The sequence below is a fragment of the Hyalella azteca genome, unplaced genomic scaffold (assembly GCF_000764305.2).
Source record: "Hyalella azteca isolate HAZT.00-mixed unplaced genomic scaffold, Hazt_2.0.2 contig12615, whole genome shotgun sequence".
Classification (NCBI taxonomy): Eukaryota; Metazoa; Arthropoda; class Malacostraca; order Amphipoda; family Hyalellidae; genus Hyalella; species Hyalella azteca.
Window position 1 is genome coordinate 11,025 of NW_025942568.1, and position 72,089 is coordinate 83,113.

At 37.6% G+C, this 72,089-nt stretch overlaps 2 protein-coding genes across 6 annotated transcripts; both read left to right on the plus strand.

Annotated features, from left to right (window-relative positions):
- The first annotated feature begins 1,561 nt into the window (after nt 1–1,561).
- On the plus strand, nt 1,562–10,979 carry LOC108679057 (alpha-1,2-mannosyltransferase ALG9). The gene is made up of 14 exons (XM_018167567.2): nt 1,562–1,773; nt 2,157–2,298; nt 3,010–3,135; nt 3,417–3,496; nt 4,150–4,263; nt 4,710–4,820; nt 6,431–6,518; nt 7,243–7,437; nt 7,667–7,838; nt 8,535–8,663; nt 9,243–9,375; nt 9,770–9,899; nt 10,223–10,353; nt 10,786–10,979. The coding sequence occupies exons 1-14, from the start codon at nt 1,679–1,681 to the stop codon at nt 10,901–10,903; spliced, it is 1,764 nt and encodes a 587-aa protein (XP_018023056.1). The 5' UTR covers nt 1,562–1,678; the 3' UTR covers nt 10,904–10,979.
- Nucleotides 10,980–12,879: 1,900 nt separating this feature from the next.
- Nucleotides 12,880–59,351, plus strand: LOC108679063. Of its 5 annotated transcripts, none has more exons than XM_018167578.2 (13): nt 12,880–13,046; nt 22,441–22,484; nt 50,730–51,584; nt 51,951–52,159; nt 52,631–52,942; nt 53,087–53,625; nt 53,922–54,117; nt 54,417–54,584; nt 54,978–55,043; nt 55,508–55,648; nt 55,962–56,108; nt 57,745–57,790; nt 58,142–59,351. In XM_018167578.2, the coding sequence occupies exons 3-12, from the start codon at nt 50,750–50,752 to the stop codon at nt 57,784–57,786; spliced, it is 2,655 nt and encodes an 884-aa protein (XP_018023067.1). In that variant the 5' UTR covers nt 12,880–13,046; nt 22,441–22,484; nt 50,730–50,749; the 3' UTR covers nt 57,787–57,790; nt 58,142–59,351. The 5 variants fall into 5 exon arrangements, with proteins under 5 accessions (XP_018023067.1, XP_018023072.1, XP_047739281.1 ...); XM_018167583.2 differs by having other exon boundaries at nt 51,954–52,159; XM_047883325.1 differs by lacking the exons at nt 12,880–13,046; nt 22,441–22,484 and adding an exon at nt 34,792–34,865.
- The last annotated feature ends 12,738 nt before the right edge of the window (nt 59,352–72,089 follow it).

The window sequence follows — 72,089 nt, forward strand, 5'->3', positions numbered from 1 at the left end:
GACTGAGTGACTGACTGCACTGTTCCCATTTAATTCTGACCAATAAACCAATACAAACATAAACTGAATGACAACCAAACAAACCTCAAATGACTTGAAATGAGACTTAAGTTATGAGAAAAGCTTACACTGTTTGAAATAAACATGTGCACAATTCAAACATTTTTTAACATTTTTAATTTTTCTAAAAAAAAGTTGGTCACATTTTTAATTTTTTAACCTATTAGATATGCAAACTTTTTAAATCTTTCTATTGTGTTATGTAGCCTCAGTATTAGGCCTTTAATGCCCATTGACCAAATTTTTCTATGTCAAATAGTTTTTGAGTTGTGGTGTTTTTTGTTAAAAAAACGAAAAGTGGTCTAAGTTACCCCGCCGGTCTAAGTTACCCCGTTTTACGGTGGTATATATCTACATTTCAAACCTCCTTGGGAAAAGTCATACTTTTTCTGAAATCTTACGGCTCTAATATCATATAAATTCAGTAGGTATGAAATCTCATGGCTCTAGTGTAATGTTTTTATGTTTGATTGAATAAATTGTGGTTCACAAACTTGTCATTTCACAAAGTTTTCAACTTTGGCAATGCAGTACAAGCTCCTGCCATAATATCCTGCATAATGAGTGAACCAAAACATTTAGTCAGTGATTGCGTAGTTGTGGTCCCATCAGACTGCATTAAAACTGCATATATTCACCAACAAAAACATAAACAATACATTATCACTGGTTTATTTGCCTCTAGAGTAAAGACAAATGTTCTTGTTGCTGTTTCTAGGGTAAAAATAGAGATTTGAAGTAGCACATGCACAGGACTTTGCAACTGAGTTTGCTGCTCATATATGGCTTTCCATTGCCAGGATATGGTAATCATGGCTCAAAGAAATGGAATCATGGCTTACAAAATCTTAAAATCAGGGCTCAAAAATTTAAGTCACAGTTCAGAGAGTAAATAGATGTTTTCCTCACCAGTTTCAAACCATGACCAGAGCTTTCATGTGATTTTCTGAGTTGCAAATTTCCTGCTACTTGAAGTACATATATACATCATATATTATTATTGGCATAAGTGCTAAATTGGGCTGTGAGATTCCTCATTCACTGAAAATTTTTCACTTAGGAGCTGCAAGATCTCATTAATAAGTAGGAAAATTCCAATCCTGAGGCATGATAATCTAGGCTTACTTAGCTGGAAACACAAACCAGAGGATATGGCAGATTATTTGGGACAGGGATTTGAAATGACCATGTATGGTCACCTAACACATATCATGCTTATGAGTAGGAACCAGGCATTACTGGTTTACTGCAATAGGCATCCTGGCATGCAGCCTTGTTACTCCAATCAACAAAACATGGGTCAAAAAGTATTTTGATCATTTTTTATGGGATGAAAATTCTAGAAATTTTATTCCCTCTATTCTAACTGCATGGTGAGTGATTAGAAGTGCTTCATAAGTAGGTGCATGTTATCAATAAATAATATTTACAAAAAATTGAGCCAATGAGAAAGATTTCTGATGAGATGCTTTTACTGATTTATACCTATACATTTTGTCTTTTTCATTTTGATTCATGGTGTGTTGTAATGTAAAAAGCTACAACATCTTGACCAACAGGCAGTTTTTGATGAAGTGTAGATAATTTTGAGATTGAAATGCAGTGCAGTTGATTGAAAATGGCTCCTAGTAACCAGAGCAGACATCGTGCTGGACATCAGCAACCAGCAAGCAAGAAATTTGATGGCATAAATTCTCAAACAGCCAAAGCCAGGTGATTGTTGATAATAGATACTTTAAATGTACCTATAAATTTGCATTTTGGTATGTTTTTATCATGAAGCATTCCATAACTTAACTGTAGTCAGATGAATAAAAGAAAAATGGCATGAGGCCATGCACAGGAATATTGAAATAACATACCTATAGTGTGTTCATCTAGACTTAAGTGATGAGCTATTACTTATTCACTATAGTCAAACAAATATTTTTACTTTGAACACAATTTTTTGTTGAGCAATTTTATGAAGTTTCCTTAACAAATTTTACCTTTCTAGCCTATAGATCAAATACAATAAAATTAATTTACATTTATTTCTAGATTTATCCCATTAGGTTTTTTAAAGCTTTTAATTTTTATTTTCTATTTTTCTATAGTTGTGATAGCATGAGCTCGAGTTTGGGTCACTGGAGTCCTGGCACCTATACAGCCCTGAAAGCCCTCCTCTCAGCACGGCTCTGTGCTGCAGTCTGGGGCATCATTACAGACTGTGATGAGACATTCAACTACTGGGAACCAGTTAGTGAAACTCTTATCTTATTGATGAGTTTTTTTCATATTAATTATTATTGCTACAGATTTTTGGGGATGTCAATGATATCACATATGTCTTATTGAATATCTTTGCAAATTTTAGGGTCATGAGAAATTCTTTTCTTCTTGCTATTTCTCTAAGGTTTTACAAATTGATTAAAAGTTAATTAGATTCAAATGACAGCAGTGATTTTACAACTTTATTGCATTTACTTAGTTTTAGATAAATGCTGCTATAATTTTTTATTTATTTTCAAACTGCTACAATTATTCTGCAATCATACTTCTCATCAAGACCAGTATTCCCAATTATTGATGCATATCTATCCACTATTTATGATTCCTGGCTTTAAAAGATTAAGATGCACTCCAGTGTATGATTAGCTAAAATTTCCTCCCAGAATCACTCCAATTCAAATTTTTCTCTTATTGAATAAGCATGGAAATTTTTCAGATCAATTTTCAGTCCAACCTTATGAAGAAACACTTGCCCATAATTTGTTACCAAAAATTTATTTCTGCAAGTATTAACAAGGTTTAATTAATGAAACTTGTTCTCTTTTCTGCATTAATGGGTTTTTGTAAAGAAGCATCTTTTGGATTATGTACTTCATGTTCAGTGTTACCTATGTTTACATTGACACATTATATGAATAAGTCAATTGTTGGAAATAAAATTTTTTATTTTATTTGCAGATGCATTTTGTGCTGTATGGCAAAGGCATGCAGACCTGGGAGTATGCTCCTCAGTATGCACTGCGCTCTTATTTCTACTTGCTACTCCATGCAGCTCCAGCCTGGCTCTATGATGCTATTGTCACTGTGAGACTTAAATCTACTTGTGTGCTAATTACTTAGGTACTGAGCATAAGTCTTGGTTTACCTCATGAAGCAAATATATATATTTTTGTACACTTCTTGCTCTAACATTTTAATTTGCTGATCTAATAAGTTACATTTTCGTGAAGTTTGCTCACACAAAAGACTCAAGGTATATCATAATGAAGTTTGCTCCCTCAAAAGTCCCAAAATACATTTTAGTCATGTTTGAAGCCCCAGAAGTGTAAACTTGTCACCAACTGGTTGAACTTTTCTTTTTGCAGTCTAATCGAGTCCTAGTGTTCTTCTTTGTCCGCTGCCTCCTTGCAATGCTCAGCTCAGCCTGTGAGCTCTACTTTTACAAGTGAGAACATTCTGCTTAACTTAAAGTAGGTATATGATTAACTTGATTTTCCATGCAATTTGAACCCACCCAAATTAATACTTTGTCAAAGTGTCTGTGCTTTCCAATATGTTTTGATTTCTATTTATCCATTCAATCTTTTCCAGTTGTTTAATTTTCCTTTTGTTTCATGATAATGACTTTCTACTTAGAACTATGCTATGTTCAACAGGTATTTTTCTTTCGTGTTCTTTTGTTTTGCTTTGGTAATTAATTTTGCTCAAGGAGTTTTGATCCCTGTGCTTGGTTGCATCTGTTGGTTACAGAGATTGTAGTTAATGACAAATTGGAATTGCAGTTATGCAAATATTGTGTTTTGTCCAGTCTCGTCATTAGTAAAATGATGGATTTTTTAATCCATCTAACTATTTACTTGATGGATTGTAGCTTTTGTCTTATGTAGCCTCTTGATTTCAATGTTAATAGTGAGTATTTACATGATGCGAGACAAATCTTATTCAATTTCATCATGATATCAAATTTGCATCATTGCATGTAACATGTTGCACAAATATGTCAAGAAACTATTTCATTAGTTGATGGAATATGACAACTAAATGTCCAAATGAATTTTTTACGTTTCATGTCTCTAGCAATATTTTTTTATTGTACAGGGGGGTGTTAGTGGCATATGGACCCAGGGTTGCCCGCTCCACTCTCTGCCTCCTGGTGTTCAGCACTGGAATGTTTGCTGCCTCAACTGCTTTCCTGCCATCATCTTTTGCTATGTTTGTGTTTACTCCTACATTGCCAATGATAAAAGTCCAGAGAAAATAAAAATAAATATGGATAATAATTTCAAAACACCTGATTCTATCCATATCTTGTTCATAAATTCTCAACCTGTGGATATCTGTAATTGTTTTCATGATATAATATGAATATCAGACTAAGGAGTAGGTTGAGTTCTTATTATCACTACCGGTAATATTTTCAATGCTGGAATTTACATGAAGTTAAATAGAGCTACTGGTGCATTAGTTGTTGCATTATAGCTAATATTACAATTGTATTTTTGTGCCGTTGTTAAAGAAAATATAACTCAGTACTCACTGCAGTGAGTGACAGAGAGCCCAGTTTCTCATCGACGAAAACGTGGTCACGGACGGACAGACAGACAGTCGGACATGACGAGCAAAAGCCGCAGGTGTGTAAAGAGTCAGTGTTGTGGCAGGCAGGCTGTGGCGTGTGGCATGGGTGCGTGGCTTCAGCGTCAACACAAGTTGGCTATCTTCTGCTATGCTGTCGCCGCGCTGCTTGGATGGCCGTTCGCTGCCGTCCTTGGGTAATTTGCTTTTATTATATGGTGTGTACAATGCCTCACTCATCACTTATTTATTATTTGTCACGTAATTTTATTGATCTACATAATATTAATTTATTTGTTTATTTGGTTCTTAATAAGTACGTAATTATTATTAATAACTGAGTGAGATAATTGATTTACCCAAGCATCAGTCGATGGTTACTACATAAGATATTAAGTTTACAAATCAGTTCCAAAGTATTTGATAAAAATTGGACTTTGATGGACGAGCTGCACCAACATCTAATTTTACTAAAGCCTTGTAATATTTTCATTCCGTTCTACCACGTTAGCTCTTGCTAATATTAATAGGATATATATTGCAAGTTCGTTTAGATAACTTTGATTTAAGTAAACAATATTCAGTTTGTCTACATCATTAATGAGTCAGAAGTTTCCCTGAAGAGGCAGACTTAAAAGGTAAACAGACGCTCAGCTTCAAAAACCTTAGACACAAAATTATTCCTGTCGTAGTAAGCCCTGGTCCACTTTTCCTACATACTTCACTGTCGATATTTTGTCAATCCACAACACAACCATTTTGTTTTCTGCAGTTTAGATAACTTTGATTTAAGTAAACAATATTCAGTTTGTCTACGTCACTAAATAAGTTTTTCCTGAAGAGGCAGACTTGAGGGTAAGCTGACGCCCATCTTTAAAAACCTTGGACACAAAATTTTTTCTGTTGTGGGAGTCTCTGGTCTGCTTTTCCTACATATGGTACTTCACTGTCGAAACTTCCGATATTTCGCCAATCCACAACAACACAACAATTTTGGTTCTTCCGGTCATGCCCTGGTCTCTGCCAGTCGTGCCCTGGTCTCTGTCTGTCGTGCCCTTGTCTCTGCCGGTCATGCCCTGGTCTCTGTCGGTCATGCCCTGGTCTCTGTCTGTCGTGCCCTGGTCTCTGTCTGTCATGCCCTTGTCTCTGCCGGTCATGCCCTGTTCTCTGTCGGTCATGTTCTGGTCTCTGTCTGTCGTGCCCTGGTCTCTGTCTGAAGCGCAGCTAATTAGTTCCTACTGAGCATTGTTGAATCGAGCAGCTCAGCCGACTCCTCCATTACAACCGTCGTCACCAGCGGCTACGGAGGATGTGCTTCACCTTTGGTCTGAGGGCCTAGAATTCTTGGCTCTGCTCCCCGCCGTGAATTTTTTCATGTGCATTTGGTTTTTTCTTTTGAAGCTTCATACGCCTCCACCCTTCCCTCCCATTCATTCTCTCGGTTATCCTCTCGTCCTATTGGCTGCACCACGACAAACTGCTTACACGCGTAAAAAATTCAACATCTACCCTCCAGACCCCCTACCTCCCATTCTGCAATCTTGATTTGTCCCGATCTTCACTGGTCTACATTTGCTTCTACTTCTCTCCCTTACTCCGCCTCTGTTCTGACCACCCCTGTACATTTTGCCTGCCTTTTCACCTCTTTGTATCCGGCAGTTGAATTACATCGATATTTAATTCAGCACAGCTGAGAAATCCGCGTGTTTTGAGGTCTGACATTGTTGCAGCACTCGGTGTGATGTATAAATGGAACTTCAAAACTTTTTAACTGTTTCTCTAATAAAAATTTAACTTATTCTTTCAGGGCTCCGGTGGCTTACGATATCGTCGTGCGCAAAGGAAAGCTGAAACTTTTCTTACTCTGGAGCTTCCTGTCTGCAGTCATAATACTGGTGCGTGGAGGCACATGCTTCCCTCCTTATCAGGTTGCAAACACGTTCTGTGAACACGATAATTTGCGATTTTATTATTCTTATATTATATTATGTATTTAGTAGATATTGCGTTAAATATATGTATGCACATAAGTTTCTTTGTCTTAGCTTAAAATATCCTAAAAATATTTTGCTGGCCAAATAAAATGCATTCAGTGATAGAGGTTCACACATACTTATAGATTATTTGTTCTTTCTTATCATTTAGTGTCTTTCGAGGCCTAAACTTTGCCTTGTCCTAATTTATGACATTTTCTTACCGGCGTTTCTTCGTCATAGCAACAATTTTTTAAATCGTTCTCTTGTAGAAGCCAATATAAGTATTTAGGCGCAATTATTTCCAAAGTTTTTTTCCTCGGCCTTGCACATGTCATTAAAACATGGCAGCGTTCTTCTCCTCTATGTGGACTTGTGACTGTGCATAACTACTTAAATAATACAATAGCGGCCTAAGCATACTTAGCGGCCTAAGCATACGTAGCGTCCTAAGCATATCTAGTGGCTAATTTCTGGTCTGGAAGTTTAAGCGCTGCAAAATAGGAGCAGTGAGTTGAATGTTCGAGACCCGCAAGAAGCTTTGAAAATTCAGAATTTACGGCAGGTCTAATGGTATAATCAAAGCTGCCACCGCTATTACTATTAATTACTATTCCTATTTTGATATCTCTGCCGCTGTGCTCAGGTGCCGATGGTGCAGCTGGACAGTCTGTACTACGGCAGGCTGGTGGTGGCACCGCTACAGCTCGTGCTCTACAACGTATTCACGGCCCACGGCCCCGACCTCTACGGCACCGAGCCCTGGAGCTTCTACGTCATCAATGGATTTCTTAACTTCAATTTGGCATTCCTGCTGGCACTGGCAGCTCTGCCTCTCTTGGTGAAACTTTAATCGATAATTGTTAACTTTGTTACCGTAGTGACTAACCTTAGATTAAAACAATTTTTTCTAATGCCTTATTGCTTAATAAATCTTCTTATACAATGATGTTCTCCCGTTTTCCAATTTTTATTCACCTTATTTGTGAATGAAAGTTGTCCATCATCTAATGAAGATGTTCTTCATTTATATTTATTTTCCTCACCTTATTTATAATCATTTTTTTCAGTGTCTGAGTGTCATGTGTGGAATGACAAATGGTCGGTCGCACGCGCCGGAGTGGCTGAGCCTGGCAGGCTTGTACTTGTGGCTTGCTGTTTTCTTCTTGCAACCTCATAAAGAAGAACGATTCCTTTTCCCTGTCTATCCTTTAATATGTCTGGCTGCTGCTATGGCATTAGGTTAGTGTCATCAAGCAATATAATCGGAATAATGTTAAAAATATTCACGCCACAAATCAATTTTTTTTCCTGGAGGTGAAGGATACAAAACTGCATTGAAATTAGTTATTAAAAATGAAGCATATAGCCGAAATTGATCACTGTAGTGCAATAATTAAAATAAATGCACTAAATTGTCAGAGGTTTTATATTTTATGGGAAAAAATGATCATGATCACCATTTGACCTCGGTAAATATAGTTCATATCACAGCAAGGAGGCTACTGCTGGTGATATTACTTCATCTTGATGACATTCCCATGCTGGTTGAAGCTCAAGAGGGGTTATAAATGAATAAATAACCAGTGCTCATACACTAGGTATATCTGAAGATCTGAAATTTATTTTTTTTATATTAGCTGATATTTTGTAACTAATCAAGTAACAGGACCCGATCGATCTTGAATATATTAACTACCATTCCTGATATTCCACCCTGATCTGCAACCCTGATGTCTTTGCCGTGTGCTGTGGCGAAGCAGAGACTTTTTTCGTGTCTCGTCCCTTTCGAGTGCAATGAGGAAACCAGTAAACTTTTCTGGATACAGCATTATCGTCATATATAGATATTGAATGAACTAAATCAGGGAAGTAAAAAGAACTTGTCGCTAAAAATCTCTCCTTGCCACTAAATCTAGAAATTTCTGTCCACTGCAGAGAGCGTGGAAAGATTACTGAAGCGCCTGCCGCTGCAGAACTGCTCGGCTCTGGCGTCGTATGTGACGCTGTCGTTGCTGGTGACCTCTTCAGTAGTGAGCCTCAGCCGCTCTGTGGGACAATACAGAAGTGAGTTACGGCTTACCCTTCACCTATAGATGGGAATCGTATTTTTTTTATTTTTATCTGAATATGGTCGTCTAACATTCTTCCCCACGTTATTCATTCTCAATACATTGACGCATTCCCCGGTCATGTCTATAAGCCATGCTAACATTTTACCTAAAATTCGACTTTTTTTAGCAATGATACTTCTTGACTTTTTTGAAAGTTAGATATTTAGCTGACTTATGGTACGACTAAGTACTATTTTGTGATGTCCTTTTTAAATGAGGTTCTCCTGGTCCTCGAAGTTGTTTGAGTCTCTCTACTCGTCTATAAGCTAAATTTGTCCTAGTCATTAATCTCCTTGAATTTAGTATTCTAAACTTTGGTATTAATTGAATTGATTTTCATTGCCGATTCTAGCTTGGAGTAATTTATCTATATGACCTGATAATATTTGGTTGCGATTTGATTGCAATAGTCATTATTAAATAATTTTGGCACTGTTGCCCACAGCTCTAATTTAATTTGGCCGTTGTGAAAATTCTTCACGATTAGATTGCATAAAGTTCTGCGTATTAATTTTTCGCCGCCGTTGTGCAGGCTACCACGCTCCGCTTGACATTTTCTTGGAGCTGCAAAGGCTGCCTGCCCAGCCCTCGAGGGCCGTAACCAGACTTTGTTTGGGCAAAGAGTGGCACCGTTTCCCGTCTTCGTTCTTCTTGCCCAATGACAGGTCAGTGAGTAACTCCTTATCAATATATACGCATTACCTAGGAGGCTGGTGTAGTCATGAAAATAAGAATATACTTGTGCTATTGTGGATAAACGCCGAACAGGTTTTAGCGACCCCTGGCGTGTGACTCGGAATAGAAAATATTGATTATGATTTCAAATTAACATGTTTACTTGATTATTTACGTAATAAAATGAGAAAATAATCTCCATGAGAGATGAAGATAATGTAGTATCTGCGACGAGTATTTTGATTCATCATTTGACCATATAGTTTCAAAGGGCAGGGCAGGTTCTTCTACAAATATTCATTAGATATTTTAAGCAATTATTGCCATTCTCGTCCTAATATACATACTATTGCAATATTAAGAACAATTTCCCGTTATTTTCAGGTGGGAATTGCACTTTATAAAATCCTCCTTCAAGGGACAGCTTCCACAGCATTTCCTGCAAACGGAGAACGCCACTGCTATAGAGAGGAGCAACTTCAATGACCTAAACCTGGAAGAAACTGACCGATATGTCAGCATCTCCATTTCTGAATTGCCCTGCTTGTTCTTTGTTCAATTTACTAAGTGAACCATTCTCATTGCTAAACTTTTTGATAGATGGACTCGTGTTAAATGTTCTATAAATTGTTGATTAGCTATTCACGGCACTATGAAAAGTCCTTTTCTCTTTGAATTTTTTTTTTGTCTTGTCCCATTTCGCTTGTTCTTTCTTCATATACAATCCTTCGTAGTTGATGCTAAACGTAGAACTCGTGTTGAATGAAATTCGTCTGTACTTCCTCCATATTCAATTCTTCTGAATGGATCAATAAATTAGCGATTATTTATTTCCAGGTAAATGCCGAGTCGTGTCATTATTTGATTGACCAAGACACGCCAGAATTCAGCCATGAAGAGCCACGCTATAGCACGCAGACCAAAACCTGGTCTACCGTCACTGCAGTGCCTTTCCTTGACAAGTTAAGGTTGGTATTTGCAGCAACAACAATTATTACCTTTAGTTTGCTTTCATTCTCTTAATATCTTGAGTAAATGAATAACATTGTAATTTTCTACTTCCATTCATTGTGGGTATATTCGTGAATTATTCTGCTTGAACGTTCCAAGGATTCTGGTAGATTGAGCTCCATGTGAACGATACATTCATAAAATAAAGTTCGTATCTTCCTATATGCGACCGTAGATTTTTAATCTTAAATTCTAAAAGCTAAAGTGACTATGGATGTCATAAAAAATGTCAAATACAAATTATTTGTACTCTTGTCATCTAAGTCCTTGTATTTCTTTATGTTGTCTCATTTTTATGTTTCATCTCAGTTGCGTAGTAAATGGTTATTTTAAAATTAAAACATTTATATTCGCATTTTTATCAACTGTGTAATACATGTTTTTCGCAGGTCTCCGGCATTGTTCCGGGCTTTCTACATACCCTACCTAACTGACGTCTACTGTGAATTCAACAATTATACTTTATTAGAGAATATAGCATTGTTTAAACGCCGGAAAAACACGTAGACAAAACAAATTTTCCGTGTAAAAAGTAATTCTTTTGCTCAATTTTTAGTTTTATTTGCTATTTAGAAATTTGAAGTCGTTCAAAAATTTATTTATAATTTTTATTGTGATATCTGATTGATTATTTTCATCTTTTAGATTCTGTAAAGTGTCAATTTTTTATTTAAAGTTTTTTATGGTTTTGAAGAATTTGCCTCTGCCCCATTGCCTTCTCACTTTGTTTTTACCTTTGCTTTAAAAATTAATGTTTTGCAAGTCAATCGGATTGAAATTTAGGCATTTAATATAAATGTAACAAAGGTTTTATATACTTTTAATCGCGAATTTTGCAATGATAAGTGAGCTGGTCTACAAAGAAAATTAATTTTGTTTTTGGTGAAAGTATGATTAATATGATTTATGACATATTTTTAGTTAAATTTATTGGTTGCAGTTTGTAATTGATTGATCTGAATTTTGGTTGGATTTTTTTTTTCAAGTTACCATTCATTTTTATTACGTAATCATTCTGTTATTTTATTAATGTCCTTTGAATATTTTACACCAGCCGATTCTGAAAAATAGTTTCTTTGTTCGGGCGTATCCTTTGTGGGCCTATCAAAATGTCAGCTAAAATCGTCTCCTGTGTTTGATGAGTAGGTTCGTGAATAAGTGTAAGCAGAAACTCGTAATGAGAACAAAACGATTGACGAATTAAGTCAAGAACACTTGTTTTTTTCCGTCGTGTTTACTCGATCCTACAGTTTGTGTGCTGACGTTTTAATTAGTGAGTTGGTTTTATTTGTGTAATGTTTGTGATGACTTATTACAGTATACAATGAAGACTTAAATCCATGCACTGAATCCTTTTCGTAATAAGATAGAAAGATTCACATGATTTTTACCCAAATATTTCAATAATATAATAAAGAACCGTTAAATTTAACCGATTATTTACCCTTGTTGCCTCTTCTAGTTGTGAGAATTTTTATTGCGCGTTTCGCGTCCAAATGTTTTCTAACTGATGAAATCCTAGCTGCCTTTACTGCACATGGCATTCTTTACCTATCATTGAAAAGGCTGGCGTACAATGTCAATTATTCAGAAAACAGCATTTTAAACTTACTGCTGATGACGCGCCAATTTTATTAAAATGGGGTGTTTGAATAGGGAATTGTTTCAAGTGATCAAAAGCTAAAATGGAAAACTACAGATCTTTTGTCCATTACCAAGGAAAAGTGTTATGCTAATATAATTGAACCATGCCAATTTGATATAAATGATCTTAGCCAAAATATTGTTATAGCGGCTTCAGCATTTATTAGGCCTGTTGCCGATTCTTAACATCGCAGAACTTGCACTGCTTGTTGGGTCTTGAACTCGTTCTCACTGTCCCACTTCTGATTTGCTTTACCGCCCGGGCCTCCTTGCCGATTCTGACCAGAAACTGGCGCACAGAGCTGGGATCGAACCCGCACCTCTCTGCTCCAATCAAGGTACTCTGAACTGTAACCACTGGGCCACCCTGTTCTTGTGTTAAACTTGAGATGAGGATTATCTCGACAGACAATCCTTTTGCGTTTTTTAACTTCCTAAGGATTGTTTATAATTAAGTCCGTATTCTTGCGCACCCGAGACGATTATGCTAAGAAATAGTAAGATTCCAGCAGGGGGTTACGGGTGCAAGACAAAGCTAGCTGTGAAAAATATTCTGTAAAATCTAGAATTGGCTACAGGCCAAGCCTTATGTTCAACGTTGATGTTATTTAGCTTATTTTTTATGTATTGAGTTATTTTTATACCTAATCTAATACTTTTACCTCATGACTTGAATTGAAAAAAATTTAAATTCAATTGTAAACGCAATACGAATCATAATGTGTAACGGGTGCTTGAAAGCGTTCTGTAAAAGCGCTGTCCGTATTTTCTCATAAAAGATGCTCCAAGCTTCCAAAACAGTTCATTCGAATTTCGAACGTCAGTTTACCACTGACGAGTGAGTGAGGAGGTTAGGTGATGTTGCTGTTTCCTTGATCAGGCTTGATGCGTTGTCATTTTCATATTTAATCATTGTCTGTTCGTTCGTCGTTTCTATCTGTATTTAAAAAAACGCTTGTTTGTAAATTTCAAGGTGATTATACGTTTTTTATGCAGAATATATGAGGTAAGTTTACTTAGTTAAGCTGCCGAAACAAATTTGATGCTAACGTCCCCTCGTCAGCCTCGTGTTTGGTGTTGCACTAAATCACCAACTGCAATGCAGTCATTGCAGTGTGCTGTCATTCTATTTACATTAGTTTTTTATTGGCATTGGGGGTCGTTTGAAATATTTATTTAAAATTTAGTATCCCACTGGGCCACTAATATTCTTGTATTTTTATAGGTACCTTACCGTACCTAAGTGATTACAGTATTAGGCCTGTCTCTTATACACATCTAGATGTGTATAAGAGACAGGTNTAGGCTATAGTCACTTAGTCAGTCTCCTGGCAGGCTGGCAGAGCACTGTATGGCTTAGTCTGTATCCAAGGAAAGCTTTTCACCTTGGGTGGAAAGCTTTTTTATAAGTGAACTTCCATTCTTAGAATTCCAGCCTGTAATAGGAGGTAGGCCTAATTCCTCTGGCAGAAATCTCTCAGTTCCGGAAATGGTTGGAAAGCTCTAGTTGCTGAGTTGCAGCCCTAAGGTTGGAAGTTTTCCATGCTTGTACTATTCAATAAGTATTCATACTATCTTATTCATCCTATATTATCCTATACCTTTTTCTAATTTCTTCTGTAGAAATGATGAAAATGGCTATTTTTGGCTCTTATAGCCTATATTAAAAAATTAATAAACAGCCTATTTAATAAAAGTTAGGCCTTTTAGCTTGAGATATTGGCATCTTTTCAAGCTCTCCTATCTCCATCAGCCATCTTGACCTTAAGGGGAATGTTTAAGTCAAAATCTATTTTCAATATATATGGAAGGATCATCTCCAAACTTGGTACACATATCATCATATGTATAATCAAAAATGACGACTATTTTGTTCATGTGAATTTTTCGGAAAAAATGAAAGAAAATGTGAAATTCATAGAAAACGGCAATAAAGGGGCAGGGGCCAGGGGGTACTCTAAAAAAGTTTATAACTATTGCAAATCGCATTCTACAACATCGAGACATGTATCATTCAATGCGTAAAGAGAAAGTCTAGCAAGTTTGAGGCCACTTTTTTACCACGTTTTTCTTAGCTCGCTTTCGTGTCTGTGATGATCAAATCTTGCAATCGATATTTCACCAACTTTCCCACTAGCTAGCACTCTGAAATTTTTAGGGAAGCTCAGCTCCCGATAACAATACAATAATCAATAATTTGTTGCACGTTTCCAGGCGTATTTATTACCGAACCTTTCTTTATTACAGCCACGCACCCAGATAAATACGGGAACAACAATGTATCCCCTCACGCACCTGAATTGCCACTCAATGTAGCAAGGATTTGAAATTAAATGTTACTGGAGCTTGTACCAGTCAAGGATGGTGGGAGCAACTACATGTACACCTCCCCCGTTCAGTGACAGGAGGGTGACTGAGCTTCACTCCGAGTAGAAACTCTATAGGCTGGGCAGCGAATTTTTTCCAGTCTTATTTCTTAAAGACCCCCACCCACCTCTCCCCCTTGCGGAATCTCTAGTGAAAGCATAAATCAACGTACAGAGAAGGTAATGGTACCATTGGATAGCTCAGAATGTCAGCTTTAAGATGAGACTAAAAACTGGAAAAGCCAACACTGTTGATTTTGGACCTACATGCTCCCCTTCAATTGACAAATTGACATCCATCAATCACGAACCATAGTGACAAACCACAGATTTTTACAGTAAGTTTATTTTAATTTCTTTGTCTACTCAAGATTTAAACCAATTTCTTTTGCATGATAATGCTGATGTATATGAAACTTTACTGGTCTCCTTAAACTAAAGTTCTCTAAAATGAATTTTAGACAGAGTCTATAAAAGTCTCTGCTTTGACACTATGGCACTAGAGATTTGAATCAAGCAATCAACAATGCCACCATTGCGTGTAACTCCATCTTGTTTTGCTTGCTTGTATTTTGCTTGCAGCAGTTGTAATGAGCATGTGTTCATGGCAATCATTGCACTTTAACCATATGTAGTGGCAGAATTTTTAGAATCTTTCTTACCTACAGTTTTAGGAAAATTCTGCACCACATTACAAATTGGTGCCCTATCAACTCGTGAACTCAACACTAATAAGCCTAGTCTGGAATATTGGCCAAAATTTTCCAAAACTACTTGTAAAAATGATTGTTGTCTGGGTGATTTCCAATAATTGTAGTCAAAAACATTTTTATAATTTTTATGCATTTGAAATCTTACTCCCTGATGGTTCACTCCTGTTAACATTAGATAAAAACTAATTAATCTGGTGGGAATCTTGCTGATCCAAAAATAGCAGGAAAGCTCTAATTGATGCTAAATGGCAGGGGCCACAGAAATGGGTAAAATTGTCTGCAACACTGGTGTTTTTGTTTCATTCGTGGGAAGATTCTGCCAGATTTTCTAATTTACTATATATGAAGCCAGATCATGATTGGAATTTGGAAAACTCCTATATTTTGCTAAAATATCAAGGCACCAATTATTATTAACCCTGTATTATTATTAACCCTGTTTGTTAATAATAATTCCCAGAATAATAAAATTATGCAATTTTGGTGTCACCTAAGTTGCATGATTTCAGTTAATTGGAAATATTGCAGCTCAAAAATTGTTTATTCTTGCCTGATCAATAATTGTTGGCTGGCTGGCAAACATGTTCTAAAAAAATTCTCAAGCTATTCTTTTCACTAAGTTAAATTTAGTTCCAAAAAAGTACCTACTCCTAACCAAAAATTTTTTGTTGATGTTCTCACAGTTGCCATCATGTAGCCAGTAGTAATGATACTAGGATAAATCCTTAACAACAAAATTGATAACAATTTTTATAATGTAATATCCTACTAAATTGCTTCTAAATTCTAGAGTGAAATAGAATGTTAGTTTTGAAGGTTTATGGTAAAATTTATTATTTGAAGCATACACTGTTGGAATAATGACTTTATTGTCATCAGAAATGGATTTATGGCTAGAAAACCAAAGTCAATGCAATTTGGCTAAACTCATGGCTCCAAAAATCAACGAGAGTAGTTTTTTTGCATGCCTGTGCTAGTTACATTTACGCTTTTCAAGTTAACATATTTTCATCTTTTCAAATTTGCCATCAACCATCACAATAGGATGGAATTGATGTATATGTGCCATTATGTGGACATGCAAGTTTAATCTCTACTAAGTACCTAGTTAATCAACAACATATCCCACTATTCAGAGTTTGACCTTTGCATTGCCAGGCAACATATTTCTGCCTTTTGGGCCGATTAATGCTATAGCTTTTCCATGATTTTTGAAGCTGTTAGATTCCTGATAAATAAAATATCACCTGTCTAATTGCTTGCCAAAGTGCAAGATTGTACCTACCACAAGATCCCAAATCTACTGAAAATATGTCACTTTGGTGCCACCACGTTTCAATAATGATAGAAAAATTTCAATCTTGTGTGCATCTTATCTCAGAATTGGTTCCCTTAAACCTTCTTGTGATATTGATAATTTGTTACCAAAACTACCATAGCCTCTCAGATATTTCTAAAGAGTACCTACTTGAAAAGTAACTGGCTCATCAAGATTTTTTTTTAATAAATTTTGATACTGTGTGTTGGCCCTGGATTGTTGGGATATCTTGAGATTTTGCTCTCTATCTGTACAGTGTCATTTAGGTTCATAATTAATACCAGCCTTTGGTATTAATTGTTATCCATCTTCTTCATAAACCTTAAAGTGCTACTGTAACAATCATTCATAATTGGCCATATAAAAGGTAAATTTGCTATTTTTGGAATAGGTACATTATCCATCTTCTCCATCAACCTTAAAGTGCTACTATAACAATCATTCATAATTGGCCATATAAAAGGTAAATTTGCTATTTTTGGAATAGGTACCATCAACTGGGGTGACTTTGGCCAAATTACACTAGTTTCTGCTGATCAAATTCCTACAAAATAAGAATGAAGCGTTGCTGGTGATTGTAAATTTGTAAATATATTACTGAAAGGTTCTTCTTTAAATATGTCATGTCTAAATGATGTCACTCTTATCAAAAAATAATTTTTTTTTTTTTTAATTAGCTGGTTGGGCGATGTCACCCCATGATGGGGTGACTTTGGCCACATGTGTTACAACACAGTAAAAACGTAGTAAAATGAATTCATGGCCGAATTCACCCATTAGCGGGGTGACATCAGCCATGTAGGGTGTTTTAAAAAATGATAATCAATGCCACTGTGTATTATAAAAATTGTAACTCAAAGATAAAACTCACATATGCGAATCATATGCTTCATTAAGGCTGCTTTCTGTTAATTTAAATGGCAGCTGGATGTGAAAGTTTGAAAAAATCTAGTCCCCATGGGATCTCGAGCATTCTTCAAAAAACTGATGATGCTTGATAGAGGTGCAACCCTTGAACTTACGTAAAGTGCGACCCTGTTTGTCAAGGTAATTTTTAACCTCCCTAGGTGAAAGAGTAGAATGTCCTAAAAAATTTTCGCATTACGGCCAGCACATCGGTCGCTCAAAGGTGAACGAGGGACACAAATATTAGCAGCTTCTCTTAAGCTAACAGCCTAACACCATCTTTTATCAATTGCAATGCTTTCTTAAACGACTCCACATAATATATCCTATATGGCACAGAATCTAATTTACGCTTATAGCTGTGCATATTGTCTGAAAAAGAAGAAAAATCTATTATTCTAAACATTTATTGGCTGGCTGAAGTTACCCCATTTAGCCCATATATATACTATGGGGTGACTTTGGCCAGCTGATTTTTCTAGCATATTTATTGCATTTGGTAAAAAACATATAGCCATTGAAATAATCATTATGCAAGATAGTACCAAAATAAGTGAAATAAATCTGATTCCAAAATTCTTTTCATATCTCAAAATTTTGAAGTTTGCACTTTTTTTTTCTTTAGAGTACCTACTGTGGCATTCAGATTGTGTTAGTCAAGCAGGATATAAAATTAATGAAACAAAACAGTGTCCAATCGATAGATAAGAAAAAACTACATTGGATACCATTTTGTTCCAATCACATATCACAACTACAACAGAAACAGATGGCCGCAAAACAAAATCATAAATGTTGGCCGAAGTCACCCCGGTGGCCAAATTCACCCCAGTTGACGATACTAATGTTGTTGGTCATGGGAAATTCTGAGAGTTGTAGTTAATATTTGCATTATTGATCAGATAGGTCTTCAGCCCAATCCAAAAATACCAGCTGAGGTATAAAAAAAAGGTTTAGTTGCATATATCTTCTGAACAAAATTAAAATCATAATGCATTGAAGTAATAAAAATTTTATTCATCCTCTTGATTAAATCAGTTCAATATGATAGAACAGTGGGGTTAAATTTCTTCAAAGTGAGTTGCATGCAATAGGTACATAAGGCATTGAATTGGCTTCTCAGAGACCTTGAATATATATACATAAATCTGTAAACTTGAAAGCTTCCATTGGGCAAATACAACTTGGTATTTAGTTTATGAGTTCTGCTTTGCACATTTTATAGATGCTTGTGGTGTGGTCCTGACACAGCAAATCCTGCAGCTTACTCTGAGCACCCCACTACAATGGATTTAAATAAAAATTTTCCCAAAAAGCTTTCAATTTTGTAACACATGAGAAATTGGGTGGATTTTAAAGCAATTTTATAAAAACTTGTGTTTTTGAAAATTGTTACCGGTATCATTCAGGAAGATGTTTCTGCTTTAGCTAGGAGCTATGATAACAGGTATGTTCGTGTGCAAGCATTTAATATGCAAGACTTAAGTTATCAGTTGAATCATTTTTCTCTTGCTCACAAAGCTGGTGCTTATTGTCTCCACTCATCTAACTAACAATTATCTACAAAGCCAAAAGAGATCCCTGAAAATTTTTCCCATTTTTACTTGTTTGGAAAAGCTAAATTACTAAAATAAAATAAATTATGTGATTCAAGAAATAACTAAATAAGTATAATAATGAACATTATATATAATTAATTGTGGAATATTATTAGCCCATATGGGTTGGCCAAATCTTCTGATATTTTCTGTAGCTTAGCTAAATCACAGAAGCTCAATTCTTCATAAATAGAGGGGATTATGAAACATTCATGATGTAATGCCTTTATTTTCTCATACCGGTAGTCATGATGAGTAGCAGCATGGTTGACTCATGGAAAATTTTCTGTGTGAAACAAGAATTTCCATGAAATATATTGATGATATTGGCAATATGAGCCATGCTGGCTGCAATTTCTCATCTTTGTAAATCCCATTTCTTAACAAGGGGTCTCTAGTGACCTGTTGTCCTGTAATCCAGGCAATATAAGTCTGCTGATGTGACCACTTTTCTTGCACTCATTTTTAAATTAACTGTGAAGGTTGAAGGGCAGTATATATATTAGGACCGTGGCTCCCTTGAATAATTGGTATTTGTGTCCTCGACACTAGTCTTTGTTGACTGCGCAAGCCACTAGCTAGATGCTCATTTTACTCACTGCTAACCTTATTAACAAGCACATGTAATGCTGTTCTTACATTTAAAAACGTTTTGAATTATGTTGAGCCTTTATTTATAACTGCTTTATCTATAGTTCTATACCTAACTATGAATAGATATTTTTTAAACCTATTTGAATCCATGAGTGTTCTAATCTAAAAAGTTTCATCAATGATAAGTGCATAATTAATAAGACTGTAATTACTGAAACACTGCGATGTGTGAGGCTCCAGGCTTCATTGCCGTTTCTGAGCTAGCCTAATCCAGGTTAGAAAAGTTCATAGCATTATTCTTGACCAAAAAATGTGATCCGGGTCTCTTGTGAAAGAGAAAGCTTTCACAGTGGATTAAAATTTGACTTGATGCTAGTAACGTGCTAGAATTTAGTATACATAATTGCAACTAAGGCTTCAGAAGGATCACAAGAACAAAAGTTTTAGATTTATTAAGTAGAACTAAAAGCATGCAAAATATTTAGTTCAAAATCGTTCTCTAATTACCATTCATTGCTAACTAGAGTAACAAAATTTTAATACATCATTGTTTACAAAATGTCAATATTATTATTTATTTAACTGTACCTATGTTAGCATTAATATGTAATTCAAGCTAAGCATTAGTTTCGTATGGAATGTGTAACTGAATAGATACTGCGATGCCAATAGATGCAAGATAATTGGCGGGGTTAAAGGGTTAAGACGCGTGCCTGGCAGCAGGATAAGTGGCAGGGTTAAGACTCGTGTCTGGCAGCAGGATAAGTGGCAGGGTTAAGACTCGTGTCTGGCAGCAGGATAAGTGGCAAGACACGCATCAGACATGAGTAAGAGAGGCTGCTGGAGTCGCAATGTTGTACGTGCGAGGTGATCTGGGGGAGGAACGACCTCTACACTAACGTGCATTAATCTTAAGTCGTGCTGCTTGCTGCTGTGCTGGGTGCTGCTGTGCGCCGTGCTGCTGTGCGCCGTGCTGCAGGCTGCTGCTGTATGTTGAAGAGTGAAATAGTGACGTATTACAACGAAAAAAATAGTGACGTTTTACAAAGAAAGGAGGGGGGAGACTGTGCAGTGCAGGAATCCCTCATTCAATGACCGTGCCGCGGTCAGAGTACAGACTCTTCGTGAAGGATCACTGTCTGTAGTAGGACCAAGGCTGTTTAACGCCTTACAAAAGGTGCTGAGAGGAGGGGAGTTTACCTTTGCGACTTTCGAGAGACAACTGGATAAGTTTCTGAAAAAGATCCCGGATTGTCCAGCTGTGGGAAACTACATTCAACAAATGACAAGCAAGAGCATCTTCCATCAGCTGGCCCAAAAGAGGACAAATATACGGAACACGTCCAACGCTACATCCGGGCTCCGAAGGCAGGGTGACCTGCCCATATTTGAACTAGTATAAGGTTGACCCATCAGAAGCCCATTTTTGCGGATGTAGTTCGTTGTTCGCCTGTGACGTCACTGATCTTAGTGACGTTACGGGCATTAACCAATCACCGAAATGCGATCAAACCAGTCAACCAATCCGTCATGGGAATGACTGGTTTGTTTACGTTTCTTGATCTACGTGACGTAACAGGAAAGCTGAACTGAAAGACGGAACTTCTCGTGACTCAACCTTATATGCTAATGTACCATGGACCTGCCTAGAGACGACTTGGAGACGGAGGACGACGAAGTCGTCCTCCGACCTTGCTCGTTTTCCCGAGTGATCGAACCGACTAGATTTCATTCATGTTATTATGGTGATAAAGATCGGTCTTCCCTAGTCACCAGCATCACAACAGACTTCAACTTTAAACGTTTCTTTCACGAAAATGTTCTCATTATGTTCATTAGAGGATGGGAATTATTTCTGCAACCAAAGCTGTTGCGACCGAGAATAATGTTAATTCCAGAGTGTCGGTATTGCGCGCTAAGGAGCATGATCGCGATCTCCTAGTGTATTTTAGCCGAGGTTTGGGTCAGCAATACCATAAATTATACACACTGGCGCTGGCCATTGGAAGAAGTCCCTTGGAAGGCCGCCAACCAAGCCTTGCGCTTGGCAAGAAACCTCAGTTCGTCTTTACACATTAAATCTCCAGGTAATGTATGGGATAAGAGAGATGAAGGGGAGCTCACAAGTGATTTATTTAACATAAATGGCTGAATATATAGTGTTGGTTAACTAGGGGACTGAATGTTCAAATCGTCTGGGCTTGGTGATGGCATTTCGCTTAATCAATTCAGATTGTCTGAAATGTCTGGGGTCTTAGTTTCGATGAGTCCAGTCAAGCGGCAGGACTTTTCATAAGGTTAGTTTTTAAAGTTGATCACATACACACAATTTACTAGTTTAATAAATGCTGTTGAAATTATCTGGAAGCTAAGCGCCTTTATCGTGGTGTCAGCTTCACAATAAGCATAGAAGTAAAGTAAGTGTAATAATTTTTCTATAAATTTCACATTTTCGCTCTATTAAATGCAGCGAATTTTCTTAGTGTTATCGACCTTTCCGTGTCGATACCTGAAAAGTTTTAGTACCTAGACGAAGGGCAATAATTAGGATACTAGCTAAACATTCGTAATGTCCTCGGTAAGTAATATCTATGATGAAATTACTTCCCTTAGCCCATGCTATCAAAACTGTTTTTAATAGCACGGCGCCAGATTTGCGGAACTCATATTCAACAGTCATCGTTTTACATGCTGCCAATTTCCACGTATTTTGATTAATTTCTTTAAGACACGACCGGTTGTTGTAGAAGGGACATTTTTCGTTCCGTGGCAAAACAAATTCTTTGTCGTGGAACGTCTTATTATATTGTGTGTATATGATGCTGACACTTGGGACATTATTGTATTATTTAGGAATGATCAAATAAACAATTATACCACGAATGAAAAAAGTTTTCTCTTACAGGATCAGAGTGTGATGCTCTTCACAGCAGCTACCCTCACTCTAAGGTAAGGTCAATAATATAACTATAACAATTACCATAAATTCGTAGATTATTTATGCTCTGTTCAAAATATTTTAGAATACACTGTCTCTTCTGGTTGACTGGTTCTGACTGCAATGAAGTTCGTTGTTTGATATTTGTTTAAAGAAAGTTTGAATTTTGACTATTGGTGCCGTACTCGATTTCTAAGGTTTGTTCGGAAACTTGTCCTGTGTTTGTGATAGTTGCGCTCTTCTCTCTAGTTTATCATTATCCTCATGACTTAAAAAAAACTTGCAATTGATTTGCTTGTTTGATTGAAGATTTCTGGGAATGAAACTTGCATAGAATTATTTCCTACAATCCTTGTATTGATCTTTATATTCTTGTTAAGCGTTTCATCCCTCAATAATCATTGTTTGTTTAAGCCCATGTTTGTATATTTATGCATTAAGCTGTCTGTGTTTGCGAAAATAAGAAATTTACATCATACTAGAGTATTAGAGCAGCGCTTTGACCTTCGTTTATTTAGAGTGCGTTAAGAGTACAGCTATCACGAAAGTCAGAATGGTAAATTCGTTGCCGGTTACATTGCCAATTATAACTCTGGTTCGTGTACACGATATCACCCGCTTCTCTGACTGTCGGGGTGTGCATGGTATATCTTATCGGGGAATGCAAGAACGCATTCTTCCCATCAGGCAGCAACGACTTGCAACTCAATAGGAGTACTTTTTCTTTACTCTTCCTCGATTGTGCTATTCCATTTTGAAAGCTAAGAAAAAGCCCGATGAAATCAGGATTCTATTTTGTTGTTCTCCGGGTGCTGTTTCGAAACACGTGCAAGTCACACCAGTTTAAATTGGTGCAGATGGATTCATGTTTTTCTCTTTATGGATTTTTTTTTTTTGCGTGTTGGGTTCAATGTTTGCTTTCAGTGCACCTTCTTTGGCCAAAAATATTTTAGGTTTGAATTTAGTTACCAATCTGCTTTTATGATTTACTGTTTTTACGACTGTTATATTTCTGCATTATAGGATTTCTTTCTCAATAGCACAGATGCTGTTGAGTGTTGAAAGGCCACTTTGCAGGTATTGGTGATTTTTGTGTTCTATCAGATTTTATACTCTAATTTCATAACTTTTTCGCCTATGCTCCGTCGACTATAGTCCTGTAATATTGGTTAACGATGATCGAACAACATTTCTGACCTGCAATACATGAGACATTTGTTCACAATAAAAGACGATTAAGTCAACTGGAAAAAGTAATTCAAATCTTTATACCTACAGTATATGCTTTAACAAAAAAAATTTTAACTGTTAACATAGGTTAACTGTAAGCAAGAATGATGATCATTCCTAGTTATAGATCTATCAAACATGGTCTTATTCAAATCAATAGCATCAAATAATATGCGAGCGAATTCGTCGATTTTGCTCGTGTGCTGATGCCTATTCCAGCACAAAATGACTGTTCTTTCTTATGTCAATAATCATCACAAGAGTGATCAGGGGCTGCGTGCGGTCAGTGACACGGCCTAAGGTCGTTGACTCTTAAATAGAGCTCTCCTCGCCACCTTGAATCAACCTCGACACCCAACCCCTCTTCAGTGCACTCCTCGCTGTCTTCTCTTCCTACAATGAGGATACAATCATTCTGGATTTTTATAATGAACCTAATATTACTTACATTATAATTGTCACTGAAAGATTTATTGCAGGTTGAGCGTGACGAAATTTTATGTTATCAAATTTCTTTAAATTCTATTCAAACTATTTTTTGGTGAGTCGTTGTCCAAGTTCGGGCAAACGATTCACAAGTTCTTCAGTGATTCACTCTTCAGAAAGAACATGCTGCGAATGTTCTCTATCTCACTCTAATCTAAACTGATGAAATAATATTGAAATGAAGGACCTGTTGCTCCACTGAAACTGTAAATGATTGAATTTATTCTGGCTGTCATGCTGATAATTTCTTATGCGTGTAGTTCTTGAAAAGACTGTATGATGAACGATCCAAGGAAATCACTTGGAAAATACGTAATAGGAAACAAGAGGTTTTTAACTTTGAAATTGATTTATCAAGCGCATTGTGAGCGTTGTTTCTCTCCAGTTATCTAGCTCCGTCTTCACATACGGCTTTACTCTTGCTCCCTATGCGGTTGTGTTCAGAAATAATATTATTCATTGTGTTCACAACTTTCTGTTCAAATCCGTAATATTTCTTGATCGTATCATGTTCCTTTATATTGTAACTATTGAGGCGGCAAAATTCCATCAACTTCTGAGATATCTTCTGTTTAAGTTCAACTTCATGTACACGTTGTTTAACGCAGCGATATCGATTCTTACCGATTAACTCATTAATAATGTATTTCACTTGAAACTTACACGCTGCCCATTATGAAGCTTGATCGTTAATTCAAACTGAAATTGAAAATGTGTATTTTTATGCATCAGTATCGTCTCCGCGTTACCAACATCGTTATCTGAATAGAATACATTTGCCACATCGTATGCACATTATTTGGCTGGAATCCTCATCAAATGAAGTTATGTTCTACCTCTGTATGTGGTTCACTGTGATTCAAGATTTGAAATGTAACATGTATAATGTTGGCTATTGCTAAATTATTGCGACATTATTTTGAACAGGTGTGTCACTGGACACTGACGATCTTCTGCTGCGAGTCCGACATTAATTGCTCAGTTGCCATTCATCGTTACTATACGTGTATTCCGTCTCGCCCTTAATTTGTCCTGAATTTTGAAAAGAGTTTCGCCTTCTGTTTTCCGCACTGCTAATGATCGATCTGAATTTCATTTTTTGTACGTTCAATAGTCTCATTTTGAATCGTGACGTCATTGATGAGTACATAATAGTGCATACATGCCTACATATTTAGATCGTGCAGCTATGCCTTGGACAATTATTTTCACCATCGCCATTCATCCAATCGTGTTTTATTCCATTAAAATTTTTGTATCGTTGGTTGTTTTACGCTCAGTTTATTGGATGGAGTGACATGCAGACGCAAGTTTCCGTTTGGGAACGCCTTGATGCGAGGTTCTGGTGGCGCAGCTTCATGACGAGCTACACGCATCAAGTTTCTTGTACACATCCTGCATGCTTGGTCGTGGTGCACGGTCTCCTAACCAACCTTGCCTGCTTTCTTTCAACGCACCCAGCACTCGAGATGCTCGATCCTGTGAAAAAGTACATTTTTCATTAGTTATTTAACTAGTATAGTTTTTTCATTAGTTATTTAGCATTATCAGTTGATCATTTCGTTAGTTTTCATTAGTTATCTTATCTATTGAACTTTAATTTCTTAGTGTCATTGCGATCAAGCTATACTGAAATGGAATAAATATTTTTATAGTGAAAAGTCATCCCCTATTCTTACCGTTTAATAATTGAATGACTTCGCACTAACCACGTTGAATTCGCACTAATGATTAGGTGCACTTACTTCCTTGTCACCATATATGTCGCTCGTCTAAAATTGGTATATGTAGGGAATTATGGTGAAGCATTTCTTCTTTTACAATAGTATTAAAAATCATGCGTATTATTTACATGATCACACATCATTTGTGATGAGGGTGTGCTCACATCTAGATTTAATTGCGAGGTTTTCGTGATGTACGTTCATCATCCCACTTATCAATTTCCACTTCTGCATAGAATTACCATAGATAGAATTTTCTCAAGTAAATGAAGAACTTCTCTTGAACGGAGCTGAACGTTACTCTCCGTCACCTTGCGTGCTCTAATTTCACTCCAGAAAGCGAGCGATGCGAAAAGAACTCATTTTTCCGGCGCGAGCTTCCCAGTATTTTTGCACTGAGACATCGTGTATAGTGCGTCGCTCGACCTCGATAGAAAATCTCAATAGCTTGCTGCGAATTTGTGGACTCCCAGAAATCTTCTTGTCAGAAATATATTAGAAATAACGGTTGCGGATTGAAGTATATAGGAAAGAAGTAATTTTATACACATATAGGTTATATTTCTCTCGAATACGAATATATTGAGAAGTAATATGTTAAACTAGAGGCTCTTTGTGAATTTTGATGTTGGTTAATAGGTGGTTATTTGTGGTTCCCTACTCGTGTTTTCTAGTCTGTTGGATTATAGTTCTGTCGACCTCGTAAAATATTCTTTTAGAAAAGAAAAAATATTATTATGGAAAAATAATATTGGAAGAGTTAAAGTGTTTTGAATTAATGTGTTTGGCGCACTTCATTCCTGATTTTTTTTTTTGTATTGGTCGCGAATTTGCAGGTTTACGGCTGCAGAATTTCTTCTCAATGAGGCGCATGCGAGAGACCTATTTGTAAAAAATTATAATTGTTATTATGTTTGACGATTATCGTCTTCCGGAAACTTGATATATATAGGCACAAGCTGGTAACACCTACTGTTAGGGCCAATTTGTCTCTTAGGCGTAGAGCATAAGAAGAGCAGGTTGAGAACCGAATAACGTTCATATGAAATAAAATAATCTTAGTCCTAATGAGTGAGAATTATAATAATTTACCGGAATAATTATAACGAAGAAAACTCCCACCTATCTTTATCTAGCTCGTCTTTTTTCTCAGCTGCATGCATCGCCATTCGCTTATCTTGATCGCGTCATGCGCCGAGGGCATATTTTCTCATGAACAACTCCACTGCTTTCCGGTGACATCGGCTATGGGCTCATTTTTGGTGTGCAAAGATAACATGTATCTACAATCCATGCTTGTTGTACCGTTGCCGTGCTATAACTATTAGTATTAAATAATTCATGTCGACCAATATATTAAAACATTAAAAAGCGATAGTTTTGAACGCGCGATCTCGAGCATATTTCGAGCTCATTTTGTATTTTGTATGTATGATCTCATGTTAAATTAGTCGAATAGTTTTAGATATCTTGAGGCTATATCTTTACGGATATTCAGATGTTTCTTTGCTCCGACGAATTGAAGTTTTGCATCAACATCTGCAAATCTTGTGTCATATCTAACATACGGTACTTGTCAGTGATGTTGTTCGTAGATCTTAGGAATTTGTAGCATACATTTTACGCCATGAAAGCGATCGCTTCGAATGATTGCAACTTGAATTATTTCTGCATTATTAATATATGACGACTTGTTTCTTGTAAGTAATGTTGTCAGGAACACGTGATGAGTTCTTCTGTAAACAGGGAGATTATTTTCTCGTAACTCGGTCACGCAGCTTCTAGTGGTGGAACTTTGACCCTTCGTTAAACTTTAAATCAACAACTTCTGGCATATGCACAAAAAAGTGTAATGCTCGCTCAATCTTTGCTAGTTAAGAGTTATGAACACTGATTCCTAGTTATCGTGTATTAACTCTGATAATTGCGCATTTCCACTCATAGGCAATTCTAGTGATTAACGAAGCTCATGTGTTCAGATGTACACCCAACACTTTTATTTACATTTAGAGTGACATACTGTAGAAAAAAGAGATTGGTTTAGTTTAGTCCTTGCTTGCTTGTTTGATTTTTTTATCGTGTGCGCCTGTAATTATAACCAGCATTGTGACGTTCGTCACGCTTGTAAACCGCCTGTACCTGTCTGAGTATATATTTCCTTAAATGCAAGATCACTGTCACCGTGTCACCTCAAATCCGATTGAGTAATTTCAAGTTTTCGCTTGTCGTGTAATTGTTCTCGTCCGCACCGCTGTTCTGTCATATCGCAGTTGTCGTCAGCTTTCACATTGTCACAATATATTTGTTGCCTCTCTTCACATCACGCTACGTTGTTTTAATAAGAGATGCGCTCATTTTGGTCGTGGTGATTATTACTTTTCTATCCTTCTTCAATTTTTAAATGCGTATACTTTTTGATGAGTATTATTTCATGCGCTTTTATTTGCACGAAAGAAGGTAATTTATTATTTCACTCTAGACTGTTTTGCCGCCTCCTCGGCAGTTCGTACTCATTCACGTCTTTGCGTTGCACAAGGCACTTTATTACAACAAGGATTATCAAGAACTGTTGCCACGGAGAGTGCGTCGAGAATTGGGTCAGACTTATTTTAAGGACTCAGGTCATTGACTGCTGCGCTCGGTCACATCCATAAATGTTTGCAAGTTCGGTCGACCTCATTGTGCGCTATATTGGGTCGATTCTTCTGCGTCGGGATCCAGTCCTGACCTAGCTACGTCTTTAATATAATGATTATAATATTATAACCTAAGTATTTCTTCTTTATCGTCTCCTTTGCCACGGTGACCCACTTTCTAAAATATTGTGTTTGGGATAATAAATTTTTATGGTGAAATGATTCACGTAATATTGTTGTTTTCCTTGCTCATGTTGTAGTCGTTTTATGCTTTCGAATTACAAGGGCTAATTGCGTAGCGAGGCAGTATTTTCAGTGCGTAAAATACCCCTCCTTAACTATGCTGTCAATTGAGGTAAAATTTCGCATTTTTTGAAAATATTAACGTTTTCACTTTTGTCTAAAGCAAGTATTTTTTACAGTAAAGTTTTTTGTTTTAGTTTCAAGTAATCAAAATTTATTTCGAACACATTTTAATTGTTGAATGTTTTACTTGTACTTTCCGGCTTCCCTTGTAATTGTTTTATTTGAGTGCTTCTTTCAAAGTTTCAAAGTGGATATTAATTCGTATACATTTTGTCTGGTATCAGGTGTACGACCGTTTAATAAGTGTGCCATGGTCAGGTGTACGATCAATTGAATGGCGAGTTATCCACGAATATGAATACAGAATATAGATTACGCATTTACTGTTCCTGCCTCGCCATGTAGTATCATCTTTCTATATTTTCATGTCGTCCTACATTAGTAATATTTTCGTTTTCACTTACGTGTAGTGATCGCTTTTTCAAGATCGTTGGATGACTGTAGATATATTTTTTTTTTATAATTATTATAGAATTATCTCTGACTCACAGGAGACAGTATTTACCAAGTTTGTTATGATCGCAATTGACCACATTGGTTAAATTTCTGGCATTCTGTCCTAATATTATTTGCGCTCCGTGACCGGTGCTTACTTCCGTGTATGACATTGGTTCTTCGTACATTTCACGGACCGTCTTGTTTTACACTCTTGTCGACAACTGTAACAAGTGTTACAAATGTTTTTAATCTGCAAGTGTTACAAGTGTTCATGTTCTGCAAGTAATACAAGCGTTTTTGTTCTGCAAGTGTTCTTGTCGCCAATTGCATTTAGCTCCGACTTGAGCCAGCCAGCGGACGTTGAATGTTGCCTGAGTGAAGCGTTACACGCAAGAGACGATGTTCAGGCAGCGAACGTTGAATGTTGCCTGAGTGAAGCGCTACACGCAAGGGACGATGTTCAGGCAGCGAACGTTGAATGTTGCCTGAGTGAAGCGTTACACGCAAGGGACGACGTTCAGGCAGCGGACGTTGAATGTTGCCTGAGTGAAGCACTACACGCAGGGGACGACGTTCAGGCAGCGGACGTTGAATGTTGCCTGATGAGTGAAGCACTACACGCAGGGGACGATGTTCAGGCAGCGGACGTTGAATGTTGCCTGAGTAAAGCGCTACGCGCAAGGGACGATGTTCAGGCAGCGGACGTTGAATGTTGCTTGAGTAAAGCGCTACGCAAGGGACGATGTTTGGGTTGACGTTACGCATGGGTCACCTACATTATACAGACGACGAAGGACGAAGAAAGGTCGTGCTGGTCTACCATTGGTTGCTGGTTTATACGCGCTGCTATTGGCTGCTGCCACAGGTCAAGGAACTCGAGCGCTCTGCTGCTGTATGACTGCTCTCCGGGCTACAGCTACTGCTCTTATCGCTGCTGCTGCAACTGCTGCTATTCCTCCTGCTATTCCGTAGTCCTTCTTGTTATTCCTCATATTACTCTTCCTGTTACTTTTCCTGCTACTTCTTTTACTCCTCTTGTTTTTATTCCTGTTGTTAATCTTGTTACATTCTATCATTTTAATTACTTTTATACTGTTTCACCTCCTTTTTATTCTCCTCTTTGTTTCTCATTCAGTCTTGTTATATGTCTCCATTTTTGCTCGTTACTTGAACATCGTAGTATTTACTCTCTTCTGGTACTATGCGCATGTTTTCAGTTACTCTGTTATCTGTTTGCAGTTTTTTCTGTTACTGTTTTTACTCAAATGTCATACTGCTTTCTGTGTTACTGTTATTATTTACAGTATGTTACTATTTTCACTCGTAGGTATGTCTTATTGTTTTCTTTTTTCTCTGCACATTTCAACATCACTGTCTACCATAATTACCCTTGCCTGTTATCGCTATCATAACTGTCTTCTCAGCCAGCTTCAGAACTTGATCTGTATAATTGATGTCAGGGCAGTTATGCTGTCTATACTTGGATTCTGTGACCTGAGCTCGTCATGATTTTCTATGCGTTGATTAATTCAATCAATCTCTGTATTTTATTCACATTTCTGCCTTCCGTTTTCGTAGATGCATTTTTATTGACTGTGGTGTTTGTCTACAAATTAACACTTGTTACTCTAGCTCGTGCATAATTCTGTCGAGTTTTTAAAGTAATTTTTAAGCCTATGTTTTGCTTCTATAATAGATACATTCAGGGACAATATTAGATTCATTCAAGGTTTTCTATAATTATCGTGCGTAGCTGTACCTTCGTCTTAAGAAAAATCAAGTTATGCGAGTTTCATCCAATTTACAAATTGGATTTGTTGAGTAGTCATTGATGGTATGATTAGTTGTGCGAGACACAGTCACCCTTGAGTGGAGCTGAAGCGTTGCTACATGTATACAAGCTAGTGCTGGGACACCCTTGAGTTGAGCTGAAGCGTTGCTCCATGTATACAAGCTAGTGCTGGGACACCCTTGAGTTGAGCTGAAGCATTGCTCCATGTATACAATCTAGTGCTGGGTTAAGGTCAATTCTCTTCTTCTCGTACTCACTCGTCTGCTCTGAGGCATTTCACCTGTTGAATTGAAGATATCCTTCGTTTGTTAATTGCCATGTAATATTGAACGGATATTTTAGTCACACTGCATGGAGTATTCGTGTTTTCCTCGTGAATTGTATCATAACCTTTTGTGAGAGGAGTAAAGAAATTAATTCTAGACTGATCGCAGAGGTCCTTCGATGTTGCTTCGCGCTGCTGTTGCGCGAAGCTCTGATATACAGGTGCTCGCACTTGATGCTAACGCTAATATGGTGCTTCATTATACTATTAATGCTGAGGTGCTGTGTAATCCAGCTAATAATGCTGATGTGAAACGTATTCTGCTATTGGTGATGTGCAGCGCTCTCTGTAGTCTGATACGTAGTTTTCTGCTTTGTCTTAATCATGAGCCACGAATGCAGTGATGTTTTTACTGATGTTAGAAGTCGTGTGCGCGGTTGCCTTGTGTTTTTAGTGGTGCAACAAATCTGTGTTGGTTCCCGTGTGAAGTAGTTGCTGTCTATTAAAAGACACGGGACATCGCGGCCGGCGGCGGCTCCATCTGTAAGTTGATGTAATATCCGGCGCTGTTCTGTGATATTAGTGTGGTGTGTAATGTGGATGTTGAAGTGTTTATGCATACGGATGTTTATATGTATATTGATCATACCCTGATAACGTAAGTGATATTGCAGGTCAAGGATAAACGGCTATTAACCTCTGCAAAGCACTCACGAGGTTTCGCATGGCTTACCTCATTTGTACGACCATATCTTGTGCTGTGCTGATATCTTATTTGAATTTATATTATTATTTAGATCTCGGTACCTATTCTCAGAAAGCGCAATCAGTTACTAGAAAAGCTGGTCATTGCTCGCTGAGGTGAACTAGTATTATTACACAATGACGCGATGAAGATATGTTTGCTTCGATCCAACTTGTCTATTATATAGGCTGCTCAACTGCTGGTACGAGAGACTTTGTGATTTAGCTTAGATTGTGATAAGCTGTTTCTTTGAAGAAATCCATTAACGCCTGGTTGATGTGCATGTCTTCTGAATAAATACTCGAGGTTTTTTCAAGATAACGACTTCGCTCCATGCATGTCTACTTATATTGCTTGATATAAGCATTTACTTGTAAAAAATACAGAAATGATATCCATGCTTTATTTGTAAAATGAAATATTTCAAATGGAATTAATTGGACGCTTCCTTCCGTTCGCGTTCGCAGTTTGCATATTATTTCATGAAACTTTAAGAAAGCATTGGAAGTTCGTCTGACCCATACTGCTTCATTAGCCGCCTTGCTTGTCTGCGGCTATACCAGAATGTTATACCAAATTTTATATGATAGCCATGCAGCTCTCGCCCATCTGTGCATGCACGCTGCATGCCTAGATAATTGCCTGCACACTCTTTCCTTTATGCAGTGCACATTATTGTGCGGCTTTGTGCTGCTAGATTCTCGTGAATATCTTATTGTAGCTGCTACTCGCGCGGTATCGCTGTGTGGATGGCAGTGGTATGCTGCCTTGAACCTGCCCAGCGTCAAGTTCGTGGTGCTACTACTACTGCTTCACGCAGTGCGTGTTGGGTTCCACGCTGCGTGTGTTCTACTGTTCCATGCAGTGTGTGGTGTTGTGCTCTACGCTACGCGTAGTGTATTGCTCCACGCAGTGCATGTTGTCTAAGCTCCACGTAGTGCGCAGTGCATGTTGTCTCTGCTCCACGCAGTGCGTAGTGCATGTTGTCCCTGCTCCACACAGTGCATGTTGTCGCTGCTCCACACAGCGCATGCTGTTTCTGCTGCACGCAGTGCGTGGCGCTGTTGCTGCACGCAGTGCGTGGCGCTGTTGCTGCACGCAGTGCATGGCGCTGTTGCTGCACGCAGTGCAAGGCGCTGTTGCTGCACGCAGCGGTCTTATCGAGGTCACCTTGATGCATCTTCAGCAACTCGCGGCCGCAGCTGCTGCGGCGCTCGTGGCGCGAGCCTCCATTGCCATCCAAATTTTTGAGCTGACCGCCGCCGCAAATAAAGAGCCAGGCTTCCACGCTGCTTATTTCAGATCCACCGTAATCACCTGCGGTTTCTTATCCTGTTTTCGGCTGCCCGAAGATTTTTTTACTATTTTTTTTGTACAAGCTTAGAGTTTCACCTTCTTAGGGATAATAAGATCATTGCATTGTACGATTGGCAAGACAGACGTCAATGTCATGAATTAGATTTTGACGTGTATTACACTAATTGTATCATTAGGTGGGGTTACTGTAACTTCCATTTATTGTATGTTGTGATAGAACAATGCTAAGTTTTAACTATGGTATGAATTAGATTTTGACGTGTATTACACTAATTGTATAATTAGGTGGGGTTACTGTAAGTTCCACTTATTGTATGTTGTGATAGAGCAATGCTAAGTTTTAACTATGTCATGAATTTGATTTTGACGTGTATTACACTAATTGTATCATTAGATAGGGTTACTGTAAGTTCCATTTATTGTATATTGTGATAGAGCAAGTTTTAAATTGGGGCCGGGATGTCCAGGTGTCTAAACGAGATGGTAGCTGAGAAGCCAAAAAAATTGCTCACGTTAAATCTTCATGTCACTCCGAATCAATGGATCCGTTTGAACAGATTTTGTACTTTTCCATCCTATCTTGATTGATGGTTGTAGTTCTGTGCTGCTTGGTAGTTATATTTTGCACACGTTACCTAACACAATGCGATGTCGGATGCACTTGCACACCTACAGTAGCATAATCTTATTTCTTGACGTGCTAAGTTTTGCTGCCCGCAACGCGTTTCTTGTTTACGCTTTCCCCAAGTTCATGGTCAGTGTGTAAAATGTGTCCGCGTCGTGCACACCGCACACGTCTGCGGTCCAAATGTCAAGTTCGAATGTCAATTCTTCGCTTTCAAGTGATACTAATCATCTCCTGCAATCATTGTCCAAAGTATGAGTTGAATGCCCAATTCACAACGGTGCGATCTTATATATACCAACCTAAATCCCGGTCTTTGAAATTAACTTGGGATGAATTTCTCAACATCGTTGTTGTTAATATATTAATCTAACAAGTTGACGTTATATATCCTAGCATTTTTTTCATGGTTTTCTGCAACTAAATACAATGTATTACAGATATCACTTTGTGTTCGGTAATTAGGTATTATAGACCGAACATTTTACCAGCTCAAAGTCCTCGTCCTCTTTACGACCATGTTTGTTGAGTTGCCTAACGATTATATGAAGCTCGACTTCCTCTTTGGAATCTAACAAATTTTTTATCTCTTGATGATCTTTTATCTACTGGAACGATGTATATCTGCTTCCGTTCACAATGTTCGTTTAGTGGTACTGTAGTTAAGTGTTAATCTCATTCGGTGGTGCAGGTGCTGTGAAAAATCAGTGTATAGCGGCAGCTGTCTACTGTTCAAGGTTGTTTGCTTCGTATATGTGACCATTCGAGGTAAGTATCCTTATGACAGGTTCTCTTGGTCGAAACGCAATTTCAATTTCATTCATTGATTGGCAAATCAAACTAATTGTTAGTGCATGCATTCTTAATCACACACTCATTATGACATTTTTATTGATTTTAAATCGATTATCAATTGTGTTATCTGATATGATTAAATGATTATGATGTGATTATGTTATCATATAATATGATTATATGATAACACAATTATGGATAATTATGGCGCGTTTTGGAAGCAACCATTACGGTCTGAACTTAGATTCATTCATATTTCATCTTAGAAGAAATCGTTATTTTATTGAATAATTGTGATAGTATCGATTGAAATTTAAAATTTTTTCGTTTTCACATTTTCAGTATTCAATCACGCTCAGACCATTTGTTCTGGTTTCGTCCAGGTGTTTCATTTTCATCATTAAAGCAGGCAGCACGTGTCATGAATCAAGCTTTTATTATCAGATGCATGAAGCGCTTACACCTGAGGATCGGTTTCACCCTGTGAATGTAACTATGTAACTAAAAATGAATAAATGGACTTGCGTATTTGACTACGCTAATACTAATTTTTGAAGTTTGATGCCTCACTATCTTTTTAGTGGGAGTTATGTATGTAAGTCAGAATTACCGGTTCTTAATTTCGTTATAGTTTCAATATTTTCTATTTAGTTTTAAGTTCTTATCATTAGTTCAGGCTTATCGTGTGCACGAACGGATTTGCTGGAGGTTTTTTTCTGTAGTTTTTAGTTGACTGTTGGTGTGGAATTATTTAGGTAAAATCTTATCAATGACGCAGAATCTGATCCTTTCGGAGCATCGAAATTTATATGAAGTCACATTCCTTTTTAGGAGCGCTAGGGATTGAGAAAAACAATGCATTTTCTTGAGTGTATTTAATGAAGCTAGTCGTCATTCTCGAGTAAAGTGAAACAAATAAGAATAAATTAATTTTTTTTCACCGAGGTTTCAAATTCATAGTAAACCTTAAAAAATTGCATTCGTCCAAGTTTAGTCTTTGTCTCAATGGAGATGTTATTCGTATTCCTTAAATTTTACACTTTCCAACGTAGATGTAATTCCTATATATCCAAGTTTAATCTTTTTATCAATGGAGATATAATTCGTATTCCTTAAAGTTAACCCTTTTTCTCAACATAGATATAATTCTTATACGTCCAAGTTTAATCTTTTTCTCATTGGAAATATAATTCCTATTCCTTAAAGCTAACTCTTTTTCTCAAGATCGATATAATTCGTATACGTTCAAATTTAATATTTTTCTCAATGGAAATATAATTCGTATTAGTTAAAATTTTCTCTTTTTCTCTCGACGGAGCTATAATTCATGAACTTCGTATATAAAAATGGTCGAAAAAGTTAGCTGTGGTAGTGATGTTGAGTGAGCAGATGACCTTCCGTGTCTCCTGATTACCGGCCGTATTCAGGTCAGCGGGAGTGAAGGGGGCGACGCAAGGCACGGTGAGACGGTCTGGTCTTATCTCATATCGCCGTGCATTGCCTCGTCTCGGCTCATGACTTGTAATGATCAGTAGCAATAACAGCTGCTCAGTAGGAATAAAAAATATAACTCGGTACTCACTGCAGTGAGTGACAGAGAGCTCATTTTCTCGTCGACGAAAACGTGAAGCCTCGGACGGACGGACAGACGGACGGACATGGCGAGCACAATACCTAGTGCATTTTTTCCATAAATGAGAAAATGAGCTAAAAGCTCAGTGTAAATAACTGAGTTGGAATAATTAACTTGGAATAAATAATTTGGTATGAACAATATCCTACTGCGGTGAATCTGCAACTTTTATTCTAGAACTTCAAATGTAATGATTTAAAATTGATCGTATATTGTAACTTATAAATTATTAAATCATGTTCCGATTTGATTCTCGTAACTCCTACTGTCCACTATATAATTCTGAAGCACATCGTTACTGCGTGAGTTCTCACTTTCATTCCTATTTAATTAGCGCGCTAGTAGCTACTACTTTCTTCGAAACCAAATGTTATTCATGTCTTCGTTGTTGATTCGTGAATGAATGTTTCACTAAGGGTTTTCGATTTACGTAGATTACTTTTCAGTGTGCCATTTAGTTCCAGTTGTATATTTTATATCAATAAAAGATTAATTACATATCTATATCTCTTCTTCTTTCACTGTGTCGTACATTCAGATGATATAGTGCAGCCTCTGTAGAGTCTTTGTGCCACTTCATTTACTAGGCATTCGTTCCGGAAATTTCTGAATAGCCTATTTATTTGTGAGTTGCCTGACCGGAAGCACTTAGTGACCTACAGAACGTGGTGTGATCGTATGCTGTGTTATCTATCGCCACATTTTTGTGTCTAATGACATATGCCGGCCTTCCATTACTAGCTCCGTTGGCTACAAGAAATGTATTCTCGTGTATGTCGTGTAGAAATGTATTCAGAAATGTATGTCACATCAAAAATGTGTTCAAGTTCATCTTTCAATTTTCATCAGACTTTGCTCTTCTCATACTGGAGTAAACATCAATGCAGACATTTCTGGCCAAGACGCCACCTCATCGCCTCGCAGTAGGAATGTGGATGCATCGTCATCAGCTCAGCACTTCATTATTAGGCAGTGGTGCCGTGAGACACTTCATCGTCATGTATGCATCAATGTATTCCGTAAATTAACACATGGCAGAGCTTGCGGTCAATTGTTTGAGGCGACGCGAGTCATGGGACTGCTCAGCCATATCCGCGCTAACAGTAACAACCACCAAGATCTGACTGTGCGTATTACAACCACCCAGCTCTGCGCTTACAACCACCCACACCCAGCTCTATAAGTGCCTACAACCACCCAGCTCTATAAGCGCCTACAACCACCCAGCTCTGTCTGCGCCTAGCTACAACCATCCAGCCAACCAGCTCTGAAGTGATAAGCGTTCAGCCACTCATCAATGTCTTGGCACTGATATGCGTTACCTGAAAGCGGTCGAAAACCTAGCTCATGAAGACGACCTTCTCCCACAGCGTATCTTGGTTGAAAGCGAGACGCTCGAATATTCAACTTGCGTAGTACAAGAAGTAAAACACGCTATCTACTAGGTATATGTATCTACTGGGTATATGTTTAGAAGTTTTCCGAGTTTCGCAGACGCTACCGTATATTAGGTAAGACCTCTTTCATTAGTCCGCCGCCAGAAAATGTTGGTGCGCCCCACAGCTCGTCATTTGTAGTAAATTTTGCCAACGTTAATGTCTGTCCACGTGCACCATTTTACTATTATAGGAATCAAAAGAAGAATGTGCTAATGTGTTAACTTGGATCGTGAATGTGTTAACTTGGATCGTGAATGTGTTAACTTGGATCGTGATTGCAATATGATGCTCATGAACCGATGTTGCAATAGAGACATGTCTAACTCAATTGAAGATGTATGAGAGCTCCGAATTATTTTGTCTGATATAATTTATCATTATATCAGACAGTGAAATCGTCTGCAGTGTACCTTGAGCTAATTAATGTTTCACTATATTATCTAAATTTGCGAAATTGACTCCCAAGTCGTTCATATAATTTTTCTGCATGCGTGAAGGTCTTTTTAGCGCATTCTCTCATTTATGGAACAAATGCACTATTGTGCTCGCCATGTCCGTCTGTTTGTCCGTCCGTCTGTCTGTCCGTCCGTCTGTCTGTCTGTCCGTCCGTCCGTGACTTCACGTTTTTGTCAACGAGAAAATGCGCTCTCTGTCACTCACTGCAGTGAGTAATGAGTTATATTTTTTGAGTTTCTTTCCTATAGAGCCTATTTAAGGTATTAATTCGTTATTGTACTGTCAATTTTCGAGCGTCCTGTTTTTACCATAACATAGCATTCACATGCGATACTGAAAGTGCCTATATAAGGATTTCTTTCTCCTCAATCCACGTCCAGCCTTAGGTGGTTACATTGATACAGTCTCTCACTCTTCGTTCTTAAAATTGACTTCATTATTTCTTATTATCACCCCAGCACCCTTCTAGCTATGCGGACAGTTTACATGCTGTGCTTGCTTTTTATCAAATTCTCGTGCATTTTACGTTTACTCATGCATGAATCTTCTGCAGGCAAGAGATGCATTGGTAATTTAGACAGAAATTCTTAGTGTGTTATTCCATGATTTTTACTGGTCGTTTAAAACAATATTACAGCGCCAATGGCGAAACGTTATTAAGGAATGACCAGTGAATAATGGGGGAATGAATGAATGACCAGAATAACGAATATCTGGGATGTAACTTAGTCAAGTCCTTCATACTTGACTTCGAAACTTCCCTCCTGAATGTTAATTTCGAAGTAAATAATTGAATTCATGCGTTGGTAATAGGAGAGCTAATTATACAGTGTCCGGAATTCAAGACCACAGGGGGAAGGGAGCGAGTTCACGTTCGCCTTCCTACATTCCTTCCTACATTCAGCTGCGACTGCATAATGAAATTTTATGCTATGTGGTAGGTACTTCAAACAGCTTCGCTGTCTGTCGTATTTCAATACGGGGAATTGATCATATCGCTAATCATTAAAAAACTCATTGGGCAACCATTTCAGAGTTTGAGATTTTTACTCATGTTATATTTTGAAAAAAAGCTAAATCGAATATTGTCACTACGATGCTGTTTTAGAATTGTCAACCAAAATTTGATGAATCTTAGTTTCTCACCGTCGTTTAAAATTATAGCATCGCATACTACAAATGATTTGGACGGAAACGTCTTTTATTCTTGATTTTTTGTTGCTTAGCAAAAAAGAGAAAGTTATTCAATCTATAGGTGTCAACAAACTTCTCACTAATGCTGCTGATTTCTACGCAATCGTTATTTCCTTTTACTTTGTGATTCTACGTTCGTGAAATGTATGTTCAACGTAGTCGCTGAGTTTGGGTGATTAATGTACGTCATATTAAGAGAACATCTATGCGCCCGTTTCCGTTGAATTGATCCACTAACAGGAAGCGTCGTCCACGGTTTCCTGGCTACCACGACCGTCTGCTCAATGTTCCTTCGTTCACGGCAGGTTTGGGTTACGAACTCTTGTTCCTTCGGATCATTGTTGACCCATTTTAAGTGAACCAGTTGTGTGTCTAAATTCACAAAAAATATTGAATTTCGCTTCTCTATCTTCATCTAACTGGCCTGCTGACTAATAATTGATATTGGATTAATAATTTATATTTTATTGTCGAATTGAAATGCACTTTGAAATAAGTCAGTTATGGTGATTATTTGCATGTCAAAATCTAATTTTATACTGACGCTTCTATTGATAATGACGCATTTTGGAAAAGTTGTAGGATTATTTTCGTCGTCGAGCATCGAAAACTATACCTCTAGAATGGGCATATGTCTGATATCTCACTTGCATATCGTTTGTTGTACTCCATTCTCTGGGTTCGCAAAAAATTGTGAGACAATGTTTTTTAACGCGACTAATAGCTCAGAATTCCTTAATCCCTTTATTCGAAAGACACGATCAAATCTAATTTGTGATATTTAACATGCGCTGTGCCCAGGATATTTCTGGTTAAATTTTCCAACGAATAAGCAAAAATTCAAATGAAATTTTATCTCACCTATAATTATAGAGTAAGCGGACTCGCATAGTTGTACTTCTTCCTATCGGCAATTGCGACGGCCAGTGATGTAGCCCGAGGTTTAATCATTTCTGATAACTTGTATCAGAAATGATTGTAATTCTTTAATTCGTACTCTTTTCATATTTCATGTTGATCGAAGAAAAAATTACCAAAATTTCGAAATTAGCCGTTCAAATTGCAATTTTATTCATCAGTATCCACTTGGAAACAAACGACGTTCTCGTTTGCAACTTATATGTGTAGCAATCTTAGCAACAGGGACGATCTTTAACTATCGGTAAAATGAAAAGAGATATTTGCATTTGTATCTTACAATAAGATTTTTTTTATATTATTAATGCGAGAAGCAGCGACTCGTAATCTAAGCGACTCGTAGCGTTGGAAACATTTTGCACCTGTACTTCATGTTTACGAAAACATCCATTCCTGTTATAATTATTTCACTGTTATTTTTACAGTTATTCATCCACAGGAAGCGTCGTCCACGGTTTCCTGGCTACCACGACCGTCTGCTCAATGTTCCTTCGTTCACGGCAGGTTTGGGTTACGAACTCTTGTTCCTTCGGATCATTGTTGACCCATTTTAAGTGAACCAGTTGTGTGTCTAAATTCACAAAAAATATTGAATTTCGCTTCTCTATCTTCATCTAACTGGCCTGCTGACTAATAATTGATATTGGATTAATAATTTATATTTTATTGTCGAATTGAAATGCACTTTGAAATAAGTCAGTTATGGTGATTATTTGCATGTCAAAATCTAATTTTATACTGACGCTTCTATTGATAATGACGCATTTTGGAAAAGTTGTAGGATTATTTTCGTCGTCGAGCATCGAAAACTATACCTCTAGAATGGGCATATGTCTGATATCTCACTTGCATATCGTTTGTTGTACTCCATTCTCTGGGTTCGCAAAAAATTGTGAGACAATGTTTTTTAACGCGACTAATAGCTCAGAATTCCTTAATCCCTTTATTCGAAAGACACGATCAAATCTAATTTGTGATATTTAACATGCGCTGTGCCCAGGATATTTCTGGTTAAATTTTCCAACGAATAAGCAAAAATTCAAATGAAATTTTATCTCACCTATAATTATAGAGTAAGCGGACTCGCATAGTTGTACTTCTTCCTATCGGCAATTGCGACGGCCAGTGATGTAGCCCGAGGTTTAATCATTTCTGATAACTTGTATCAGAAATGATTGTAATTCTTTAATTCGTACTCTTTTCATATTTCATGTTGATCGAAGAAAAAATTACCAAAATTTCGAAATTAGCCGTTCAAATTGCAATTTTATTCATCAGTATCCACTTGGAAACAAACGACGTTCTCGTTTGCAACTTATATGTGTAGCAATCTTAGCAACAGGGACGATCTTTAACTATCGGTAAAATGAAAAGAGATATTTGCATTTGTATCTTACAATAAGATTTTTTTTATATTATTAATGCGAGAAGCAGCGACTCGTAATCTAAGCGACTCGTAGCGTTGGAAACATTTTGCACCTGTACTTCATGTTTACGAAAACATCCATTCCTGTTATAATTATTTCACTGTTATTTTTACAGTCATTCATCCTAATCCTTGAATGATATTCCAGCTTTTAAATGCTTCCGTATGAAGCGTAATAACGATTCGTTTCTACTAAATTAAATTCAAAAAGGGTAAATGTCATCACAGTGGTGTTTAGTTGCTGTAATCCTCTTTGTTTAGAATATCGCACGATTGGACCTGGTAATGCTGTGTGCTCTAACCTTGCTTGGGTTCGCTCAGATAACCTTGAACACAAGCGCTGTTCGGGTCAAAGACCCGAGTCGCTTGAACCAACCTTTAGTGTTCCTTTAAACCTCGCCGACTCTGCAATACGGTGGTGTCCTGTCGCGCTAGCTGGCTCCCACCTTTCACAAGCGCTCCTCTGGCCTGATCAAATTGAACTATACGTGTTGCTCGTGAAAATGTATACGAACGATCAATGTTATCGGCGTATTGGGTACGATTGATGTCGAACAGACCTGCTCTATCTCTTGCAAAGAATGTAGGTAAAACGAAAAGTTTATTTTTAAATAAGTATGTACTGATTGTTCTCACAATAATAATAAGTAACGATGGAAAATGATGAAGACTAATTACAAGTGTTATGAAAAGGACACAGATTAATTAGTGAATAATCGAACTTTTAACTCCTCATTTGATTTGACCCGTCATCATAACGAAAAACATGGAGACCATGTTTTGAATTATCAATGTATTATTAGTCACTTATATAATGATGCTATAACATGTTACTGGATAGTTAAAAATTTCGTTCTAAGTTTCCCACTAGCCTTCACCCATGTTCCATTCATAATTATTCAAAATGCAAGCATCCATAACCCTATAAAAACGCTTGCATGCAAGAAATACTGGACTTCTTGTACTAGTGAAGCTCATCTCTATGGCGTGGGCGTGCTGGGCGCTGCCCTGTGTCGCTTGACCCTCGGTGGGGCGGCCTTTCAAACACAATCTCGTTACTTCCTTCCTTCACACTTCACTCGGGCTGGTCGTTCTATTATTTCAGCAATGTTTCTAATAGTACCTCAGGTTCAGATAACCCTGAAGTCATATCCTTGCTGCACTCTTATGTTTAAAACCCTACTATGGTCAAAATTACTGCTTTGAATCATCAATCTGAGTAGAGAATAAGTGTTACGTTGTTGTGCGCCTTTCTCTAATTGTCAGCGAATATCAACTCAAGGCCAATCGCGCATGTGAATTTTTGATAATAGTTGTGAATTGAGCTGTTGATTATTGGTGATTTAGTTTGGGTGATGGTGAAGTACATATACAGGTGAAATGCCGCGTCATGTGGACAACACAATGAAGCGTTACAGTCATTCAGTAGCAACACAATAGACCCTGAAGTTTAATTGGTCTCATGCAATAGCTGGTCAAAATCATTCTATTGAGCGCGTATGTCACGAGATTGTTGATCTTTCCTCGTCATCGAGAAATCCGTTGTAAATTACGTTACCAACTTCCTGTGCATCATGATGTCGCCTATGAGTAGAAGCGCTTTCGTCCATTTTTTAGGAGGCCACAGTCTAGTTTTAGAAAAGTTCAGGAGTAATTGACTAATTCCTTTGTTGTTCAGCTTCTTGCGATTTTAGTTAACAAAAAGTACGTCTTTGATGTCTTCCTTCATGTTCGTTTATGTGGCTTGCGTTTTGAAACCCACATGGAGCTTAATTTGATGTTGATTTATTTCTGGTTTGTCTGTGCTGTTATTTATCTCTATTTCGGTGGCTTCTGACATCCTGGCCTTGGTAGGGTCTCCTGACGCATGAGTTGCAGGTCACATCATGAAAGCAGCCTCCTGGTGAAGGTTTTTGGTCGCGACTCTGACGAGAACGTGAGGTACACGTACTCGTAAAAACTCAGTTTTCACATAACCTTGCGTACGAGTAATGCGAACCAACGTATGAGCAGTTGGTTCACACTACTCAGGAGCACTTCACACATAGAATTTGCTTAAAAGTATCATAAAATATTTTATTATTTCATATTATTAATTTTATGTTCGGCTTCACCTGAGGTAAGCTGTCCTCGCCGATTTGATGATCTCAACCACTACCAATGCTCAGTTTACTGCAAACTCAACTGAAATTTTGCAGTCATACTTTGATTCCTTTCGGCCGATTTTTTTTATTTATCACACTTTTCTACTTTTTTCATTTGTTTTGGTCTCCCTGTTCTTCCTATTATCCTCGCGATAAAATCTACCTCGATTTAAAAACTTTCGTCCTGCCATGAAAACCGCTTTTTGTGCGTTATAATTTCTTTAATATGTTGAGAAGAGCCAGTAATATATACTACCCTCTGACAACGGCAATTTGTGTGCATTCAAGTTTGAGGATTTGTCAGCTGATGCTTCAATAATTTTCTACCACTTTTTTGCGAGCTATTTGTCTGACCTGGATTTAAACAAATTTTAAAAACGTTTTAAATGAAATCTTTCACAAATAAAACTCGTGGGCTATCAATTCCACGTGTAGAATATACGCTTATTCCACAAGTGTATTTATACTGTCTATCAGAACTTACGCTTGGATTAAGGTTATCTTATTTTCGTGATCGCAATCTTCAAAAAAATGTCAAAATTTTATGCTCAACTGTGAAAATCGCGTAAGCTGTTCCGCGTGCGCTGTTTAGCCATACTTTCCAATCTGGCTATTAAACCATACTAGCATAAGCTTTGTACTCATTAAAATGGGGGTTCCATTTCTACTTTCTACCTTGTTCGTCCATGGCGTGAAAATTAAATCCTTTTCATAATGTTTCTGCTTTGAGGCTAATTAAGGCTGATTAAAATTTATTTCCATGAATTTGGATATATTTCAGAGACTATATAGTAACGTTTGATATAATGTTCATTATTGGAATCAGTATTATTTATGAATTCAGGAAAAGTTACATTCTGCAGCCGCTATTGATCTGAATATCATGCCATGTCGTCCTCTGGTAGCACTTTAAACATAAAACTCTTACGCAAGGAAAATTGGTTCTATCTTTGAGGTAATGTATAAAATTCTACCTTTGAGGTAAAATAAGTTCTACATCAGTAGTTTTTACTGCTCGTTTCTTTCTTTCTTTTTCGTTCATTTTATTTCTACCTTTGAGGTAAAATAAATTCTACATTTGTAATTTTTACTGCTCGTTTCTTTCTTTTTCGTTCATTTATTTCTACCTTTGAGGTAAAATAAATTCTACATTAGTAATTTTTACTGCTCGTTTCTTTCTTTTTCGTTTATTTTTCATGTTGGCGGCGTTTTATTGCCTTCATTTTTTGCTGGACACCGCACAGTGAAAAAATTAACCCATCATCATTCGTTCCATGTATTTCACAGTTTATTCTTTTCTAAGTTGATGTAACTGCTTTAATCTGCAAAATACTCTATCAAAAACATGGTATTAGAATTTTTACCTCTTTCATACAAATCAAAAATCGAGTTCCTTGGAAGTGGTTAACTTTTAACATTTATTTCGAATCCAGAGGAAGAAGTAAGTCGAGGTCACCGAGATTCGAACCCGTTCTTCATGCTGGGCTCGAGTACACTTGACCTCTGGTGAGCAGATAGAGCTTTCTTTTCCGCACAAATAATATTTTTTATTTTGCCCTAAAATTATTGTGGAGTTAAACTTGTCTCAAATCGTGACCTTTGAACCCTTTGGGATCTCTATTACGCGGTCGATTTTGATTTAGTGATGATTTTAAATAATTCGGTACAACACGTTTTGAATGAAAGATTATTGTAATTTCTTTCTCAATGCTTTAATTATGGAAAAATCAAAATGATGCATCTTCTGTGTTTTTTTTTTTCACAAACAAATTTTGGTTGGTTGGATCTTTGGCGAATTTTGTGCTTGGACTTCTAGCGCGGTTGTGCAATGATACTGTTCCTTTTGTGCATATGTGATGCCAGACATATGCTACTCTGGTAACATGTGTGATGCCATGCAGACATATGCTACTCTGGTAACATGTGTGATGCCATGCAGACATATGCATATGTGATGCCAGACATATGCTACTCTGGTATCATATGTGATGCCAGACATATGCTACTCTGGTATCATATGTGATGCCAGACATATGCATCTCTGGTAACATGTGTGATGCCAGACATATGCTACTCTGGTATCATATGTGATGCCAGACATATGCTACTCTGGTATCATATGTGATGCCAGACATATGCTACTCTGGTATCATATGTGATGCCAGACCAGACATATGCTACTCTGGTAATCGCTCCGACACCCAAACAAACCTTACTCTGTCTGTTCCGCACCTAAATTCTCAAGGTTGTGATAATTGTAAACAAGCATTATGCAAATTAGAAAATTTTTGTTTTCCAATTACTGTTTGAAATTTGCAGCATATATGTTAGTATCTTCTTATACTTTTCCTGCATAAAAGTTTATCCTGCGAATATGTTTTTATGGTTCAAATATGCATAAGTTTCGATTGAGTTTTGCTTAATATTTTGATTGTATCTAGCTTCGTTTTAATTATTCTAAAGCAAACATTGGCAAACACGTAGGCAGACGCTGCTTGTGTGCTTTTGTAAGCCTAATTATTGATGCTTTCTTGGGACTGACTCAGAGAGCTGCGCTGCAGACCTTGACATCATTCATGGCTCCCTTGCTCTCACCGCTCTCCACTTCCCTCGTTATAACATCTTATCGTATTATCTTCTTTTACTGGCCATGGTTGTTTCCAGAGTTTTCTTTAATTTCAAAAGAGTATGAGGGTATTAATAACCTTGATTCTACCTGCCCTGTATTACAATTGAAGTTGTTTCTTTTCGCAACCCCACGCTAAAGTTATCCACTTCCATGAAGTTCACAATTATGTCGTGGTAATTTGGTGACAATTTCTATCGTGCAAGTCGCCTACCTATACTTATATTTACGATTATTATTTTGACGAACGTATATCACGATATTTTGATGTATTTATTAAAGTAGTGGTGCTGTAATTCTTGCATGTTCTTCATATTTCTTTTTCGTTTTAATTCCGCCCTCTGAACGATTCAAATGTCAGAATGTATAGGCAAATATTAAAAAATAATAAAATAAACTTATAATAAAGCTTATACTGAAATTTAAAATATAAATGTTAAAATTAGAAATTAATGTCTCGCTTTGATTGCACCTCGTGTATGCCTTCTATCTTAGACGCTCATTTACTAAACGTTTATAGTAAGAATTTTTCACTTCCAAGAACCGTGTTTTAAGCGTGCCCTGGTCTCTTTCGCGTTCACGTCCTCCGTGGGACAAACAATATGCGCGTCAGAGAATTGAATGACGCGTCCGCTGCGTCAGAGAATTGAATGACGCGTCCGCTGCGTCATCGAGATCATATATAGACAAGCACGCTATTTGCGTCACGATTATTATCCCTAGACCACGTTGCTTGACTGACGTCACTCCTATACTGTTCGTCATCGTGTATTTTATCGAGCATCACTTGATGTTATATTTCATATCAATTTCATTTAAATATTAATTTTTTCGATTTACACACTCCTATCTCTTCGTGTATGAATAAAAATTAATCAGACTTGTTAAAATTCACGAGTTTTAACGCAATGCGCGTCATAACTTGCTGACCCAGAACATATTTTTCTTAATAACACTTGCTTATACACTATACAGTTCACAAAAATGTTCTCAGTGCGGAAATAGCCAGCATAGCCGCCCGACGTTCATGACACTCAAGCATGCCTTGAGATGGTGAATACCCACGAGGGCACGAGAGAGGCGGCTTTTCCGTGAAGTGCTTACTCAGCCTCTTGCACACTCATGCGGATGGCATGCGATTTATTTTCGGTGTATGACTAGCAGCATCTCCGTTTACTCGCCTTTCCTTGATTATTCAGCTGATCTAGATACAATTTTTACCCCCAATTGGTATCATATCAATGACAAAATTGGTAATGCTGGTCTATTATGCATTTATTTAACGCTAGTCTATTATGAATTCGACATATTCATGATATAAAAGACACAGAAGGCTGTCATCTTCGTAGTTGTTATTGTAGCATGTACGATGTACCAAGATTATCAAGACCAAGATGTACGATGTTACTTTTTGAATTAAAGCGCTCCTAGTTGAGAACAGAAATTATTTTCCATCAATATTGAATAGGAATAGAAGCTGTCCTGTTGCCTACATTCAGCATCACTGTTTTGTTCCGTGCTTCCAAACATTAGCATATTGAGCCCTATTTGCCTAACAAAATTTTTTGTTATGTCTAACCTCATCATTAGACAATCCTCAGCAACTTAACTATTGGCTGCATGCCTGCAGGTGGTCTAACTGAACTTCCTCGTCTTCATGGTCTTTCTGATAAAGTGCTTCAAATCATGTGTTCAGATTTTTACACCCTTTTGAATTATAGCGTTGTTATTATATTGACTCGCCACACTCACCAACTTCATTCAAACTATAAAGATATTATCTCGTGTGGCCTTCATTATGTTAGCCAATATTCTGTTTCTTCCCGTCCGACAAGAGGCATTTATAGGCAGATATAATTTATCATATTCCTTGCTTTATATTCGCAAAATCTTCAAAATTTCAACTCCTCGCTCGTAGATCGCGAAAATAAGCACTTTTTTAACACAGACGCAATGCGCTGGTGTTGGAATCCGAGTCCGTTGATCGAGTGAAGGTCTGCTCAAGGTCAAGCATTGACCGGAAACCCACCTGATGCTCGGGTCCACGGTATCACTGATACACTGAAGTCTGCAGTCCAGTCATGCATGCATAACTGAACACCAGGATCCGGCGCGCCTCTACTAGTATCATTGTTGTGTATCTTCAGGGTGCGGTTGTGAGAAATTCTTTCACTAATTGTAATCCGGAATAATGTTTTTTTTTTCATTTATGGTCTTCTAGCACCCTAACAAAATAAAGAGTCGCGTCAGCTTCTGGTAATCCAAATCAGAAGCTGCCGCGTCTGTGAATTTTTACTGGGCAGGTTTGACCGGCGTTGCTCGGGATTTATCATTCCTGCAGCTTCATAAATCCCATTACCACCTCAAATCTCATTAATGAAAACGAAACTAATGTATATTAAATTAAGAAACATCTGTTAAAAACTAACATGTACATAGAGCATCGAACTTCCATTGACTTCTGAATTACGTTTATATGTAGCAATTTATAATCCTTTTTAGCGCATTTTCTCATTTATGGAAAAAATGCACTATTGTGCTCGCCATGTCCGTCCGTCTGTCCGTGACCTTAAGTTTTTGTCGACGAGAAAATGCGCTCTCTGTCACTCACTGCAGTGAGTACTGAATTATATTTTTTTTTCAACTCGCCCCGCAACGTTTTGCAATGCCTCACTATCCCCCACTATGAATATAATTTCCGGTGCAGGTAATATCCTAATATCCATACGCGATGATAAGTATCACGAACAGCCGCTATACATTTAAGGCGCAAAATTTCACACCCACAAATTTTGACGAATAAAGATAGGATTTTGATTACTTTGGTAATTGAAATCGTAAATTTTCAGTGTATATAACCCTTTCATACCCACGTACCTTATTCTAAAACATCAGCTGCAGGCGGTTTAAGAGTTTACTCAGTTCGTTCTCGTGAATATTGAATTAAAACTGTGAGTAATTTTTACTATATTTGATTATTTTTTATTTTTATGAACAATATAGGGTACATTGTGTTCTGCACGCACTCTCGTTACGTTTTGCCTGTGCGACGGTGTGCACAATAAATGGAATGTAACAAGCTCATCCCAGAACAATAAGCTTCGTATTGTAACTTGTTTAAATATGCGTAATTTAATGACTACTTGAGGGTAGGCAGTGTTTTGCATGCGTCTCTGTCCGACGTTGTGTTGGTTCAATTCGCACCTCTTCATAGTTACCTTGAGATCAGTCGCTACATATTTATTTTACCTTCACGGCATTACCAATGATGCTGCGCAGCCTCGCGCCGTTGACGTAGCTGCTGCGTAAATGGCTTCATTCCCTCACTCCTGGCGAGTTTTTTGTTAACTTTTTGTTCAAATTTTAGTGTGCATCTGCTGTGTTGAGGACGTGCAGTCGTTCGCTGGCCCCGTGTCGAAGGTTGTTGGAAAATGGACTCGCGTTTTGGGTACCGTTGCAAATTTGTTCCTCTCCTTGGCGCGTTTTTTAATTCAAATGTATGCTAGTAAACTTGTATTAGCTCTATCGCTAAGTATAAAATTATGATTTATCTAGCTCGTTTACCACTGAGGTAATAGATTCAATTTTGTCTTGGATTAATTCGCTAAAACAAATGCTGCTAATTTTTCGCAGTAGTTTTCACTTTGGAAAATACCGAGTTCATTTGCTTAGTCATGATGTGGATAAATCTTTAGGTCGTATGCTGTTAAGCATTCATTTCATTACTATATATAAAATTCTGGAACTATACTGAGTCAACTTTCGGCATATACAAGGACTTTTATATACTGTAGGCATATACAAGTCCGTAGCAAGACAGCTTCTGCTTTTATCTCTTCACCTAATGCGTTTGTTATTTTATTATGCCAGATATTTCGTAAAGTATTGTTTTCTACAAAATTATCACGGAATTTTATGTCTATTCTAAATTTTTCCAGCATAAGTCATCCGCCTTGTGGCCTCTTTTTGGTGCGTCGATCTAATTTTTATTTATCTTGCAGGTTGATGCGTGTTCTTCAGTATGGTGCCTGATGAGTGTGTTCTTCGTAACATGGACTCAAGAGACACAAACTCCACAGACGAGCCGAAAGTTGACTCAGTTGTTATCCAGAACGTCGAGAATGAACGCAACCAAACACAGGAAGGAGATGAAAACGTTCCGCCTCAAGCGCTGTCCGCGTTGGGTGACGAAGGCTCGAGCGGCAGCGGCAACGCCAGTAGCCATGATAACGAGGAACAGAATATTCAGCACGCAGAGACAGTCGAGCAAAATCTCGAAGAAGTGCCCGGAAAAAATGCCAGTGAATCTGAATCTGAGTCCGAAAATTTAGAAATTGCGGTGCCAGATGAGACGGGCGATGTTGAAAACCTGAATAATTTATCGGAGAATAATGTAGAAGATAAAAATACTTTAAATGAAGATTCTCCAAATGTTTTCTTGAAAATACCTCAAGCGAGATTAGTATCTAATGTTGACAGTGCGATACCACCCTACAAAAATACCTCCGTACAAAACGGCCCAGAAAACATCGTTGTCGACGATGTCGCTGACGATGCGAAAGACCCTGTGATAAATACTTCCCCAGCTACTCCATCAGATGTTCCCAAAGATGAGCCCAAGAGCGGCTTATCTTCTAGACGCGCGAGCTACATTGATGTTGTCGGATTATCAGCTGATGAACAGAGTGCTGAGGCCGAGGCAGCGAACCACGTACCGGTCTCTCCAGACACGCTTTGTAAGGAAGATAGTGAAGACAAAGACTTCAGTGAAGATGAAGACAAGCTCGTCATACACGAAGGGAGTTCAGAGCGCAAGCCTGATGAGGACGACGACAAGAAGAAAGTTGGCATGTATGGTAAGTTGGTTTCAATTTAGAATGAAAAATTTTACCTATTCAAGTTTGCATGCTATCCAGCCGTCCCCAAACAGCTCAACAGCAAGTTGGGCTAAGGTATATTTCATTTTATTATGTACGTATGACATCGGAAAGAACTTATTTTCCAGCTCCACTGTCACACTAGGACTCATGAGTTCTATACCCACGCATTATAAAGTAAGATGGGAGAATGCATAAGAATTATGTGTCGATTTCGTGCCACGACATCCATTGTTTGAGTGGATTAGTCTCTTATATTGAGACAACTAAATTAACACCTGACCTCATGCCATTTTACTATTTAATGAATTGTGAAGCATGGTTATATTAAGCTTTTTCTTTCAGAAGCAGTTAAACGTTCATCGGACACTTCAAACGAAGAAACCGAAGACGATCAACATCCTAAAAAGAAAGCCCGGCTTAAAGAAGTTTCTGCTGAGGTTATCAATTTGACTTGCGACGATCGGAAGGAGAATAAAATTTCACAGAATTCGGCATCGAACAGCAGCGTTCAAGTCGACTTGCTACTAGCACAGGTCAACAAAGAGATTGAGGTGAGTTATTAGTTCCGTTTGACATTATATTCATGGCTAAAATTCGTCACTGGGAAAAATTTGCGAGTGTGAGATACATTTTTTTATTATTCTAGCATTACGGTACCATTCTAGCAGGTTAGCCCGGCGTTGCCCAGGGTCGATAATTCTTACAATTTAGAATACCTTTATCCCGAATCCCGCTATCAATAATAAAAACAATGTGTGCTGATTCAAGAAGCATCCGTGCATAGCAAATTTTACATACCGGTGTGACACCAAACTCGCCTTTGGCCTGATTAAAAAAATCGGTTTAGAAAAATTTGCTTATTTCAATCATTTTCCTAAGTTTTGCAATGCCTTTTCTCTCACAAAAAATAATTTTTCAGGTTCTGAGTCATATTTGACATGATATCCTGGATGCGCGCCAACGGTGCAAACAAACACACTAACTTAGACATGTATACATAGATAAGGTTAAATATTTTTCAGGTTTTGGAGAAGCAGGTGCGGATAAAGGAGGAGGAATGGAATGGTTTACTAAGAAGCCTCAAAGAAAAGGAGGAACTAGCCGCCCGACTACGGCGCAAAAGTGAGGTTCTGCGTTTTCAGGGAGGCACGGGCGATTTGCCTTCCACGTTTTCTCCAGGTGGACACAAAATCAACAAAGACGCCTCACCGAGCGGCCTCTTGGCTGCCCTTACCAGTGGTGCTTCTTCGTTGACATCGCACACAAATTCATATGACTCGACAAATCCTATTGCTATGATGAGCCGACTTTTGTCGAACTCAATTCGGCCTAATGTAAGTTGTATGATGTAATTAGGGTTAACTAAGTTGAGGTGGCTAAAAATGCACTACAGACCGATTTTCATGACATGTCGATTGTTTAGAATCATTGTTTTACAATTCATACTTCCGTTTCTAATTTGGCAAATTATTTTCCAGAATAATTCACATTCTGGCAACGATCAGCAAGGCAGCTCTCGTAGCAATACTTCTTCGCCTAGTGTAAGCATCATTGACATTCACACGCGGACGTCATCTCCGACTGTTAGTATGCATCCAGATATTGCCTCTTCTCTCTCCAGCTCTTTAACAAACTCACACTCCACAAATCGATTCTCTAACGCCAACCTGCCCGAAAATCTCAGAAATAAACTGACCCGACAACTTCTGAATGCAGCGGGTGCTACTAAACCCATTCTACCTAAGCCTCATCACGTGGCTGGCAGTAATGGATCAGGAATATTGTCTTCACTGGCGGGTCAAAATCCTGCCCCGCAGACCTTAGCGAGCATGCTCAGTGCTGGACCCAACGGCTCCCTCCTGGCCCCCGGTGGTCGTGACATGTCTGGTAACTCAGGAATGTTGGGCAACTCGGGAAGTCTGCAGGCCACGGGTTACGGTCCTCAAGGTCCCACTATTTCAGTGCAGCAACTCATCGACGCGCACCGCAAGGATAATCCCGCGACTCCACCCGTTAGGTAACTATTGTCTGTGGAGATCATAAACATTATTGTGTCGATAATCTTCTATTGTGTGGAGAGGCGCATGATAAGGCGTTTAATTCGTATCATGAATTAAACACACGTTAACGACGTAAATGTGTTCAGCTGAATAGATGCTACAAGATATGCTGTAGCCAACCGTCGCACGTCGTTATTTTGTACCGGAATTCTATTAGGCTATTTTTGCTGATCATTCCTACAGTTATATCTTATATTTGTGCTGTTAAATTTGTTTAAACACGTTTACGACGACTCCTTTACCTTATTTGCAGAGGAGCGAAGCGCGGCGCATGGCGACATAAGTATGACAACGGAGGAAGCAAGCGTGGCATTCGTGGCGACGGCAACGACAGGTCGTCGTCCCTGACACTCAGTGATCCCACCGTCAGCTACAACGACGTGCTGCTGCAGTTCGCCCAACTAACGCAGCAGCAAAACGCCGAGAAGAACGGACCAGGATCACCACAGGTAGAGGCACTGTTGTTGGAGCCGTGTGCTGTCATTCTTTGGATCAATACACGGAATTAAGTAATTTGGATCAACACACGAAATTACAAACGATATAAATTCAGTTGTTCTGAAATCTATTATTGAATGAAGCCTATTCATGCAGAGTTTTCAAATATTTTGGCTCTACTTCGCTGAATTTCTATAATTGTATTTTCGACACATAAAGACGTCTAATTCGAAGTTATTTCGTTAATTTATAAAATCACTTGGGTATAAATATATGTATTTTATAAATACTAATGAGTTTTATTGCGCAGATATCAATCATCCCTGTTAGCGATACTGGGAGTGGGAACACATCGGGGCAGTCGTACGGCGTGGGGAGTAACCATTCCTCCTCGCTCAGCGGGGGCCTTTCTGTCACTCCTACATCCAACAAACACAGCCACTCGTCCATGCTTGAAGGAACTTCAGCTTTAGCTAAAGTGAATTTTTTTCATCGTTTTAATTTAAAATTATTTTTTAAAGAAGAACTTACGCCAAATGAGACAATATGATTAGACATTTTCTTTGCTTAGACATAGGAATTATTAGGTGGAATGTATTTTTCTGCGTTCATGTCATGGCCAGATTTCTCGCATATATTCACTGGCGCGGGCAACCAACGAACAGCCCACACTCCCGAGTTTATCGTAGTTATTGTTACATTTCAAGCCTTCTATGTCCTTTTACTTTGAGATGCCAATACCTACTTTTGTGCCTGTTTTTATGAGCTGGAAACATCCTTGTTGATAGAAAGAATCGTGTTTTCAAGAAAATTCTTGCTAAATCGTTTTTCCATGAAAAATTTATCATTTATTGAAGCTACATTTTTTCAGTTGCTGATGGAGAGTCGCAGCAACACCAAACAAAATGCTCTGCTTGAACATCAACAACAGCAACAGGTTTGTTCTGCTGTATAGACTAATTCAGCTGATCTGAGCGCACCCTATTGGCAGAGCAAATCGCCTAATCAAACAAGTCAGGAGCATTCGTCTCACTCATTATCGAGTATTGCATGCTTCCACATATAAAATCAAGCGAAGAAGTGACTGTATTCACGTGATTGTAAACTGCGCATGTTATTCAATATTAATGTCATGATGTGGCACCTGAATTAGAGTTATCTCTTGTAAACACGTCATTAAAATGTTATTTGAAAAATGATTTTGATCTCACCGAAACTCCAGCATTCTAAGCGCTACATACGTAAACGTTTTTAGAATCTCAACTGAAAGCTTGTAATTAAGAAGCAGAAAAACCCAAACATATTGCGGCGTATACTTTAGAAGCAAACATTCACTGTATTAACGAACTTTATTTGCTTATTGTACGCAAGAAACACATCTTAAGGCTACAGTGTAAACAGATCGGAGGCGGTGGTGTGAGCAACTCACAGTACCTGACGCTATCAGCTTTGCTTTCTGGTGGCACCACGACCACCGTCAGAGAGAAGGCTGCTGCCGCCGCCGCTGCTGCAGCTGCTGCTAATGCTCTGTCTGCGCATCAGGTGAATAAAATTATGTAGGTTTATGTACGGATCTTGATATAAAACGCGATTGTGGTACGTGCCATTTAGTAAGTGTAAAGCCTTTAAACCGAAACGCAGCTAAAGCGTACAAATATCTGTAAAACTTGTCTATTTACATCAATGAATATTTACTATCTATGGTCCCAATCGTGAGTTTCCTCCTCGTTTACTTTATCATATTTGATACAGTTTGTACAATCTATGGTCCCAAACGTGAATTTCATCTCTGGTATACGTAACACATTCGCTACTGCTTGTACAAACGGTATAAATTACGCGATTTGTTGTGCAGTCTGGAGAGAACCGGAACAAGAAGACCGAAGGTGGATTGGTGGACCCTAACACCCCGAATCCCAAATGTCAAGGATGCCATAAAGAGCGAGCCCAGTTTGTGTGTGCCGGGTGTGGTAACCAGTGGTATTGTTCACGCGAGTGTCAGGTTAGTTACAAAATGTTTTTTTTTTGTGTGAAGGTCCCCTAGGTCTCATCTTCTGGTTCCATTGAAATGGAATTTACCATAAATGTTATCGTGATCTTAGCATTGCGAAATGTTCATTAATCATTCTTTAGCAATATTTGAGGATGCTCCCATGTTAAGATGACTTGGAAGTAACTGATCTAGAAGGGTAGTTGGAGTTACATCGCTGATAACTCGTATTTGGTATACGTACTCATGTCTACCAATACAGGGTCCGCCATATTTATGGCAACGCATGTTTTTTGTTATTTCTCAATGAAAATAACAGGTGCGTTGTTTTTTTATTGGATGAGCTAGTAGCCAATAATTACCTAAACAATTTTCAGACATATTCATTCAATATGACCACCCTTATTATTAATGACGGCCTCCAATCTACTCGGGAAAGCTTCACAGGAGACACGCAGCATTTCTTGAGGGATCAAGTCCCATTCTCGTGTCAATTTAGACCTCAAACAATCCAAAGAATTATGAGGTGTTCTGCAGACCCTACTCTCTAAAATAGCCCACACAGAAAAGTCGAAAGGATTCAAATCAGGGCTTCTTGAGGGCCATTTATTTTTGCTAATGAACGCTGGGATGTGACCCTGAATCCAGTTTTGGGTCATGTTTGAGCCAGCCATGTGATGGGCAGAGTCTTGTTGAAAACTCCATGGTGAGCCGTTGAAGTCTTTACGGGCCCAAAGTAACAACACAGCTTCCAAAATGTCCGAAATGTATCGCTGACTATTCAATTTCACTCCTGAGGGGACAAAAACGAGTGGGGACCGCCCAGTGGCGGTTACCGCGGCCCAAACCATCACGAACATGGGATTTTGACGACGTGTTGCTGTTCTGGTTGCCACATATCCATCCCGACTCCAAATTCTGTCATTTTGACGGATAACGCTTAATTCAATGTCAAATTTTTCTCGTCACTGAACACCAAGTTGGGTAGCGTGCCTTCCTTAATGAGATCCAGTATGTGCTGGCATCTTTCGAGCCTCATTCGTTCATGACGGTCTGTTCGCTCATACCTTGTTTGCATCTTGTAAGGGGAGGTGTTGAGGTCATCTTTGAGGACTACTCATTGATGTCTGACTGACTCCTGCTTCTGCAGCCAATTTTGCAGCTGAGCGACGACGGTTTCTCCTCAACTTCTCCCTCGTGTTTTTGACCAATTGTTTTGTTCGGACACTTCCTTGATCAGGAAGTGTCACTTCCTTCCTTGATCAGGTCGATTGCATGTTTCACCAGTTTCCTTGAATTTTTTACCATCTTCTACACAGTTTCACGACGAAATAGAGCTTTTTTGCAATGAATTACTTTCGCCCTTGCAATTACATTTCTATCTGCTCCCATAAGTAATAGTAAATTTAGACATCTTAGACTTCTGCAATATAAAATAGGTAGATGAATTAATAGATGATATTAAGCTTCATTATAAAAGAAAAGTCTCATAGAAACCAATTTATTTTATATAGCAAAACATCAGTTGCCATAAATATGGCGGACCCTGTAATATCGGTTCTGTACAGTTTCTTAGCTTCTGGATTAAAATAAAAGCCCAAGTGGAGATGCCAATAATATCCGTTAACGTTTTTCATTCAATTTGCAGGTGGCGGCTTGGGACGAACATTCTGAGCGGTGCAACACTTAGAAAGGTTGGATTTAATACATTGGGCAAAATTGTATCCTATGACAGTCTCCCCAAAATTGAGTACAGTCTAGTGTTGAAAATGAATAACAAAACCCAATCAAAAAAGAAAGGAAAAAGGAAAGGATAAGCAATAATATTTAGTGTTTGTTTCACGGCGTTCAATTTACTGATGTTTTCGTATGTCCAGCACATTTTTCCACGACTATGATGAACGCGCTCGTCCATTGATGGTATACATAAGGCAGAAAAAGCACAATGAATTCATGATGAGCATGTTCATTTAATAAAAGTAAGTTCTAACAATAGAGTAGCTGATATGACGAAAAACGCAGGCTAACTAAACCGTACTGTGCAGGTGCTGCTAGCGGCTGCTCCCGGACGCACCGTGCCTTCACATGGCTGTTTAGCATTGAACCTAATATTGTATTTTTAAGTAAGATTAAGGATTTCGGGTGAGTCTCAATAATTAGATTGTTATACTAACGTTGTCTTGAGGCTATCACTCTAATGTGTTGAAAGAGGAAAGTGTGTTGCTTCCATAAATGCAGCTTATGAATTCAGTCAAATTTCAGCAACTTTGTACTAACCTGGAATGTACATGCGCCAAAGTTAATTCAACGAGTACGTACGTTGTTGCCTTTGTTCTGAAAAGCTATTGATTTTGGATATTAGAAAATTAATGTCAAGAATATTTACTTGTCGCTTCAAGTCATTTCAGTGATAAAAGCGTTAATTAGAGAGTGTAGAAGATGGATGGTCAAATGTTCACAGCTCATGAGTATCGAAATTTACCTGAAGTGTTAATGATAATGGAATGATTCTCTACAGAGGCCCAAGTGAATGAAGAAGACTTGACTAGTCGAATTTCTCACCTGTTGACGATTGTTAATTTTTCATTACCTACTCGAATGAGTTTAGGAAAATGTTATACGAATAAATTTTCTTCTGTTCAGAGTATTGTTGCTAGCAAATCGTCTAATTGTTCTGAAAAATCATTGGGGAGACTTCCATCGTTGTCAGAGGTATCTTGAGACTAGGTATATACTAGAGCACGGGACGGTGTGTAGTAACAAATAATGTTTGTTTCAAGTTGGATTCTATCGTAGTCAATTACTGTCGACTTTGAAAGGCGTTTTATTCGCTAAATATAATCTACAATTTTCGGTTACAAAATTGTTTAATTATTTTATGTGTAAATATTTTAAAATGTATTGATTAAGATAATTGTGCTCATTACCGTGGTGAATTTATTTCTAACATCTAAGTTTATTCCCTTCCTGACAAGTTTGTACGAACATTATTATTTTCTTTTTGTTAGTTAATCGTACAAAAGCGATACGTACGTATTTGAATGATATTTAAAGTAACATACTATTAATTATAATTCCGTATAGGGTGATTTAATATTTGTGAAAAAGTTTTCGTATTTGAATTCAATTCTGATTTCGTGACGAACAAGTCTTGATAAAGAAAAAAAAGGTTTTCCTCGAGCATGAAATTGGACGAATCTGGTCACTGTAATCTGTCCTGTGTGTATTGATGTAAATATAAACTGGTGAATTATACATTGGCTTTCCTTCAAAGTCATAGCACAATTTACCGCAGAAATAAAATATAAACTGGTGAATTATACATTGGCTTTACTTCAAAGTCATAGCACAATTTACCGCAGAAATATCTGTCGCTTTGGTAAATAAGGGAATGTAAAGAACGGTAAGTACGGAAATATGACTGGTGCCACTATTTGCTCCCATGCATTTTCCTTCGACCACTGCGTGTCTCGGTCATGAGTTTAGTCGAATCACAATATGTCTCTGTTCCGTTTTCAAAAGTTAGAAACTATTGCATTTGTAATTACATGGAATGTAATTTGTTATGTAGGTTTAGGCTTTCAGAGTCAAGTCTTTTTTAGGCAACTATATTAATAAATTTATCCCATTTAAACATGTTAGGAGGTGATGATTCATGCTGAGGAATTGAATTTCGATGATTTTGTTCATATTTCGTTCCTGCTTTAAGAGAAACTCGGGTATTTATTAATATGCTCGTGAAAGCGAATGCTCCACGTTTACCGTTGACTTTCATCGGAAGAGAAGTGTTTACCTGTTGAATTTGATAGGAGTGTTTATCTGAATGGTAAAACAAAAATAATGCTAAGCGCAATTGCAGCTTACTACGCTTCGGCTAATAATGTCGACTATTTTTATGATTGCTGATTAAGCTCTGAAAAATGGCAACGAATTAGTCATATATTTTTATTACAAATTGATTAACTTCTTCATTGTAGTATGAATTCAGCAATAACGCATTTGATTTTACAACAAACTGAAATGAGAAAATTATATGAACCCCAGACATCATCTTAGATGACGTGAATCATCATTAAGGCAGCAAAAACATTTGGACAGTCGAGTATTGCTGGCAGGGGAAGGGGGCACACACTTGACAGGCGCAGGGCGAAGCAATTCTGTTTGACAGAAGTTTTTTTACGGCTCGTCTGTTATAGCCAAGGCCGCGACCACGAGTAGTTGTCTTCTTGTCTTACTTTTTACTCTTTGAATTATTCGTGGCCTCCTGTGTGCATGTGTAAGGCACCAATCCCAATTTGTTCTCAACTAGGAAATTAAATAAATTATTTTAGAATGGATGTTTAAATTGATGTAATGAATGCGTCACGATTTGTTTCGAAGCAAATCCATAAATTAGAGCGCGAGTAGCATAAAATATAATAATGTATTTAGTCCACGAAAAATTAAAATGTTCATTGTACAAGTAGGTTTAGTTATTACTCGTCAAACTAACTTCATTCGTAGTGATGCATTTTCCGTGCAGTCTGTAGTAATGAGTCATTTCAATGTAATTTAAATTTTATAAGATATCTAAAAACATTGATATAAATTACCGTGAAGTTACGATTCGCATAGTAACTGCACGCTATCATTATGAAATTACGATGTGGTCGCACCTTAAGCAATCGGTTCGTGAAACTCTCATGGTAGGTACCGTCAATGTAGCAACCGAGATGCGAAATGTTGTTACGCATACATCGCTTTATGGTAAAGCTGACTTCAACAGATATGTACAGGTTACTCGACGCGCATAGGCGTAACTTTCTTCCTTTTAAATTTTACTTAAAGGACATTTTAAATTTACCGTTTAGATTATACTTATAGGTAAATTTTAGAAATATTATTAAAATATAAAGGACATTCTAGGGAAAATCCCGTTTTGTTGAGCGGAACGTGGTTGTGTGAAGTGACCCTAGCAAGTTTACGACGTGGTGGACATAATATGACAGCGAGCACAGACTTATGGACCAGTCGCTGAGGAGAAACAATTCCCCACGAGCTTTGTTGTGGTGCCAAGTCTCATCCGTCGCGTTCGCACTGACATCCAATGCCTCGGAATTATACCCTTTTTCATTAAAAAATTGTCTAGTCCTTTCTTTAAAATTATAAATTCAAAACAACTGCGCCTGTAACGGAAATTTATTATTCTGAACGATAGTGTTTTTAATTTGGTTGTAACAACACAAATCTTCCAGTAACTGTCATACGAAACCTCTCTCAATTTTTATTTCATTTTTCTCACTATTCCCATTCAAAATTTTAAACCTATTTATTTATTGCGTCGTGCAGTGTCAGCGTTATTTGTACATTACTTCTGACTACAGAGAAATACCTAATAAAGATACACCCTTCAGCCTCTCTCGGCCGAGAGAGAACCTAATCAATTCTGTGGCCAACAGTTAGCCGAATATTCAAGGCCTTCGGTCTGTAATAGTTTTTCACTACTTGCCTATCAACACATATAATGATACTAAGCTAATAAAAACGCACGAGTACTGACCAGACATCATGGAGTGATAGTGATTCATGTCCAGGTACTGAAACTATGTTGGCCAAGCGAGTTCGTAATTTATTTTAAGGCAAGCCTTTACTTTCAAGAGTTCCCATTACGAAAGATCAATAACAAATCGCGCTTTTGAAGAGCGTTCTTGAGGCATCATTTGTTTCGTCTTTTTTTATTATCTCATCGCAATATAAGTTTATTTACAAAATCTCTGACATAAGTCAGAAAAGGCTACATTTTTTCGTAACTTTTCCACAGAGCAAAAATATAAACCTATTAATCTAAAGCGCGGCATTGCAGGAAAATTACTCCGTTCTTTTACATCTACGATATTTCGCTATTTATTCTTTTGCACAAAAAGGTACAAGCCAACATTTTTTAACTTGTTGGATCATATATCGGCATCACTACATCGATCGTTTGCTGTAGTAGTCATGGAACAAATTGAGACCTTACGTCACAACGTCTTCAATAATTTTTCATTAATAATCAGAAAATAATTATGTGTAATTGAAAGTAATTCTCAATAAATGAATGCTGCCAACACAAGCATGTTAGTTGTCACTGTAACAAAAGGCTGATAAAACGAGCTTTCGGTCAAGACTTATCGTGATGCGTGCGCTTTGGGTGCGCGATCCCTTCAGGTAACACAAACGCTTCCGAAAGTTTGTACGAATACGGGTAAGCATAAAAACATTATGCCGGTAAGACTAGGTAATAATTCCAATTATGAAATATTCAATAGGACTTACTCTGGCCCAACATAATATTTCATATCAATACTCACAATTGACTATAGCGAAGTGCTGGCATGCTCTTCTAAAGAGACCAACTTAAGTCGGTCAAATATATCAGAGACAAGCGTCACGCGTGACGTCACTCACTCAAATAGTGATTAACACGCGACACATGATGAATTGTGACACCAGCGCAAGGCAACAACCGCAAGGAAGCAAGCAAAATAAATGTACTCTCTATATTAGAAGATGTTGAACTTACTAACTCTAATAAGGAAGCATGTTTATCGCTATCATACAGTACAGAACTACAAGACACATTCCTGGATCTTGCCACACAAAACGACAAATTGCAAAGTCATGGCCATTCAAAGTGTGCATTCATATAACACATCTGCGGCACATACATGCATTCGAACGAAATCTACGGATATAGTTCATAATATTTAACTAGCCATTGGCCCCTGGCTTCGCGTGAAAATTGATAACCTGGACCAACTACAGTAAACGAAGACCTCGTTTGTTCAGAGCATGAACGGGAATGAGAGTGTACAAAAATGTAACATGTGATCAGGAATAATAATTTAGTGATTTTGTAACTATGAAACGCGAAAAACTTATCGAAACACGAATAGAGCGGGCCAACAATATAATCCTTTTCAAAGCTTAATATTTTCTTACAGTGAATGTTGCCTAATTCGTTGAATTCTTCTAGTGCACCGTCTAGCTCTGCAAGCGTTAGCATTCGCCTACTGAAGTTAATAAAAAATAGTTTTTCAGTGACATAAATAAACACATTTTATCTTGTTTTAATGGCATGTAGATGTTTTATTGTCAGAATATGAATAGAAGGATTGGTTTCAACATTGTACGACCTCGTGAGTTAAGTACTTACGTGGACGTAATCGAACAATTAGCCACGTGTTTATCACTAGTAAAGTTTGCAATAAAGAAAATAGAGGAAACGGAGAATCACTATAAGCACGGACACAATAATTTGTTGAGATATCTGAGCATTAGTAGACAATGAAGCTAATATGGAGGTTGACACATAATACGTGCATGTGTTATCAAGTAATTCATTATAGTTCAGAACTCTCTACCATCACTATCTTCACCGGGTGTGCAAGACTAATGGCTTTAATGGTTAATGGCAAGACTGGTTGGTTTACGGGTGTTGTGAATCGAAACCTCCAAGGCCAATGTCAAAAATATTAGCGGTCATGCATAAAATCATTTCCGAAATATAACTAGAAATTTATTTCCATCAATTCAATTCTCCTAGACATAAATCACTATCAAATACTATCTTTAAATCTTTACTGTCACATTACGGTCGGAAAAATATGGAGTGCACATTTATTTATTTAAAATTCAACTCGTTCACGGACAGCGGAGAGTACAGAATAAAATTTACACATCGAAGCTTTGAAATTGTCTAGAATCTTCAATACAGCTCTGGGTGTGAAGACTTCTATAGTAGAGCAACGTTGTTCTTGACTTTTCCGCTGTTGCACCAATGAAAAAATATCCTATTTGAAACGAAATATCTTTTATTGTTTGGTCTAGCAAAGAATCGCGAAGACTTGAAGAGGATATAATGTCTGAGCCAGGAAGATTGCGTGTGTAAATTTAACGAACTGCAGGCGTTTTTGATACGGACAAAAACGAGCCAAGTAAAAATAAAAGCCCCTGCAGGTAGCCAACAGATGTTTTAGAGTTTTCCCGAGACCAACGAGTGACTCACGAGCTGCACTGAGACAAAATATAAGTTTAAGATATTATGACTGATTTCAATTGTAAGACAAACGAATATCTCTGTCGCAATTGAAATAAATTGAATACGAAAGAGAATACTTCGTACATGAACACCAACTCTTCTCAGAACACCGACACGATCTTTGAAACACAGATACGGAAAAACTTTCTACCGCTACATAATTAAAAAAAGTCAGCAAATTTCAGGGAAAAAAATTTAAGAAAATCTGCAGTGAAAATTTTTCTTACGAAGACAATATTTGCACGAAGAACCAGGTAAATATAGTAACTGGTGAGTATATATCTCGGTGCAGAGCAGATGTTATTCATCAAAGCCGCGCAGGCAGCAACGTAGGGGCGCGACGCTCAGGATTAGCTCTGTACCACAAGGAGGCACGTGCACACATCGTGGTAGCTAGGAATTTTGCTTTGTAATTGGTGCTACTATAATTACAAAATGAAATTTGAACTGCAATCATAATTTTTTATAAATTGTAATATAATGGTGAGCACAGAGTCAAAACACTCGGTGCTACCAAATTTAAAAACTTTTATAACAGAGAGAGCTTCGCAAGTTCAAGGTCCAGCAGCAAGAGCGAGGTGGCGCAAAGTAAACTTGCTTCTGTGCTCACAAAGAGAGAAAAAAAAGAAGGACAGTACAATGAGGATAAAAGCTCAATGTCTTGCATCAACAAAACTTACGCGAGACAACAAATCTTTAAATGAAACTAAATCAACTTTAAATGAAACTAATCAACTTGAGTGTCTAGATGTCTCGATGAAACGACTGTCATAATTGACAGTTCGCAGAAAGCCATGCTCTAAATACTGAAGGATATCACAATGCAAACTAGTGGAGAAGAATTTAATTATGTGATTATTTTTATTTTCTTGTAATCATAAGCAGAACACTCGGTTAAATCGATCAAAGCTAAAAGATCTATAAATTAGCCTTAAACCATAAGCAAGCAAATTTGCAATTGGGTGGAGATAATGTATTTGCAACTTCACGGAATTTTTTAGCAACCTAATTACGCAAAATAACAATTTATTTCAGTTTCACCAAACTTCATCAAAATTGTTGAGTAATCACTAAACAAATAAGCATGTTTCAGTAAAAAATTCGTGAAATTCGCCCCATTCCCATTAAAGATAAGCAGTATCATGCGGATGCATAAATATTTGAAAGAGATTAACGTTCTCATCGTAATACAATTGAATAGAAATATATGGATTAAACTAGTTAAGCATTTCCTCCGATGGCCACAGTGAATTTAAACTTTAGTAAAGCGGGCCAGAAACTCGTATAATAAACGCTGATGTATGGCTTTAATAGTTTAATGTTAATAGTCCTTACCGATTTAGTGTAAACGTGGTTGCTCCAAATACGGTCAAACTTCCGACACGTCACTATAAAAATCAAGTAATTCGAGATAATAGTTAAACATATTAACATAATATATTAGCACCCAAGATTAAGTCTCCAGAAACGGTGTACAGTCGAGAAAATGATGCATGTACGACAGGGCAAGGAGCAGATGGGAGCAGCCGCGTCTGTGGCCTGCAAACCGTCTAGGTGAGGCCAAAATTGACAAGCACCAACTGAAGCTTCAAAAATAATAAATATACGTGGCCTTTCTGACCACAATAGTCTTCATAAACCAACAGTATTGCACGGCATGCAACTGAAACATAAACATTAGAGAACGGGGAAATTCAACAGCATAATTACACAGTGGAAACGTAGCAAGTTATGCAACCAAAATAAATCCGAATAAGTCATACAACACGAACTGCATTAGTATCACAGCACTAACATAATCAGTAACGAAGAAGTAACAGCGCTGGTAACACAAAAGCGAAGGGTAATTAAAGAATATTATGAAGCAAGAGAAGCAGCATATCTACCAAGGAAACGTAGCAAGTAATGCAACCAAAATAATACCGAGTAAGTTATGCAACAGGAACTGCATTAGTATCACAGCCCTAACGTAATCAGTAACTAAGAAGTAACAGCGCTGGTAACACAAAAGCGAAGGGTAATTAAAGAATACCATGAAGCAAGAGCAGCAGCATATCTGCCAGGCGGCAGGGCTTGACCAGGCAAGATAATGCAGCGTCGAAGGCTTTCGCTTTTTACAAGGGTTGGCAACCCCGAGGTCCACAGCAGCAGCAATAATGCCACTACAAAATCTTGGCACATGCTGCAGCTATACACACGCTGCCGCGATCTACACAGCTGCTGTTCTCTCTATATAATCGAAGATACGACGGTTGTATAGGCCGCATGTTAAGGTCGTGGCATGCAGCAGTTGTTCAGTAAGCATACAAATGTCTTTTCAGTTCAGCATACAAATGTCTATCACAGAGCCGATTACAGGCCGTTGACCCGTTTCCGGCCAGTGCATTACAGACGCAACTTCGCACTTACGGTACGCATGCTAGCAAGTGTTCGTTCATTTCTAAACTTTAATCCAGTTCTCGGATGTTCTCATATGGATTGGGTTCAGAATTAGTTTAGTTCAAGTGTAACATGATCTTTTATACAATAATTCAAACGAAAATTACTTACTACGAGACGTTTCAAAGTTTATTAATAAACCATAACTTTCATCGGCAACTGAAGTAACTTATTTATATTTATTAATACAGGCCGAGCATTGAACAGATAATAAATTCAACCACAAATCATGGATCATATTAAGAATTCAGAGAAAGCCGCAACTTTTAAGACAAATAAATAACGGTAAAATTATATTCATTTAGAGATTCAATGTATATATGAATATTTGATTTAGGGTTATTACAAAATTTAAAAAGCTGTTATTTAGCTAATATTATAACCTAGTTGATGATATTGTGAACAAGGCTGCTGACAATACGGTGACACCTGGTGTCGGCCCGCTGATCAAAGCTTTGACAGCTCGGTATGTTGAGACGAACTATCTTGATTCAGTCTTTGAAAATATCGTCAAAGCTTCACTGAACATTTATTTTAAGATTACTGTTGGATGCGACGCTTCAAACAACAGAAATAATTCACAGAAAAAAAATGATGGATAATATATGGCCTTAAAAAAAGGAAGTGAAGTGATATTTGATTCCTAATTCCATAATTCTTGTAGTTTTTTAGCAAATGCCAATCTCCAGACGCCATGCAGAGCTGCCATTAGATAATCATAACTTGAGACTGACAAGTTAGTCCTCATCTCGAGGCTAAGATTGCGCCGAGTGCTTTCAGCCTTCATGTGTAGGTACAGCCGAATAGCCTGTCATTCCCGACTAGCCTGCTTGCATGAAGAACTATCCTTGAATAAAAGCTAATATCCTAGAGTTCAATCAGCATTTTTCACTAGCGGTATAAAATCATGATTAAAATAGGAATAAATCGTGTTAAATTTGTCCACGAAATGTAGACAAACTTTAATACTCGGGCTGCCACGTATTTGAAGTCTAGGGAAATGAGGCTTCACATTTCATAACGAAATAATAGAAAGTAAATCGGTAGGTCCAATAAGTAGGAAGATACAAAAGAAACAATACGGTACACAGATTTCCCACAAAGAAATTAACTAAACAATGTGATGCATTATACTTCTAGTTTTCCAATCCCTTGAACAAAATCGTTGAGAGAAACATTGGTAACAGAAGAATCAGTGATGGAGGTGAGCATAAATGTTGGCAAGTTTTTGAGTATGCAAAGATTTCTTGAAATGTATGATGTTTCTTGACCATCAGAAGTTGCTATATTTGAGCAGGCAGAACGTTTAAAAACACTGCTAAAAACTATGCACTGCTAAACTTAAAAACGCTGCAAAAAAGAAAAACATTTACTCTTACATAACACTTAAGTTATGTAAAATGTTATGTAATGTTATGTAACAGTTTATGTTTTTCTTTTTTGTCCGTTAAAAAAACGTTTTTTCAAGTTTTTTATTTGTTCTATTTCATTATTTTTAGTTTTGTAAAAACTAGAAAAACGTCGTTTTTAAAAATATTTTTTTTATATTTATTTATTTTCTACTTTTTAGTCAGCAATTTTAGCAATTGAAATCAATTTCCAGGGTTGGCAAGTGTGGATGTTCGAGAAATAACTGAATTCCAAACCGTGAATTTTTAGTGTTTTTTTATTTAAAAAAAATTTGTAATTATTATTTCTGATGATCAAATCTTGAATTGTTAGGCAGCATAAGCATGCATGCAAAATTTAAAGTTTCTAGGATCTTCAGAAGTGCTCTAAATTAAGGTCTGAATTTTTGATGACAGACAGACACGAAACGAAGTCAAGGTAAAAAAAAAAAACAAAAAAAAAAACTTTTAAAAACCACGTTTTTCTAACGGATAAAAAAGAAAAACATTTACTCTTACATAACATTTACGTTATGTAAAATGTTATGTAATGTTATGTAAGAGTAAATGTTTTTCTTTTTTGTCCGTTAAGAAAACGTGGTTTTTAAAAGTATTTTTATTTTTTTATTTCACTATTTTTAGTTTTGTAAAAGCCAGAAAAACGTGGTTTTTTAAAATATTTTATATTTATTTATTTTCTACTTTCTAGTTAGCAATTTTAGCAATTCAAATCAATTTCCAGGGTAGGCAAGTGTGGATGTTCGAGAAAAAACTCAATTCTAAACCGTGAATTTTTAGTGTTTTTTTTACTTTTTAATTTTTTTCTTTCAAAAAAAAAATTTTTTTTAATTATTATTTCTGATGAGCAAATCTTGAATTGTTAGGCAGCATAAGCATGCATGCCAAATTTCAACTTACTAGGATGTTTAGAAATGCTCTTAATTAAGGTTTGAATTTTTGATGACAGACGGACACGAAACGAAGTCAAGAAATAAAAAAAAATTAGCTTAATTTTACACCTACACGTTTGGCTTAACCGAAATACGCTATACAAATAGTATTTTGTTAATACACTGGACAACTGTTATCAGTGAGTTCGTGTAGCTGGGCAAACACATGAACATGTCAATTTTTCCCCTAATTGGCAAGCGTTTAGTTGATTATAGTAAACAAACTCGAATAAAATCGACACTGATAAATTTTTGTAGCATCTCTATTGGTCCAAATTGACAGCAAGTTCTGATGATACTAAAACGTAGCCTGAAATTTTCTCTGAATAACTTGACAGTAGGAAAAAAGTTGACAGTTCTCTTCGTCATTAATTCCAAGAGACAATTTCTGGTATAAAACGGAGGCTATCCTGCAGTATCCGGCACGCTGTGGCTTGAGCAGAAAATTGGCATTGTGCCGTGCCATTACACGAGCACCTACCTGCGCGTGTGTAGCTGCACTACCTGCGCGTGTGTAGCTGCACTACCTGCGCGTGTGTAGCATGATAAACGACTTGGGCTTCCACTTCGTTGTTTTTATTCTTTACTACATGTTAGTGGCCACGCTTTTTTTGGAGCAAAACTGTGATTGATATGTCCACTGTGGTGAACATGCAGAACTCAACAAGCCGAGGATCAAACTCAGTTCACACTCAACTCAATTAGTTCGCGTCAATGTCTTATAGCATTCAGACGAGTATATTATTATTATTTTATATTAGTTACACTACAACATTCGTACAATCACAAAATCGTCCGCATGACTGTCTCGTACTGGAAAAATGGTAAATCTTAAATCAATATTCCCACTAGGTACCGATTTGGATTGTTAATGGATTTTTTAGGAGGGTTAAATATTTCTTGTTGAGCCACTGATTCGCTTCTTAAGGACTTATGAGGTTTTTTTAAAAGCACTGGTATAAAAGAGCGCAATAGTTTAGTAATCTACAACAGAATTTTTATTGGATTCAGCATGTTTCAATATTTCAATGCATGTCGACATATCTAGTTCATCTGCATGTATTTCTCTATAGGTCTTACGCAAGTTAATCCGGCATAATGTCGTTTCAATCAGCTTGGTTTGATAACCATGCTTTCTAAAATCTTATCCTTACCGAATAAGTCATGATTTTTGAATCGACAAAAAACATATCCCATCCATTATTTCACTGAGCAATAATCTAGAAAAAAACAAAGCAGCAATATAATTTTTAAAATAAGTACATTGTAACCTGTTTGCTCATCGATCGCACTAAAGGTTGTCGATTTGAAGGTAATATGACCGGTAGCTCACACTTGTACTGAATGGGATTATCAGCTCACTCCAGGCCTTATCTATACGATAAGCAGTTACGATAAGCGATCATCGTAAACAAAAGAGCCTAAGAGAATAAAGATGCTGGTTCATAAAAGAATTAGCCCTAAAAATTAAGGCCGAGTTGAGCACCATACGAAATAATTTTACAAAGTAAAAACAAGTTTAATGTTTTGTTACACGCCGAAAAGTGGCAATCGCTTGTATGCAAGTGACACGGATTATGATATCGAGTCATGATAGCAGGCTGGGGAAGTGCATTTGGGCAAATACTAATATTAGTTGAGGGTAGTTAGTGTGTTCATTGGCATTCGTTAATTTTCATCATATTAAACCCACTGTTTTCAAGATGCGCTGGAACAATCAAAGTGTTTATCCATACAGTGTTGTTTGGTGTAAATAATTCAAATCGTCCAATGATGTTAAAATCAAATTTATCTTTCAGTAATTCTTCGCAATGCGTCGATTGCACACACAGACTTAATGATATCTTTGATTAAACGGATTTAATTCAGAAGATTTGGGTCGATAAAAACGTAGACAAAGAACAGTATTGCAGATTTTCTGTTTTAATTGACCGACATCGTTGCTGTTGACGAACGGAATACTGGCGTTATGCACGACCTCGGAGCTGGCAACTCAATTAGTGAAGCACGCGTGAGTTTGACATGAGCGCCGCGGGAGCAGACGAGATGCATCCTCTGCCTTTGGCACATCTCGTCCATCACACGAGTTTATACGTCGAGAGATGCAGCAGCGTGACACTCACGACGTCGTGTCATAACTTGAGGCTCGAGAGTATACTTTACGAGGCTTTCCCTCGATACTCAGTGCCACGGTGAATGCAGGCATGAAGGAATAAACGACTCTGCTGCTGACAGAACAGGAGAACACCGATAGCTTGGCATCTCCTCGCCATGTCTCTTAATCTTTACAGACGCCAACGATTGTGCAGATAAAAGCACTAAATCTCCCTTCTGGTTCAACGTCAGTGCATGGCATGACGTGCGGGACTGAGCTAAAAACATAAAAGATAAGATAAGATTGCGAGGACAGTAGTAATTGAAATAATAGTGAAATTCTTTGTACTAATGAAAATAAATTTTTTAGATGCGGACTGACAATCGTACTATGCTGAATTACCGGACATTTTTTTTAATCTCAATTGTTTCACAACGGAATTCGGAACGGAAGCAATTGGCCAATCCGGTAGAGAGGATTGGCATCAGATTCATTGCAAGAGCACCACAATCACAAAAACTTGGTAATAATCAATCATTGCTCGCCTGCGGATCTATAAAGCCTCACAGGCTTACGAAATTAACAAGAACATTCATAGCCGTACAGTTTTACAGACCTCAAACATTTTCCGAGCAACGCCCCCTAGCAAACAAACAATTGATCTCACTCTCCAGCCAAGTGTTGACTGTCCGACGTAGTGTTTGTTGATCGTCGATCGGTGACGTCGTAAGACTTACAAATATAATTCTCAGTGACGTTTCTGAATAAATTTCCGATAAATGAGTTAAATATAAATGACTCATTTTGCTGGGAAGTTATAGCAACGAGCCTGACTGAAGTCCAGACAAACTCGAAACTGTGTTATTATTATGAGCCTGTTGATGGAATGGGAGATCTAGAACTCCACGGTTATCGAAATTTCATGAGGAAATTAAACATTTTCTTTTAGTTTTTCCAACTGCGTGGAGAACAGTTGTCGTCAGCAGCGGTAAATTAAAGAGCAGCAGAGGGCAAATTCAAGAGCAGCAGAGGGCAAATTCAAGAGCAACAGAGGGTAAATTA

Coding starts and splice junctions, on each gene's coding strand:
- LOC108679057 (XM_018167567.2), top strand. CDS start 1,679: ATGGCTCCTAGTAACCAGAGCAGACATCGTGCTGGACATCAGCAACCA. Junction 9,900..10,222: donor TGGAAGAAACTGACCGATAT/GTCAGCATCTCC, acceptor ATTTATTTCCAG/GTAAATGCCGAGTCGTGTCA. Junction 10,354..10,785: donor CCTTTCCTTGACAAGTTAAG/GTTGGTATTTGC, acceptor TGTTTTTCGCAG/GTCTCCGGCATTGTTCCGGG.
- LOC108679063 (XM_018167578.2), top strand. CDS start 50,750: ATGGTGCCTGATGAGTGTGTTCTTCGTAACATGGACTCAAGAGACACA. Junction 53,626..53,921: donor CCCGCGACTCCACCCGTTAG/GTAACTATTGTC, acceptor CCTTATTTGCAG/AGGAGCGAAGCGCGGCGCAT. Junction 55,649..55,961: donor ATGCTCTGTCTGCGCATCAG/GTGAATAAAATT, acceptor TTTGTTGTGCAG/TCTGGAGAGAACCGGAACAA.